The sequence below is a fragment of the Prunus persica genome, chromosome G3, assembly GCF_000346465.2.
Source record: "Prunus persica cultivar Lovell chromosome G3, Prunus_persica_NCBIv2, whole genome shotgun sequence".
NCBI classification, from domain to species: domain Eukaryota; kingdom Viridiplantae; phylum Streptophyta; class Magnoliopsida; order Rosales; family Rosaceae; genus Prunus; species Prunus persica.
This window is the reverse complement of record NC_034011.1, coordinates 10,603,888-10,675,976: the sequence shown is the minus strand read 5'-3', so window position 1 is coordinate 10,675,976 and position 72,089 is coordinate 10,603,888. Positions and strand designations below refer to the sequence as shown.

General features: G+C 38.3%; 3 protein-coding genes and 1 pseudogene across 3 annotated transcripts in view; 1 reads left to right on the top strand and 3 right to left on the bottom strand.

Annotated features, from left to right (window-relative positions):
- Positions 1 to 120, bottom strand: part of LOC18781162 (mitogen-activated protein kinase kinase kinase NPK1) — a 1,364-nt gene extending 1,244 nt beyond the window's left edge. Inside the window, exon 1 of the mRNA XM_020559894.1 lies at positions 1 to 120. This exon is cut by the window's left edge and continues 18 nt beyond it. Coding sequence (XP_020415483.1) covers positions 1 to 120 — 120 coding nt within the window.
- Positions 40,173 to 47,640, bottom strand: LOC18780825 (annotated as a pseudogene).
- Positions 48,703 to 50,515, bottom strand: LOC109948178 (trans-resveratrol di-O-methyltransferase-like). The gene is made up of 2 exons (XM_020560330.1): positions 49,581 to 50,515; positions 48,703 to 49,077 (listed from the first exon to the last, which is right to left on the bottom strand). The coding sequence occupies exons 1-2, from the start codon at positions 50,451 to 50,453 to the stop codon at positions 48,769 to 48,771; spliced, it is 1,182 nt and encodes a 393-aa protein (XP_020415919.1). The 5' UTR covers positions 50,454 to 50,515; the 3' UTR covers positions 48,703 to 48,768.
- Positions 58,010 to 59,271, top strand: LOC18779204. The gene is made up of 2 exons (XM_020559893.1): positions 58,010 to 58,540; positions 59,107 to 59,271. Exons 1-2 carry the CDS (start codon positions 58,010 to 58,012, stop codon positions 59,269 to 59,271), a joined length of 696 nt encoding a protein of 231 aa, XP_020415482.1.

The window sequence follows — 72,089 nt, the reverse complement described above, 5'->3', positions numbered from 1 at the left end:
GGCCGTGGTCTCTTCACCCAGGCGCTCGATAATGAAGGGGCAACCCTTGATCTCAAAGAGAACGTCTGACTCATGTTTAATGGACTCAGAAGCAGAGACCTTTGCTGATTTCACCGCCATCATTTCTCGCAAGAAAAACAGAACCACAGCTTACTTTTCCAATCAACTTCCCTCTCAACCAGTGCACTCCATGACTGCCCATGCTGTGCTTTTCTCCGTCTAATTTTTCTTCTACCTTTCTTTTCATTATTCTTCTTCACTCAGTTCTTAGTTCTTTGTTTTCTCCACAAGGAAATAAGCTAGTCTTTCTGACAGAATTAGCGGCTGCTTGATTGTGCTCTGTAAGGCTTTATAGTATACTCTAGGGCATTGGAAGATGCATCGAATGTGTGGTTTAGGGTATAAAGTCGGTCAGGTTTAATTGATGCTACTAGCTAACCAATAACATAATTTCCAGATTAGTTTATTATTTTTTCTTTCTTATCATTTTGTTAATTAAGGGTTTCAATTTTGGAAACTTCATTTATCTATAACTTAGGAAAGAGTAAGGACTTGTCGCTTGGAAAGAGTAGAAAGCGAAGATCCTAATCTTGACCAAACAAATTTTCACATTTTAATTTGGAGATTCTATTGTTTGAGATGGCGATAATATGGTAATTATCTACAAAACCAATTTTTCATATTTCAATATATCTCGCAAGATTTGGATTTCATGACTTTTTAATGCTAGGATTTATTTTCTTCAAAACCTAGCTTTCTTCTCCATTCTTTTTATAGAAAATTTGGCATATGCCCAATTCTTTTTTTTTTTTTTTTTTTTTAAGTTGTTGTTGATTTAAGTTCTTTGACTTTTGTGCCACATAAGATTGCATGACTTTTTTATTTATTGATGTTTACACTTTATTTTATTTATTAATTAATTATTTTGTTGTTCCAATTATGCCCCTAAAACATAAATAAGGTAAATTATGGATTTGTAAAACCGGTAAGTTATTGATTTGTTGGAAATTAATTATCAGATTTGATTTGAATTTAATTGCAACCCCACCTCTAGTTCAGGTAATTAAACCCATAAATTACCTCTAGTTCAGGAAATCAAATCTATAAGTTACCTCTAGTCTAGGTAATTAAACCCAAAAGCCAACTCTTGTGCACATAGTTATACCCATAAATTGTCCTTAGTTCAAGTAATTGAAATCATATAATACCTTTGGTATGGATTTTTAAACTCATAATTAAAGTTAAAAAGTACCTATCTAAAAGGTTGTAGAAAAAGGAAAAAAAGGAACTCATACATCTACAACAGGTATACTCACACTTGAGTATATTGAGATAAAATTCCATAAAAATTTCTTTGGAAAACCCAAGAAAAAACAACTATTACCTAGAAGGAAGGTATGTGTGTGTGTGTATAGGAAACTCCATCAAAAAATTGTTTAAGAAAACTCAAGAAAAAAACTATTACTTGTAATGCAGGTACATATATAAAGGGAAACACACACACACACACATATACTGTAACAACCCGACCCAATTTAAGGGTTTATTTAATTATTTAATTGTGAAATTACTTTTTTGCCCTTGGATAAAAGGGCACTTTAGTCACATTTTTTGGGGGATTGAGTGGCATCGTTGCATAGAGCTCGACGATACGAGTTCGTAGACATGTGTCATGCCTAATTCCGAGTTGTAACGAAGAAGGAAAGGTCTAGAAACAAAAAGGACGTAAAGGGAATTTTCAAATTTGTTACTGCTATAGTACCCGGGGCTCTTTTTGTTTTTTTTTTTCTCCTTCTTTTTTCTTCCCCCCTACCCAACACTTCTTCCTCTGACCATTCGCAACACAATGACTGTTCGACTTCCCGACAACCAGTCGACGCCGTTGTGCACCAGTTAGCCGTGCCACCTTTACGAAAAATGTTTCTCTCGTCGTCCTCTACAACACCCACCCAAGACCTGATCCGATTTGCTGACGTTGAGCTCGAATCGAAGCTGAGAAATGGTTAGGTTTTTCCGGCGATGTTCTTGCATTTTCTTGCGATTCCGGCAATGGTTTTCGTCGAGTGAGGTATGAAACTTCATCTACTTTTCTTGCTCTACATGCTTATGTACTTGATTTGGGTTAATTTTGAGGTTTTAGGGATTGATTCTTAAACCCATTTTTGGTTGGCGGTTTGATGGTGTTTTTGACTATTTCCGGTCAGTTTTTGGCCTGGGTCCAAGACCAAAAGTGACTCCCCTAGTTGTGGTGGTTCTGTAGGTATAGGTATTGGCTGGCAATTTGTAGTTTTCCAATCGCCAAAAATTACTCAAGACACCCACGCGCCGGCAGCGCGTGGGACCCATTTTGGAGGCTCTTAAGGTTCCAAAATATTCTTCATGTTGTCCCGAGCACGTCGGTATGTTTAGATTAGCGATAGTTATTGTTTGACTATCAAATGAAACTTCACATATGACGCAATATTCGAGTTCGATAGGTTCGAACCGTCTAATCGGTCTCAGTTTCAAATTTGTCATTTCTCGTATCTCTAGGATTGTGTAGGAACTGGTAGATCGAGAATCGGAGTTCGGATACTCTGAATCAATGATTTATAGGGACGTTCGATCGAGACTAAACTCTTGATTGTACAATTGTACGATGGTGAGTGATCTGACCGCTTGATCGAGACAAAACTCTCGAGATGTGTTACGTAGACCTTATTGGACTTATAAGAACATTTGGACCGAAAATCGAAGGTTGTGGGCCCAATTGGTCAAATTTTGCGAGCGGGGTCAAACTGACCGTTGGATCGTGCTGAGACTTCTGGGATGGGTTTAACTTATGGTTAAGGACCAATTGGAATTGTCATATAACAAATTGAGGTCGTGGGCTCTGCAAGCCCAGTTGACTTAGATAGTGGGCTATGTCGGCTTGGTTGAGGACTTTTAGTAGTTGTAATTGTAATTGGAGGTATGTTTTAAATTGGTATTTTTGCTATGAGAGTTTTATTAAATTTTTTTGAATTATTATGTAATCGCTTTTACTTTCCAAGCATGTTATTTTATGTTTAATTGGGTGGAATTGGGAATGGCTTGGATAATCGTTTGGCATGAATAAGGAATTAATTAATTGCCTGATCATATGTCCATATTTAATATATGCTCGATGGCTTGAAATCGATGAATTATGAATACTAGCTTTCTGAATACTATGTTGTGCATAAATGAATTTGAATGAGGATTAGTGTGATTATGGAAAGTACGGTCTAATCAGATTATGGGATTAGTTTGACATGAGGATTTCAGAGAATATATAGTTATTATTATTATCGGTATTATTATTATGGTTATTATTATTATTATTATTATTATTATTATTATTATTATTATTATTATTATTACTATTATTATTATTATTACTATTATTGTTGTTATCATTATTATGTATAAAGGTTTGCATGTTGAGTGGGCAGTGGGGCCGTATATTATATATATATATATATAATATAATATTGGGATATGGGTTTGTGAATTGCACCATCATATGCACCTTCCCTGGTTCGATATGGATGATAACCACACGTGCGTTGAGGTATTTTCTGACATGTGAGTTGTTGATGATCTGGGCACCCTTGGTAGGTTGTGTCGTAGGCCTTGACCAGCATTCTACGCGCGTAAGACTTGTTTCAGCCGCACATGTATTGAGGATTCTACCGTGCGTGTCTGGGGAGCAATAGTGTAATGACCCAAACCTAAAATTCATATTTAAGCACAGGGTCTGGTTCGGATTCCAAAGCGGAATTTGGATCGGGTCCTGTCAACTAGTCCTTGGGTTGGACTGCTCATTCCCTAGCCACACGAGTATTGAGGATTCTGCCAAGTGGTCTAGTAAAACAATCCCCATGTTGGATTGTTTTCCCCCAGTACATGATGTGCACTATGATATGTACCTCTCATGTTATTGATACTTGATATATTAGACATGCGGTAACTCTTCAGAGGTGTGTCAGGATACCAGGCACACTTGATAGGGTGTACTAAAGGCCTTGACCGGCAGTCTGTGCGCGCAGGAGGGATATTCAGCCGCACGTGTATTGAGGATTCTATCGTGCATGTGTGGGGAGCAATAGTCCCCCGGTTGGACTGCTCATTCCCTAGCCACATGAGTATTGAGGATTCTGTCATGTGGTCTAGTTAAAACAATCCCCCCGTTGGATTGTGTAACGACCCGGTCCTAAACTAATAATTAAAAATACTAAATTATTATTTAAAAAAAGACAATGTTACTTCGGAATATTTTAATAGGTACATGTTGACTTGTTGACTGAGGAGATCTAGGTGAAATTGTTACATCCCGATCTGAAAAAGTATTTAAATAATTAAAGTAAGAGAGAATAAATTTAAATGAGGAAATAAATTGAAATAAACATTTAAAATAAAATAATTTGAATTAATTAAGGTTTTCAAGAAATTAAAATATTATTTAATATTATAAGGGGCAAAAAGGTCATTTTAAGTTTGGGAAGGAATTTGGGAATTCCGATTGTCTCGTTGTGTAGAAACGTCGAAACGAGTCCGTAGACACATAGTGGACTCGAATCGGAGTTGTAACGGAGAAATGGCAATCAAAAGAAGTTCGGTGGCATAACTGTAATTTTGGCAAAAAGAGTTAAATAAAAATCTGAATTTTCTCTCTCTCTCTCTCTCTCTCTCTCTCTCTCTCTCTCTCTCTCTCTCTCTCTCTCTCTCTCTCCCTGTGACGAAACCCCCTCCCCAGATCGGAATTTGTAGCGTTATCGCCACCACCGACCGCCAGTCGTGCCGGGATTGGACCCAATCGAACCGCCGTCACTCCCTCTCCCCTTTCCGACCAAGCCCCGCTCAGCTACCGGAAACGGCCAGATTTTGCAGAAATTCGGCTGGTTTTCGTGAGAATTTCCCAAAGCTCATTCTCCGGTCATCCGGGCCACCAATATTGACGAGTGAGGTATGGATTTCCACCTATTTTTTATGCTCTAGCTGATGGTTGGGTAGGATTTCATTAATTTTGAGTGTTGGTAGTTTGATTTTCGAATTGAAATTCGGCCGATTTTGAGATCTCATTTCCGGCCACTTTCGATCACTTTTTAGGATAGGTCCAAGAACAAAAGTGATTCCAAATAGGGTGTTACACCTAGAATAAGAGTCTTGAGCCATGATTTTGAGTTTTTCCGCCGAAAGGTTATCGCTTTGGACACCCACGCCCTGCCGGCGCGTGCGGCGGCGCGTGGGCACTGTAGAAAGAGCATTGTGTCCCGATGTAACCTCCTGGTCCTCACGAGTACGTAGGTGTGCTTGGATTTCAATTTAGATGTCGTTTGACTATCGAACGGATTTCGCATATTGTGCGTTATTCGAGTTCGATAGGTTTGAACCGTTGGATAGTCTTGAATTTAATATACGTTAATCTAGGCATTTCTAGGATCGTGTAGGAATTCACGGATTCTGAATCGGAGCCCCAGATGTTCCGATTTAATAACTTAAAGTTTATGTTTTACAATAACTGTTCGATCGTGCGATCACGAGCGATCTGAGCCCTCGATCTGGACCAAACTTGCAGGACGTGTATCTTAAACCTGGTATAACCCATAGGAACTTTCGTATCAGAATTTGGAGGTCAGGGGCCACGTGGGCCTGTTTGACCAAGTCTGGGTAGTTTGACCCTTCGGTTGACTGTGAGTCTTCCAAGGTAGTTTCGCTCTTCGAGGAGTACTAGGACGACCTTATCAACGAGTCTCGACCGTTAATGGAGCTATGTTGACTATGTTGAGATTTTGAGAGTGTTTAATATTATCGTATGGAAAGTCTTGGATATTACTTTTAGTAACTGAAATTATTGATTTGATGAGTGGTGAAAAGGAGTCGTGGGCTTGGCTATGACTATTAGGAAGTGAGGGGACATTTATGTTAAATATGCATTAATTTCAACGATTGAAAGAACATGCTTGGAATGGGTATATATATATATATATATAGATAAATTGGATTAAAGAGTGAGAAATTAATAAGTTGAGATATTAGTAATATTAAATTGAGAATTATGGGTTAATATTGAAAGATGTAGGATTATAAGTGCCATCCCCTAGTTACTAGGCTTCCCACACGTGGCGTTGGAATTTTCAGCGTGTGGAAAGGATATGTGATTAGTAGGTCTCACGTGGCGTTGGATTTTCCGGTGTGAGACAGACCCATACGTGGAGTTGGATTTTTCGGCGTGAGACAGACCCCATATACGGCGTTGGAGTTTCTGGCGTATGGGGAGATTATATGATTATTAGGTCTCACGTGGCGTTGGATTTTTCAGCGTGAGTCAAGCCCCATACTCGGCGTTGGATTTTCCGGCGTATGGGGAGATTATATGATTATTAGGTCTCACGTGACGTTGGATTTTCTGGCGTGAGACAGGCCCCATATGCAGCGTTGGATTTTCGACGTATAGGGAGATTATATGATTATTAGGTCTCCCATGGCATTGGATTTTCCGGCGTGAGACAGACCCTATACGCAGCGTTAGATTTTCTGACGTATGAGGAGATTATGTGATTATTAGGTCTCACGTGGCATTGAATTTTTCGGCATGAGACAAACCCCATACGCGGCGTTGGATTTTCCTGCGTATGGGAGGAATATATGATTATTAGGTCTCACACGTGGCGTTGGACTTTTCGGCGTGTGAGACACAACCTATACGTGAGGTTGGATTTTTCGGCGTATGGGAAGGATATGTGATTATTAGGTCTCACACGTGGCGTTGGAATTTCTGGCGTGTAAAACACTAACAGGGAGAAGAGAAAGGGATTATTTTTCTATATCGGAGAAAGGTTAGAGTATAAAAAGAAATATGTTTGGTGTGTGGTGATTTAAATTAAAACGGGGAAAGATAACTCTTGAGATAACTTACCTGTACTACTAAAACGATTGTGTAACATTTGGTGCATGATTATGAAGTGAAAGAACTACGTGTGGCTTGATCCCTCAGTAAGGGTACGTAGGCAGCCTAGGGTAGTGCCTAGGTGCAGCCGCGGACTAAACGTTATTTATGTTGTTTTATGGAGATTGGTTCTGACCCTGCCGTTGGTCCTGAAATTCGGTGAAAACGAGATGCGAGTAAATAATTGTTCATACTCCCGTTTGGCTGAGGGAGGATCGTATAAATGTGTTCTGGTCAAGACAGGTATAAGAACTCGTTTAGGATTGATGTACGATTTGGGTTGAGCCTTAAACTACTTGCGTTGGTGTTAGGAGGTTAAACCTCGCATGATTAAAATTTGGGAAGTTAATTTATGTTATTTGCAGTGAACATTCATATACATAAGTTTGAGTTTATTATATGCATTGTTTAATGCATTATTTTGATTTAAGAACATTACTGGTGGTTCTGTTTTCAATTATGTGAAGGCCGGAGGCCGATTATGTGAATTGCATGAAATTATATTGTGCATGCTGCTGGTTGGTGATATTAAATGTGTTTTATGCAGGTTGAAATTTTTGGAATTGTTCAATTTACAGAGGAGACTCTGCCAAAATTTTGGTAGAAAGTCTCGGTCTTTAGTAAGTGGGCCCCACATAGGTGTGATGTCGGAATTTCCACAGGATTCGTCTCGGGTTTCGAGGAATTCGGGGCGGGTCCTGTCAGATTGTTTTCCCCTAGTACACGATGATGGTGTGGGGTGTGTATATTTATATTGTGGGAAAATATGTGGATCCGTTTCCAGGTTGGGGTTTTTGAGCACGTGCATGGTGAGGCTCTACAAAGGTGTGATCATTGTTTTGATGTTTGGATATTGATTTTGGATTATTTAGATATCAAATTATTATTATAAATGTCTTACGTGTTCATCTGAGTTTATTATATTTATTAAGTAAATGAATAATGTTTATTCGTCGAATAATGTTTATTGGTTATTTGTAAATATGGTCGTGGGTTCACTACTACAAAAATCGAAATAGACGACGAAAAACCACCGTCATCTAGAAGGTTTTTCAGACGTCGTGAAATCGACCGCCATCTTTTGTACAAAAACAACGACGGTTAATACCCGACATAGTTAAGGCATTCAATGTCCAGATATATTACAAACAGACGTGTAATTACTATATAATTATCCTAAAATGAAATCTTTGACAACATTAGATGACGGTTTTATGAAAACTGAGACGTCTAAAGAGTGTTACATGTCAAGATCAAAAGAAGAACCAACGTACAGATAATTATCCACGTCCCTAAGTAAAGGAAAAAAGACTTGGATAAGCTAGAAATTGTCGTGGTTAATTTTTACTACATTAAACAAACAAGACACCGACGTCTAAAACATAAACGACGACGTGCACACAAACCAACAGACGTTTAAAGAGTATTCCATGTCATTTGTCTCTCAATAACTGCCGTAACATGCCATAACCACGTCCTGGCATCACCGACGCTTATGTTATTATCCACGTTGCGGAATATAAAAAATTGACGTGTTAAGGTTATTCCACATCTGTTTCGTGTGAGAATCGTCGTTTAAATTGTACAAAGAAGGCCCTTTGACATAGTTAGACGTCACTTTTTCTTAATAACCGACGTCTAAAAGATTTAAAATGACATAAAATTACTCAATATCAATGTACAAAATTGTACTCACGCCCGTTTTTGTCAAAGGATGGCGTTATAAATAATATTGAAGGCGTGGATAGGAAAAAAACCGACGTGGATTACGGTCTTTTTCCTTTTTAAAACCCGAAGTTGTTTTTATTTTAGACGTTTGTGTTTCCAATTTTTTTCTAGGTCGTCGTACTTTACAGCTCTAACCCAGCTATTTTAATTTTTGATTTGTCGTGCCCAAAGCCTGCATAATGAAAATGTGATTAGAATTAAAATGATGTACATAGTTATTAATTAATGTCATACAAATAACTGAATAACTAATGTCATACATTACAACAATCAATCAATCCATATATCTTCACACCCACCTCTTATATTTTCATTCCCAAACTCACCCACTAGGTCATCAAATGTGTCAACATTTGGTATCCCTCTAGTAAATGGCACACACTCAATTCTAGTATCACCTAGCACATCATCACCAATACATCATTATATTCTCTAATAGGCATTGATAACACTACCGACCAACCACGATGCATTGGGTCATCAACATAAAATACTTGTTTGACTTGAGAAGTCATAACAAATTGGTCGTTCCTATGTCCAATTTTACTCAGATCTACAAGGGTAAATCCAAGTTCGTCAACTACAAGGCCTGAAGTGTTATCTATCCAATCACACCTCAAGACTGGGATTCTAAACTTTTGGTAGTCAAGGTCCCAAATTTCTTGAATAACACCATAAAAACTCATATTAGAGACAATAAGGTTTTTATCCTTGACACTAGCAACTTGCATAGTATGTGCAAGTAAATAAACTCCACTATTTTGGACAGTTCGCACATCATCTTGTGCCTTGGTGTTAAATTTAACACCATTAATAAGATAGCTCCTATATGATGGCACTACCATGCTTGGACCAGTTGCTAGCCACCTCAAAATTTTCTAATACGCCATTATGCTCTTCCCCATTAAGTTCACTTTGAACCTGCAAATTAATCATATATATCTTAATTCAATCTAACATATAGAATGGAAGAAAATTAAAAGTTGAATATGCATGTCATTCAATAACATATATATACCTTAAAGTGGAGCCATTGAATGAAAGTGCTATTGTGCTTATCTTGCAGCCACTTTGTTCTCTTTCTAAATTTCGCATAAGTGGTCTTGATGTGGATCATATGTTCCCTACATTGACACGAAAAAATCAAGCATTACGGTCCCTTGTATATAAGATAAACATAAGGAATAAGAATATCTAAAATGGCCCCATATGAAAAATAAAATTCATACGTACTCGATATAAGGTAGGACTTCCTTCGTATTCTCCAAGACATATAGATGTGCCTGGTTCAACAAGTCCCGATCAACTAAGCTTACTGTTCAACCTGATAATGGCTTCGAAACTCCCTTCTTCTGGCTTGAAGGCACTCCAACTGTACTAACATCAGATAAATGCTCAGTGCAAAACTCTACAGCTTCTTCAGCTATATACCACTGACCAATGCAACCTTCCGCACGAGTATGGTTCTGAACATACCCTTTTAGCACTTTCATATACCTTTCAAATGGATACATCCATCTAAAATATACTGGGCCGCATAGACGAACTTCTTTGACAAGATGTACTACTAGATGAACCATGATATCAAAGAATGAAGGGGAAAAGTACTTCTCAAGCAAACACAAAGTAAATACTACATCTTCTTCCAACTTATCTAGCTTGGAAAGCATTGAAGAAGAAGCGCAATCGAGTTATTGCATACCTTGTAGGCTTCTCCAAAATAGAACGAATTGCCATGGGGAGCAATTGTTGCATCAAGGTATGACAATCATGAGAATTAAGTCAAAGAAGTCTTGAATCTTTTAAAGATAGAAGATTTTTTATATTTGAACAATAACCTTTAGGGACCTTCATACCATAGAAAGAATTGCAAACCTCTCTCTTCTCTGCTCTTGAAAAATTCCAAGGCCCTGGAGGCAAGCGAGTACGTCTTTGTCCATACTCGGGTTGCAAATCAGTTTGACCCCCATGTTCAATAAATCTAACCAAGCAGCAATCCCATCTTTATTTTTTTTAGGGATCTCCAGCAATGTAGTAATGATACTATCGCAAACATTCTTCTCAATATGCATAACATATAGGACATGCCTCACATGAAGGTATTTCCAATACTCGAGATCAAAGAATTTTGACTTCTTCTTCCAACAAACTCTGTCACCATCATTCTCACTAACATTTCACCCATTTTTTGAGCCCCATATGTAATTAATATCTTCAACCATGTGCAACACTTCTTCTCCGTTTAATGGCTCAGGAGGCATGCCATATTCAGGTTTCCCATTAAAAGTTGCACGCTGCCTCCGATATGGATGATTGATTGGTAACCATTTTCTATGCGCAATGTAATAAATTTTGTGGCCATTTTTCAACCTGTGACTAGATGTATCATTGCCGCATAGTGGACAAGCTTTATATTCTTTAACGACACAACCAGATAAGTTCCCATAGGCAGGAAAATCATTAACTGTCCACATTAATACACCTCTGAGTGTAAAGTATTCTCTTATATGTGCATCATATACTCCTCTAATCCCATCCCATAGAGATTTTAAATCATCAATCAAAGGCTCTAAGTAGACGTCTATATCATTTCCAAGCTGTTAAGGGCCGAAAATCAATAAGGTCAATATCATGAACTTCCATTTCATGCATAGCCATGGTGGGAGATATGTAACTAAGATAACTGGCCAACAACTGTATCTGCTACTTAAAGAACTGTGGGGACTGAATCCATTAGATGAGAGAGCCAATCTCAAGTTTCTCAGCTCTTTACCAAACTTGGGCCATTTATCATTAACAAGTTTCGAAGACGGGGAATCCGCTGGATGAGACATATGACAGTCAACTGATTTTCTAGTAGCATGCCAAGTCAAACTTTTAGCTGTCTTATGTGATTGAAACATCTTTTTAAACCTTGAAATTGGAGGAAAATACCACACCACCTTCGTTGGCACACCCTTTTTCAAGATTGAATATTTGCCTTCCTTCCACCTTGAGATACCACAAGTAGGACAATTAGTTGAATCATAATCCTTCCTATACAAGATGCAGTCATTGGGACATGCGTGGGTTTTCTCATAACTCATCCCGAAAGCAGACAATGTCTTTTTTGCCTCGTACATAGAAGAATGTAGTGTATTTCCTTCTGGAAGCAAATCTCCTTGAAGTATCAATAATTTTGTAAAACAAACATTACTCATCCTGTGTTTTGCTTTCAAATTATATAACTTCACCAAAGCCGACAACATTGTGTACTTACTGCTACCAGGGTACAAGGGTTGATCTCCATCCCCAATCACATTGACAAACTCATAAGGATCAAATCCAATATGGCCTAAATCATTTTCATCCATCCTTACTTCTTCAGAAACAAAACTAAACCTACTTTGCTCATCTTCTTTCACATTTCTACTAGCATTAGTAGTCAATTCCCAAGGTTCTCCGTGCCATGTCCAAATCTTATAGCTTTGGTCAATTCCATTAAAGTATAAGTGGTCCCTTATAATTCCAACTCCAAACAATCGAATATTCCCACATCTAACACATGGACAACGAATATGAGTTGTATTTCCAAGATTTTGTACAACAAAATTCAAAAATCCTTCCACACCTAACTCATATGCCTTTGATCTGCTATTCACATGCATCCATAACTTATCCATCTCACACACTATAAAATCATACATATAATAAAGTGAGAAGACCAACAATGAAACACTACTATAATGACAGAGAAGAGAACAAAGTGGAAAAAAGAAAAAAAAATTCTACAAGAATCAGACGACGGTTTGTACGAAATAATCATCGCATAACATAGATTAAGACGACGGCATGTCTATTTATCGTGGTCTTTAAGCAACCTAACAAGATATGAATTATGGTCGCCTAACGACGACGGCGATAGTAAACCGACGTATAATAAAAATTCACCAACCGTCGTCGTGGTTTACAAAAAACCGAAGCCTAATTCTTCCATCCCCATTCCTTTTCAAAGAACTCTTAACAGAATGCAAACATCAAAACATAAAAGAACCCATATATAGCTCCCAAAACATAAAAGAACCCAAAGCTGAGAGAATATACAAACTAACAGAATATTTAGAGAGAGCTGAGATAATATACTTACATGGATAATGAGAGAGAGTTGAGAGAAAATATCAAATGCTTGAGAGAGCTCAGAGAACATACCCAATGCTTTGAGAGATTGTGAAAACTTTAAGACAGAGAAAACTTTAAGACAAATTTATGTTGAAAAGAGAGAAGGAATACTTTAGGGTTCAAGGGAAATTCTGAAAATTTTAGATCCCGGTCAAAAATTTCAAAGGACCGCGTTTATTAAAGACGACGGTAAATACAACCCAGTCGTCGTTTAATTTCAGATTTACAACGACTGTTACGGTACACCGACACCGTTGTAAAGCGTTTTGACGTCGCCCATACAAAAACCGACGTCTAAAATATTAAATAATTAGATTTGGTGTGCGTTTCCTGGGATTCGAACGCGCGTAATTGACCAAAAAGAGCGAGAGAAAACCGGCATCGTTTCAATAAAACCTAAACCCTAAACCCTAAATTTTACAATAATTATAAAAAAAATACACAAGTATGAGAAAAATTAATTGAAAATTGCTACGGACTCCTTACAATTCATATTAAATAATTTTGAATTTTATGACCACCAATGGATCACATAAACCTTAGAGTTATGTTAGGAAAAGTATAATGACTATTGCGGTTTGTCTCTAAATCTTTTTGACTTTTGTTATCACTTCTAATTTTGAAATCTAAAATTAAAATTTTCAGGCATGTAAAGGGGGGGGGGGGGGATATTGTCTCAATGAGTGCATAGAATTTGTCGGTTTATTTTTCAGATTTTTTTTGAATATATTATGAATATTAGTAATTAAACACAATTAAAAATAATTTTAAAATTAAAATTTTTAAATATTTAGGGGAGATAAAATCTTTCAATAAGTGCATGGTAGTTGTCAGTTTATTTTATGGAATTTGTTTTGAAATTATTATGAATATTAGGAATAAAATATAAAAATCATACAAAAATTAAACGACAAATGTACATAACCGATGTTGCATCCGTTTACAACGACGTTAAATAACACATGACGTCATCCTATAACACATTAGACGTTGCAAAGTACTCACCGCCGTGGTTAGCAAGTTACAACGTCCTCTTTCTCTGAATAACCGACGTGGGTAGAATTTACACTGTCGATTATTATGTTGATGACGACATTGTTTAGATATACAACGTCACATTTTAACCTATAACGGACGTTGTTTGTCTTTAACATGTCCTGTCTGTTGTACTAACGGACGTAGTATATCTATACAAATTTTTTTGTAGATTTCAGTTTTATATATTCACCGTCGTGTATAGCAACCTTATATGATGTTTTTGAGAAATGTAGTCGATGTTTTCATTCCTGCTATAATAAGACGATGGTTGTTCATAGATATGAGACGTGTAAATAAGAATGAGACATCGGTTTTTGGAAATTAATATAAATTTTTATGCGTTATTTTTATTTTATATATTAATATACATTATCAATAAATTAAAATAAACCTAAATATTTTTAAAATAAATTATATCACTTATTGTTCTGTAATTGCTTGTTCACGAATTCTGCCCATTCCAGCCTGACTTCGTCAATATGTTCTTATGTATACTCAACTGGTTCCTTTTTCTTGTCAAACTGCAAATAAAGAACAAAAATCGACGTGTTATAAATATTAAAACGACGGTTTTGAAAGAAAAAGTCGTGGTATTAAAATAAAGAAATTATATCTTAAATTTTACCTTCTTCACAAATTCTAGGCTTGCATCATGAATTATATCTCTCATGAAATGCATCACGTAATAACCACACTGTACATTTGTTGGTTGTCTAGGAGTGCCTTGAAGATTTTTCCATATGGGTGATTTACGTGATGATTGTTTGCCTGTGTGAGAGTTATATACATTTTGATTGAACTATTTCAAGAAAACAAAAAGTGTTAATGACAAAACTAAAAAATATTAACCGTCGTGGTAAATAAATGAAGACGACAGTTTTGTAAAACAAATGACGTCGTATTTTATTTCAAATGTCGGTAAATAAGAACCGTCGTTGTGTATCATTCTAATGATGGTGATGACGAAAAACGACGCATAACCAAAGTTGTTTTTAAATGAAAGTTGAACAGAAAAAATTAAAACATCCTAAAATGAAAAACACAACCGACGTGGTATTTCAATGAAGACGACGGTTTCAAGAAAATACTAACGTTGTAAATGATTTCAAACGTCGGTTATAATATACCGTCATTGTGTTTTCACTACAACGTCGGTATTTGAAAAAGCCATCGTATCATTCAAATGCAGAAAAAAAAATCTTTGATTTTCATAAATAAACTTACGTATTCACTATATTTCTCATGTCCTCGTCAACAGAGTGGTTTGGCAATGAATCCAATCATTAACACCCAATGACCCCTACACATAATGATCCATATAGATTAAATATACTACAAAAAAAAATAAAAAAATTACAAGGGACCAAGTATAGAATGGGACTAACCCTGGATTATAAGGCACAAAGTAAAATTGATCCCTATCTATGTTTTTCAGGGGGTCTGAGAGATGTTTTGAATGGTGAGATAACGTTCCAAATTGAGAGCTGTCTTGTCCAGGGTCCACGAGGCCAACAAGGTTGACCATATTTGTCATTTTTAAAAAGTCAAATAGGTACCTAATTAAATATATGAAATTCAATTAAATGAGATTTTAATTAAAAAGAAAGGAAATGTAAAAACAATAAAATTGGATTTCTAGAATTACCTCATGTATAGTGCAATCACTGTGGATCCAATCTCAACTATGGAAGCAAACTGTAAAATATCTTCACTCAAGAGCCAGGTATCATGCTCAGTGCCAAACACTTCCCCTGGCATGTGAATTCTAATGGCCTCGTTAGCAGGCTTCAACTTGGTCTCGACATATTGGCATAGGGCTAACAGAGGAGCTGGCATGTCAAGCTTTGAGAGATCCTGTAACAAGAAATAAAGAAAGAAATAAAAGTTAGTTTGTACATGAAGCAAAAGAAACGACTCCAATAAAACAAGAAAACCGACGTGGTATATAATATCAACGACGGTTTCTAGAACATACTGACAGGGTAAAGGGTATAGACGACGGTAAATACATAACAGTCGTGGTATAAATGTTATAACGTCGCTACACAATAGAAAGGTCGTCTAGGTTAAAATAGACGACGGGTTGTAAAATAAAACCCGACGTCTATTTAAAATTTAAAAATCAGAAAAAATCAAATGTAAGATATTTTACCGTTTCATCTTGACGATTTTCAGCAACATTAGCATCATCATCATTCATGGGATTGTCTTCCTCCAAAACAGGGACTCTCACATTAGAGTAGCTTGCTTTGTCAGAATTGGATTTTTTGGGCTTTGCTCTTGAGGAATTGGAGGAATTGGAGTAATTGGTGTAGTTGGAGTTTTACCGAGCAAGTTGGGTTCAAAGTTGGGAATTAGTTGACTGAATTGTTTCAACAAAATTTCCCTCTTTGCTCTGACTGCCTCCAAAATACTTTCCTTTAACTTGGTCTACATCTTTTTGGTTTCCTCTCTTACTGCCTCCATAACACTTTCCTTTAATTTGTCAGCAAATTTTACTCTTTGCTATCTTGGCAAATTGAAGAATTGAGTTAGGGAAACCCTAGCTCCAACACCTCTGACTCTCCCACTATGCTTAGGGGTTCCCAAAGCCAAGGTCAAAACATCGTTGCCCCTAGAGACAGTCAGAGTGCCCTCGGAGACTTGTTTTTTCAAATCATCCTAAAAGTGAGGGAGAGAATGTTAGTGACTGAATAGATAGTAAAACTAATTAAATAAATAAAATAAAGAAAAATATTAACCGACGTTGTAAAGAGGTTAAGACGACGGTTTATTTAAAAAACAGACCCAAAAAATTATTTAATACATCGGCCCAAAACTACCGTCGTTTTGTATACATTAAAACGTCGGCCCAAAACTACCACTGTTTTGACATTAGAGATAAAAACATTTAACCAAAATATTCATTGATCCAGAAATAGTGTACAAACAAATTGCAGAGAAATAGAGAGGGAGAGAGAGTGTGTGTGCATGTGAATATGAAGAAAGTTCAAAATTTAATTTAAAAACCTAACACAGAAATACAAAACCGTCGTTGTAATTCAATACAGACGTCGATTTCATAAAAATACTGACGTTATATCTTTTTTAAAAAGCGATAAATAAACACCGCCGTGGGTTTTCATGTCTAACGACGGTTACTAAAACTATCGACATCTGAATGAAAAATAAAACCTCTGTTTTACAAGTTTAGAATAGAGTCAGTGAGACTTACGAATAATATTGCCTTCTCTGCAACCTTTCGATCAAGGTTGTTTCCCTGTTTATCTTCTCTTGCCTTCTTCCATAGCAACGATCGATCGATTTCTTCACTGGGCATGGTTTCTTCCAATTGATCCTCCAAAACAACGTACCTTTTTCAAGACAACCTATGGTTGTACTCGCATTTCTCCCTTCTCTGGGACTGCTCAAAATGCATAGCCTCAAAATCTGGGGATAACCTTGAAGCTACAAAGGCATCCCATTGCGATTTCTCTATGAAGTTATAAAGCTGAGGGGGCCCTTTTAACTTCTCCTTCTCATTTGCGAATGGAAGGATAAACTGCCTGGTTAAGGTAGACTTAAAATCCTTCCATTTTTTGGAGTAAGAAGACATCACCATCTTCTTGCCCCCTTCCCCAACAACATAAGCCATTTGAACAGGTTCCCAAATCTCCTCCTTCAGGTCCTTGGGCAATTGAGTCCATTTCTTGTCCACAAGAGGGACTCTGGTGCGTACCAAAACACCAATGTAACTCTGCATCTCAATAGCAGCCTTGCCATGTGGTCTGCCACTTCAACCACAGGCTTAATCTTCTGGATTTTCCTTTTCACAACACGGCTCGGTAAAACAACGACGGTTAGGTAAAATCCTTTTCACCATGTGGTCTGCTATGTTTAGAGAGATAAAAACTACAAGAAAAACAACCACGGTTAGGTAAAATCCAGACATAAAATGAAAGTTCAGACGACGACAAAACAAACAAACCGTCTTGCTAATCTATAGAAACGTGGATGTGCAAATATGTCGTGGTCATCAACTTAAAAGCACAGTAATTACATAAAACCGTCGTCGTATTATAAGTTCATAAATAATAAAAACGGCCCAGTTTTCTCTCTCCCACGTTTGTTTTAAATCAGACGACGATTTTTCTCTTTAAAACGTCGTATTTATTAACACACCACGTCGGTTATTATGAACAACCGTGCTATTGAAATAGCACAAATTTAGTTACCGCCGTGGTGTGTTAATAAAAACATCAAATACAAGAAAAAGTCGTCGTCCTCACATGACCTGTGAGTGGGAACAATGAAAGATTTGGCCTTTTCAAACCCGAGTCTTGTTTCAAACATCATGGGACTAATTCTTTGAAAAAAAAAACTTCAAATGATAGGGAAACTAAAGAAAAAAAAACGGAGTGAGAAAATACCTTTGGCTTGCAAAGAAAGTTTTCTTCGGAATTAAATTTTGGAGACGAAGAAGAGGAAGAACATAAAAGAGAGGAAAACTGAGAATCAGACACGCAACTTTTCGGAAATGAGAGGGAAACTGAGAAAACTGAAAATTTTAGAGAGAATGTAAAAGTTTAGGTCAAGTGACCAAAAAGTTTACATAGTGTCCCAAAGATCAATACAATGATGGTAGTGATAAAAACCGCCCTAGTATGTACTTACAACGACAATAAAATAACATCAACCGACATGGTTAGTAATAAAGCCGTTTGACTTTTTTATTCTGAAAACGACGTGTTTAGTTGGGCACTACACGTCAAAAGTTTACTGTTGAAAAGTGACATTACAAGTTACCACGTCGTTTTTTTTATATGTGGAATCGACGTTGTTTGTCGAAACCTCGATGCCTTTAGTTTAATGACTGATGTTGTTCGTTTGTTTTATACGGCGTGTTTTACGAACCGACGTAGATTTCTATTGTTACACATCGGTCAATGTAATATAACCGATGTTGATGTGAAAATTATTTTTATAAATTGAGTTTTTTTTACGCTGTCTTTCAGTTTCAGTTTTCAATTAGGGTTCCAACTTCTTCTTGCCCTTGGCTCTGTCTCACCTCTTAGGAGGCAACTGTTTGGATGTTGATGTGTATGTGCGTTTGTGTATCTGAAAGACACAAACACACACACATCATCAACTTCCAAAAAATTGTCTCTCTCAATGCAAATCTGTGCTGCCGTCGTGAAATTTTAGAGGCAATTATTTCGGTGTTGATGTGTGTGCGTGTTTGTGTATCTGAAAGACACAAACACACACACATCATCAACTTCCAAAAAATTGTCTCTCTGAATGCAAATCTGTGGCTGCCGTTGTCAAAGTTTAGAGGCAAATTTTTGGATGTTGATGTATATGTGCCTTTGTGTATCTCAAAGACATGAAGACACACACATAATCAACGTCTAAAATATTGTCTTTCTCTCACATTGGTGGTCCGATTACGATGAGGAATAGAGTTCTCTCTGGTAAGATTTCGTATCTCTTGGGATCTCAAAGAAATTTGATTTTGTTGGCGGTTTTCTATATAAACCGTCGTGGTTATTCTCAATTCTTATCATTATGTTGATCTACCGTCGTAGGATACCAAAATCCAAGAAATAAATTGTAAAAAAAAATTAATATTAAGACGACGGTTTAGATATAAGGTTAGACGTTTAAAGTAAATAAATACGATGGTATTTATAACTTCACGACATGGTAAGTTTTATTATACGGCATTAATTGAACAAACCAACGTGGTTAGAGTTATAGATACCGTCATAGTACACTACAAAAAATAAGTCGATAAATTTATCTTTACCATCATTTTACATTTATTTAATATGGCGATATTTTGTACAACAATAGTCGTCTATACTTTCTACGTCGGTGAATTCATACCTTCTGCTGTTGTTTGTGGGCTCAGAGTTTACCTTTGAGGAAAACCTTGTCAATAAGACGACGCTTTTTAAATTTGGTGCGTCGTTTTTTAAAAACACCCATTGGAATCTCCATTTTTCAAGTGTTTAAGTTAATCATACACGGCGGTTTTATAACACCGTCGTCTTTTCAAACACAACGACGGTTTTCTGTAAAACCATTGTTTTTTTTTCTGGTCGTCTTTTTCACTTTTTGTAGTAGTGGTTGAGTTTGTATTATATAATTATATGACCTTGTGTTTTGGGATTTGAGATAGTGGTTTTTAGTTCCAACCGCATTTGCGTCAAGGTTTCCGTCGTGCGTGTCTGGGGATTTAGTTTCGATCGCAAGGGTGTCGAGGTTTCCGTTGTGCTTGTTTGGGAAATGTATATGTAAAGATAAAGGTATAATGGGAACAACGGTGGGAGAAAGTTAGTATAAGTTTTATATTGTTGTTTACGGTGGGGTTTTCTTGAGTTTGTGCAATGAGACTACTTTGCACAGACATTAGTATCTTTAAGTAACGTTTGATTTGAAACTTGGTTTAGCCTGATTTATTGGATTGTATGCCAATAATATCTTTACAGAAAGAACTACGTGTGGCTTGATCCCTCAGTAAGGATACGTAGGCAACCTAGGTTAACCTAGGTGTAGACACAGAATAAACTATGTGAGTTATGCATGAATTGCATCAAAATATATCATTGAGTCTGTTTTTGGTTACTGAGTCTTAAACTCGAAGCGGTTTGCGATTAAGGTTTAGAATTGTTTTGTTTTGCTGGGCCCAAAGCCTGATTGAGGTTTGAATTATTTGTATAACGAAGCCTGAGGCACTTTAGAAATTCTTTTGACAGTGATTGGGGTGCAGACCTTGCATGTAGGAGGTTGGTGAAATTGTTATGGATGTATGCAGTTACGTGCATTAAAAGATGACATTTAAAGGCCGAAGGCCTATGTCGTTGTGTAATATTTCTTGTGCGTGCTGAAGTTTGGGAAGATTATATGTATTTTTATATAGGTGTAAATTTGGAAATTGTTCAGTTTTTATGAGAGGCTCTGTCATTTTTCTGACAGAAGTTAAAGTGTGCTTTCGTTTTGTGGGTCAGGACAAAAGGGTATTTTTGGTCATTCATGCACAGCACCTGTCAAGTGTCAAAGTGTTGAACACGCACGGGGTTCAACTCGGATCCTAAAGTAGAATTTCAGGCGGGTCCTGTCATATACACACACTGTGGGAGCAAATTTCCCCATGAGAATATTCGGTTCGAAAGATTCCCCTTTCTTCTTCGCCGCCTCTTTCTCCCTGCAAAATAGAACAAATAAGAGGACCACACCCGGGGGGTGTTGGCCAAAGGCCCTCCGATGCCTAAATTAGTTCAAGTATTTGTAAGAAAAACACTAGCTAACTAGGGTACGGAGATGTGTTTAAGGTGTAAACCGGGCGGCCAGAGCCTTATGTAAAAGAGAGAGAGAAAAGAGGTGGCTAGGGTTTGAGAGGAATTTTCTGCAGAGTTTTTAGTAGAGATTTCAGACGTACCTCAACCCTTGTGTGTGGCCATCCTTTTATAGTGGTCTTGGAGACTAGGATTTCAGAGGAATAGTTCCGTAAATGGAAGGGAATTATTCCTCCCCGATTTGGAATTGATTTGATTAATTAGGGATTTGATTTATTAGGGTAAATCAAATCCCTAATTGTGGTAGGTATCAAATCAATTCCTAATTTGATTAGGTAACTCCTCATTTAATTGGGAATTGTGGTAGGAATCAAATCAATTCTCTAATTAATTAGATAACTCTCAATATAATTAGGTAACTCCCAATTAAATTGAGTAATTCCCAATTAGGTCAAATAATCCCAGGAATCATTTGACCTAGGGTTTTGATTTAATTCGGTTCCCACAAATGCCCCCTAGCTTTGCATGGCGCGTGATGGCATGTAGGAGATGTGAATCAACTATAGGGCTGTCCAGCTGTAATTGGGCTTCCTTCTGTGACTTAGGCTCCTTTTGTAGATTGGGTTCCCAAATGGAGTGAGCTTTTGAATATTCTTGGAGTTCGGTTTCCAGTAGGAACGAGCTTGCGATTCCTTCTTGACCTAGGATGCCCAATCTGTGTAAATACATGGCTTCTTTTCACTCTTCTTCACATCGCAAATTTAACTTTTCTACTTTCTAGCTTGAGAGAGATCTTGGAGAATTTGTATTGCTTGTCGAAGAGAGGAGTCGCCGTGCATCCCAAGGTAAGTCGAGCATGTATATTTCTTTTTCTTTGTCTTTTCTTCTTTTTTTTGAGGCAAAGGCCAGCTGGGAGAAGTCTAGCTAGTTGTTATCATGATATGCGACGGTTGGCAATGGGCCGTAATTGTGGTGGAGCAGGTGTGCACAGATGGACTAGCTGCTGCCTATCATCGCAAGTCTGGGCTAGAGCATGCTGGGCCTCGCACATTGCAGGCCATGTCAGCTGAGCGGGTATCGGGAGGAAGTTGGTGGTTTGCCCCCTGCCCAGGATGTTGAGAGATGGAAGCATAATGGTTCAGACTTGGATAACCTGTTGGATGGGCAGGAGGAGTGTCCTACCGGACTTTCCTTCAAAAGGGAAGGTTGATGTCAAGTCTTCAAGAAATGAAGCTGTGACTTCGTTGGCGAAAGATGTGTCCCCGTTTAGGAAGAAGCCAAGGATCCCTTATGCTGAGAAGACTCAAGTAAGAGCGGTTCCATCGTCATCTGCCAGGGTCAAACATCTCATTGGTGTAGATAGCAGGATGGTTGGTGGTATGCATGGTGTTTAGGGTGTTCTACTCGAGCCTCGTGCTGACAAGCTTGAAAACCATGATCTGCTTCTTGGAACAGCTCGTGCCTGATCTCATTTTGCCGAGCGTCAAAGAGATGCAAATAATCCTCTTTGAAGTTCGAGTCATTTACATCAGTCAAAGGATAAAGATCGAAGCGGGAAGTCTGCTCATGATCCAGCTGTTGAGTCACGAACAGTCAAGTGTGGAGTTGATTCAGTATCATTGACTCCTTTGGAGGTGAGGTTGGCGAAGGCTAAGAAGATGAGAGAGCAATCTGTCCGGGCGAAGGGATCTTCAATGTCGGCAGTTGATCCTAAAGTGAACAAGTCCAGCCCTACAGGGGATGCATGTGTGTTTGACCTGCTCAAGACGAACTTTCTATCAAACCTGTCCTCCTGTGCTGAGTTGGTCTATCACATCCGTCAGGCTGACGATCTTGGCACCTTCTTGAGTCTTTCCTTGGAAAAACAAAGGGAAGCGACATTTCATCTGGTTCAAAAAAGATTGGTTTTTGCTGTTGAGAATATCCAGAATTCATCTGTTATTGACCCCTCTTCTGCGCAGCTCAGCGAGCTGGAGAAGAAGAAGGCTGAACTGGCCAACAAGCTTTTTGCCGAGCAGGCCTGTTATGAGAAGAAGACGTCTGATTTGAGGGCGATGATATTGAAGCTAAAAAGCTCCATTGCCGAAAAAGATTTTGAGGTTAGGTCTTCTGCTGTTGACTTGGCTAGTCGAAAAGATGCCTTCTTTCATCTCGAGCGCAAGAAGGCTGATATCTCCCTAATCTATGACAAGCTTCTGGCTAGACTTCGCGCTCACCACAAGTCTGCAGAGAAATTCAAGTTTGAAGCCACCATAGATGCGTACAAGTTGGGCTACTTGCACTACACATATGGGATTGCTTCCTTCTATGCAATTGAAGATGGTGACATTGAGCAGGTTAATGTTGTGAATATGAAAGGGACCGAAGAGGCGGTAGCTGAAAAGATGGAGCAGAGGAGGATGTAGCCAATAAGATGGTAGCAGATGTCGAGGAGCAGGCAGGTGGAGCTGCTGAAGGCGTGGCTGATCAGGCGGATGCTGAAGAGGCTGTATATCAGGGGTTTCTTGTCGGCATCTCAGAGTAGATGAAGACTTTATTTCTTTCCAACTTTTGCAGTATGCTTTCTTGTTTAAAATAATTGGTCCTGTTTGACCATCTTTTTGTTGAACTCAGCCGGTTGGTCACCTTACTATGGAAATTTCAGTTGCTTTTTCTAACTTCAATTTGCATAGTGATAGTGTCTTGTGAACTGCTTGAGCATTTCTTGGTTGTGGTATGTCCGACCTACGTCCTGTGACATGTTGATGAATGTGACCCGTTTGGTCTACGTCCGAAAACATGTCGACGAGAGTGGCCCGCTTGGCCTATCTTCGGAGACATGTCGATGACTGTGACCCGTTTGGCCCACGCCCAGAGATGTGTCGATGAGAGGGGCCCGTTTGGCCTACATCTGGAGACGTGTCGATAAGCAGCTCGTTTGGCCTACGTCCGAAGACGTGCCGATTGCATTTGTAAACATTCCTTTGGAAAGAAAGGGTTGAACTTGCATTGATGTATGTGTGACTACATTGCTTTATTGAACAAAAGAGATGAGTTGAAGAGGTAGCATCAAAAGTAACTTGTCTTCAATGGAGGTGAGGGAGGCCTGGCCGCCTGCTTGGAGTCGAGCTAATAGGGCAGGAGCTTCGTGGATAGTACCTCCAGAGGTGATGGGCATTTCGTTGTCTTAGAACTTCCTTCCCTTAAAAGATGATGTCGGTATCGTCTTCCAAGACTAGGTAGCAGGTGACAGTTTGGGAGACCTGCGCTTGTCGATTGCATGATCTTTTTCTTTTACTCCTCGGTGGTTAGCTTGGGCTCTTAAAGTCGGCTAGGATCGTGTTGATCCGTATGACTTTTTTCGTGGAGGTTCGTTGGCAGATGCGTCATGATCTTTGATTTGCTGGATAGCCCCTTTTGCGATGAATTTCGTGCAATGGCCGTCTCCGACCAGTTCTTCAAGGTGCTTTTTCTAGGCGAAGCAGTGATTTGTGTAATGACCGTGCCCTTCATGGAATTCGCAGTATCTACTAGTATCCTTCTTGGCTGGGTTTCCCTTCAAAGGCGATGGTTTCTTCAACCAAGGCATGTTCTTTACTTGGGCTAAGAGTTGGTGTATTGGGATAGTGAACTTGGTATAGCTGTCGGCTACTGAAGCACCTCCCTGAGGCTATAATCCGCACTTGCCTCCATCCTTGTCTTTTATCATATCGTTTCTTTGGCTTGTCTGCTCAACCGGTTGATCGGCTTGCTTGGCAGCTTTCTTTGCAGCGGTTCGATCATCCTCCCAAAATGCATAGCGCTCTACTGTCGCGAGGACTTCTACTAGTGTTTAGCAAGGAGAGATGGTCAGCTCGCGATACAGCTCATACTCAATTGGCAAGCCTCTCTTGAAGGCCGATGACGCGATTCGATCATCACAACCAATGATTTTCGCCCTTTCTGCTTTGAACCTCTTGATGTAATCTCGGAGGGATTCATCGTACTTCTTTTGCTGGTTGAACAGGTGGTTAGGGTTCTTGTTGATCGTCCTGTTAGAAGTGTATTCTTTGGTGAAGACATAAGCTAGCTCTTTGAAGCTGCTGATTGTCCCAGATGGCAGGGTGTGGAACCAGTCTTGGGCTGCTCCTAGCAAGGTCATTGCAAACACCTTACACATCAGCGCATCGTTAGCCTTGTAGAAGATCATAATACTTTTAAAGTGCTTTAGATGGCTCTCGGGATCGGAATCCCCTTTGAAATACTTGAATGAAGGCGTATCTCTTTGGGGGAGCAATCTGCTCAATCTCGGCAGTGGAAGGCGTACAGTTTGCTTGATCCACCTCCCTATGTAGAGCATCTTCGAAATTTCCACCAATCTTTAGGTTACGAAGTCGGTCGTTTACAAACTTCTCTGCGTCCTCCGCGCGCATGGCTTGCTCGTCGACTTGCAGAAGTTGACCTCCTTGGTTGCCCTGCCCGTGAGGCAGATTGGTGGTGTTCACTCGTTGTGGTTTCTACTTCTATGATGGAAGGGCAAAGTTCCTCATTGCCTTGAAAACCATTGACTGGTTAACAAGCCAACGTTTTTGGTGTGCGAGCGTGCCACTGCTAGCAATGAAAAATTCTAGCAGACTTCTTTGAAACAGATAACTTGCGTCCCAAGTTACTAATTTCTAAACAAGCGATTATGAATTTGGGTGAGGAATATCTCTCAAGTAAGTTCTTTTCCTGCCTCAGGCTGGTGAGGACTTCATAATTTATCACAGTATAAAATTGTTAGTTCTGGCCAGAATAGATGATAATAAAGTGGATCGTTTTAGGCAGAACTGCCTTTTACAAATTTAAGAAGGAAAAACCAATTCTAAAAAGACAAAAAGATGGCTGGAATCCCATTTCTGCCTGGGTAGAAACTTCTGATCCAGGCTGGACAGAGCTGTTAACAACTTCGACTGCTTAGCTTCAGCTGTAAATCGATACCAAAGTTCAATTTTGGCAAAGCTTTAATCTACTTCAAGCCTTGGGAGGCTTTTGAGCGGGTAGAATTGCGTTTTCTTCAGTCTGAAGGGGTATAAGTGGCTGAACTTGAGGACTCAATGAGCTAGAATTGCTCTGTAAAATTTGTTGAGGTTTTCATATTTGTGAAAACTCAAACTCTGCTTGTCTTGGCTTTTGCTGAACCAAATTTGTAACGAGAGGAGTCTTGTTTTGAATGACTTATTTCTCTGAGTTTGAACTTGGAAGTTCTGATCTACGGCTAGCTTCTTTTGTGGTTCAAATGAGCTTTTGGTTGCTCCAGTTTGTTTTGAAGGTTCTTAGTGATCAAGTGATCATTTTGAGTTTTTTTTTTTTTTTTTTTTTTTGCCTTTGGTTGATTTTTTTTAATTGTTTGATTGATTGTTGAATTGACCTCCTTTGTGTGTCCAACTTCTCCTATATTTATAAGAAATGCTTTGAAGTAGGGTTTCTTTCTTTTAATAATGGGCGGCAAAATTTCTCAAAAAGATCTTTCATTTTTCTATACAAAGAAGAAGAAGTTTTTATCAATTTCTAGCAGATAGGCTTTCGATAGTCAGTTCTTTTTAAGACCAATCACTTCTCTGTTTTTGAAAGAGAACCTAACCCCTCTTTAATTCCAACTACCCCTTTGTGAGAGCTCAAACCGTGATGTTTAGTTTGCTTTTCCGGTTTGAACAACTCCCTGTTTTCCTGCTTATCTTTTTTTGAGAACTTTAGCCTGTGTATCGCTTGAAAGATGGTGCTTTCTTTGGAGTAGAAACAATATCCTTGAATATATAAAAGGGTTTTGATCTTTGTGATGGCAGAGATTTCAGAGACGTCCTTTCTTTCTGCCTGCCTCTGTCAACTCTCTTATCAACCTAGTTGATTTTGTTTGACTTTTCTAAGTCAGAGAAAAACAATCACGTGGGTCTGTTTCCTTTTGGGTTTATACCTTTTACTTTGATCATGCCAAGCCCAATTTAGTTTCTTCGAAGCCTAAGCTTGAGATAGGTTCTGGGGCGGGCTTTTGTTGGATTTTGGACCTTTGGTTCATGTGTATTTTCGGAGTCCAGACTTCTCGGGCCTAGCGTTGTTGTCTTTGTTATTCTGGGCTCTGTAGTGTTTGGGCTGGCTGCGCAAGATTTTGCCCCAAACAATGCCCCCTTGAATCTGAACTGTTTGGCCTCGATTTTTAACGATTCAGATTCAATCAATTTGGCCATGAATGTTGCGCACCATTTCTTCCGTTTCTGCTAACGCACGTCTGCCACGTTTTGTCTGTTGATAGAGTTCGTGGGGAACTGGGTAATTAATAGCTAGTTACTAGCTAGTCATCATTTGGTGTCGCATCGTCTTCTGCTTCTTCGGTTTCGAGCGTTTTAAAAGAATTTCAAACTCAAAGTTCCTGTTTCACTTCGAAACCTAGTTTTTCCTCAGACCTCGACTTTCTTAGTTTTCCCAGAACTTCCCGGAATTTTTCATTCTTCTCTTCGACCCAACCTTGCCTTCCCTTAGTCTTCTTATTCCAGCTAAAAAAAACCTATGAAAAATGTCTTCTCCAAATACTCGTGCCAAGAGTTCATCTTCCCCAATTCCTCCTGATTACATCACTAGGACTGGGATTGATAAGCATGCGATAGAGGTTAGAAGCAAGCTACATCCTTTTGCCCAGAAGGACTTAGATGAGAACGTCCTTCATCTGTTCCAAAACACTCTGGTTTTAGGTCCACATTGATTCTGTTCTGTCCCTTCTGAAATGGTAGATTTGTTCAAAAATGACGCTGAAGCTCCCCTGTGTTTTGAAAGCTCTTCTGCCCTGGCTTCTCATTCCTGGGTCAGTAAGAATTTGAGCCGTTCGTTCCCGTCTAGTGAAGTGAGGAACAGTCCAGTCAAGTGGACTGACTGGATTGACAAGCTTCTTCCAAGATATAGAGCTCACTGGGGGAGAGCAGGCAAATATGATGCCATACTTCTGTCCAAGCAATCCATCAACAGGGATGAGAATCTTCTGGCTGCTGCCCTGTGTTTCTGGAATTCTGCCAGCAATGCTTTCTACTTCCGCCTGGGCCCAATGACTCTTACTTTGTTGGATACGGCTCAGATTTTTGGGTTCAAACCCCATGGAAGACCTGTGGATGCGGTTGGTGACTACCACAGGAGGAAGAACCAAAAGAGATTAGCCCAGCCATTTACCATTTCTCCCGCCATCACCAACCAAAACTGCTCCTTTTCAAATTATTTGGAGAAGTTTAGTGTTGAGAAGGACAAGGATCAGCAGCATATGCTATTTCTCCTATACTGGCTGAATAGGTTTGTGTTCCCAAATCGTTCCTCTGCGGTTTTGCTTGAGTACAAGCATTTGGCAGAGGCACTGCACAACCATACGGATGTCGGGCTTGGGCCTATAGTTCTGGCTCATTTGTTCAAGAACCTGCACACTGCCACCCTGGAGAATCCCTTGAATTTGTCTGCTCCTGGTGCGTTCTGGATGATCCAGATTTGGCTGCAGGTCTACTTCCCAGAACTGAGGTTTCTAGACGTAGTTCTGCCTGAAGACGAAGTTCTGGCTGATCCTCTGATGTCGGCAGAAGTGCCCAAGCGCTCCATTGAAGAGTACCTGATCTTCTTCAGGCACTGTACTAAGAGGACCGCAGCTCAGTGGCAGGTGGTGATCAGAAGAACCTATCCCTGGTTCTAGCCTGGATGCCAGCTGTTTGAGAAAGAGCCAGAAGAAGAATCTGCTAGAATTGATTTAAGGAAGAAGTTTCTAAGTGTGACTTTGCCAAGAGACTTGCCCCACGGAGGAGGAAAGCCTCCAAATTATCATTTGGGGGCAGAAGTCTATCATCCCAACTTTTGTGTAAGGCAACTTGGCTGCCCTCAGCTTATTCCACTCAAATCCTACATGAGCTACAATCAGGCCACCTCTTGGAGAGATGTAGACGATCTGGAGGTGCATAAGGATGCTAGATGCGCAGTCAACAAGATCAATAATAGTGCAGATGCCCTTTATCCATCGTGGGAGCCAAATTCCTGCAGTTCTGCCGAGTTTGATGCTTGGTGGAAGGCCAGATTTCGTGGCATGCCAGCCTCCATTACTGCACTCAAGATACTCTTTGATGGCTGGGACTCCTGGACTGTCTTTGCAGAGGTGGATGCCAAAACTTCATGATGCAGACTATCAAGGACATTAATGCCCAAGTTATAGAAGGTAACTTTCAATTGTCTGCTCTGCCTATTCTGTTTTTAGTGATGATGCCTAACATTTTGTTCTGTTTGTATCAAATCCCTCTTTGACAGAAAACATAGGTGGGCAGTTCGTCCAGGCTGGAGAAGTGATTGGTAAGCTTTCCATCGTTCTGTTCCCTCTATCTTTTCCTGCTGGATTGGCTTCTGACTTTTGTCTGTTCTTGTGCAGTCACTTCTGTCATTGCTGCTGGGGACTTGGAACTTCCTCTGGAGACGAAGAGGATGAAAATCTGGCAGAACAACCAGCTGCTAAGGCCACTCTTTTTGGCAGAAGGAAGAGAAAGGGAACTGCTTCTGCCCTGCACAGTGTTGCTCAGCCTGTGGCTTCAGGTAAGTGCTAATAGTTTGAGCTTTTCGTAATTCTGTTTTGTCCTGTTCTGCCTTATGTTCTAATGGTTTAGTGTCTCTTATTATAGCTGAAAGTTCCCTTCATCCTCCTACTAAGTCAAAAAGACTTAGAAAGAGGATTGTGGTGGAATATGTGGCCATGGAGGAGTCTGCAGCAGCTCCCACCAATACTTCTGGGACGGATGTAGAGCTGAGAGAGGCCTTCGAGGCATTGGAGTAGGAGAAAGAGCTAGAAGAAACAGAAGAAGAACCTCAAGAAAAGGCAAAAGAAATGGAGGAAGAGGTGAGTATTATTCTCTGGCTATGTCAGCTTTTCTTTTGTTTCTTCATTTCCTCTGTTCTGAATTCTATCTATCTATAGGAGGAAATCCCCGCTGAAGTGATTGCAGAGAGCATTGCTTTGGCGTAGAGGCAGCAGGAGAATCCAAGGGCAAAGCTGACCAGCTCGGAGTTGGCCCTTTTTGAAGACGCAGAGGCAGAACACTCCACTGCCGTTCCAGCAGCTGAGGAGCAAGCAGAGCAGTCTGCATCAGAGCCTATGGAGCAGGCAGAACTACCTGTTGCAATCCCAGCACCTGGAGTAGAAGTGGCTGCTGCTGTTCCTGAAGTTGTGGTAATTTTTATTCTAGTTCTGTCCACCTGTTTCCTGCAATTCTGTTATGTCTGTGCTTCCTTATCTGTTAGTCTTTTCAGGTAGAAGTGCCTAGGACTGCTGGGGTTTTGGCAGTCGTGACCAGCCCATTGAAGCCTCCCATCGTTGCTGTAAGTGTTAATGCATTTCTGAGCTTCTTTCTTTTCTGTCTCTGCCTGGTTCTGACTTTCGTTCTTTTTTGCAGATGCCTATCCATTCCCTTCCAGGTTTATCTGCCATAGCTTCCTATGCTGATCCGGAGTTGGCAGAATTTGAGGCTATGGATCTGGACGCCCAGCTGGACAAGCTTGAGAAACTTAGCTCCACTCATGGCAAGGCAAAGTCCAAGGTAGTGGAGGAGGCTATGGAGAGACTAAAGATTTGGCAATCGACTGATCTGGAGCTGGATGAGGACAGGGAAGCTGTTGATCAATTAACGAAGGATCTAGACCTTCTGCACAGACAGAACATGGCCCCTAAACCCATACTTGAGATGAGCCTTGGCTTGGCAAGAGATGTGTTCAACCTTCACAACCATTATGAGGATCTCAAGCCCACCTTCAAGACCTTTGAGTTCTGCAAAGCCACCCATGAAGCCAACTTGGCTGATTATGCAAAGCAGAAGACTGAACTGGATCAGATGGTTACAGGGTATAAGGAAGCTAAGGCCACTGCAGACAGGCTGGAGAAGCAGATTGAGGAGCTTCAAAAGAGGCTGGTGGAGTGCAGGGAGGTACAGAGCAGGCTTGGGGCTGTATTGAGTTCCAAGACCAAGGCTACCTTCCTTGTGCAAAACATGGTTTCAGCTTCCAGGCCAGCTTTGGAAATCGCAGAGGCTTCAATCCATCAGGGGGTGCTACTTCAGAAGGAACTTTCTATCAAGAAGGCCAGTTTGCAAGAAACCCTTATGAAATTAGGGTTTTAGATTCTAGTTTTTAGCAATGTAATAAATAATTTAGCCATAAAAAGTGGCTATATTTAAATAAAGTTTATTTATTTATTTTTGTGGGAATTCGATTTTTTTGACAAAAAGAAGAAAGTGAGAAAGTAAGTTAAAGCATACTTTAAACAAATTACAACGAAAATGAAAGTGATCAGAAATTCAAACAACAGTTTTATCTTGCTATCTCTCTATTCTAGGATCTGTCATCATAGCCTGTGAATCCCACATAGTTGGATAGAACTTTTTTAACCATTTGCCATTAATTGGTGCAGCATGGACATCTCCATCTCGATCCTGTAATCTGTATGCCCCCATTCCAAGGATCTGCTTTCCAGACTATTTCCCCCTCTTCAAAGCTCGTGTTCTTGACTTTTTTGTTGTAAGCCCTTGATACAGCTTGCTTTCCTGCTAAGAGTTTGTTAAGAGTATTGATCCTGTTTGTATCCAATCCTTCCAGTTCTAGCAGCATAGCTTGAGAGTAGTCTTCTCCAATCAAACTGTGTTGATGACCAATTCTGAGGGATTGGACTGCTATCTCCATAGGTAGAATTGCATCATGGCCATAGGTTGGAGCGTAGGGGTTCATGCCAGTTGCTTCTCTTCTTGAAGTTCTATATGCCCACAGAGTTTCTGACAACTTCTCATGCCACTGTTTTGGGTTTTTCTCAAGCATTTTTCTGATAAGGGGTGGATTTTTCTCAAGCATTTTTCTCAAGCCACTGTTTTGGATTGCTACTTGATTCTGCCTGCCCATTAGCTTGGGCATAATAAGGGGTGGATTGAAGCAGTTTGAATTGAAATGCTTCTCCTATATCCAGCATTTCTCCAGATATGAAAGAAGATCCCCTGTCAGTTGTGATCGATTCTGGAATGCCAAACCTTTGTATAATCTGCTCTTCTATGAAAGTGATGATTTCTTGAGATGTTGTGGACTTAACAGGCTTCGCTTCCACCCATTTGGTAAAATAGTCTGTAGCTACAATGATAAAACAGTGTTGTTTGCTACTGGCTGGATAAATCTTACCAATGAGATCCATTGCCCATCCTTTGAAAGGCCATGGTTTTGCTACTGGATTCATGGGAACTGAAGGAGCCTGTTGGATTAGGCTGTGCCTTTAACAAGCCTTACATCCCTTGGAATAATCAATGCAATCTTTCATCATAGTTGGAGAGAAGTAGCCATATCTTCTGATTAACCAGCACATCTTTCTTCCTCCTTGGTGAGCTCCACAGATTCCTTCATAAGTTTCTCCCATGACTCTCATGTATTCTTTCTTTCCAAGGCACCTCAGGAGCACCTCATCCTTGCTTTTTCGAACCAAATCTCGGTTCCACATAAGGTAGTTTAAAGCCATGATTCTGAATCTTTTTTTAGAGCGTAAGGCTGGATACTGCAAGTAGTTTATGATGGGATTTCTCCAATCATCCTTGGTGAGTATGGCATGGCAGAATTGACATCTATCTCTATTCCTCTGGTCAGAACTGATGGCATGCTTTTCTTTCCTACCTTAATGATCCTCTGTACACAATCTTCAGGCATTTGTATACCAGTTGCTACTTAAGCCAGTTCATTAGCTGCAAAGTTTTCCTCCATTGGGATATGTTCCCAAGTAGCTTCTCTAAATTCTGTCAGAAGATTCCTAGCTGCTACCAAATAGACAGCTAGAGAAGGACTTAGACACTTGTATTCTCCAGCAATTTGCTTCAATACAAGCATGGAATCTCCCAGGATCTCCACAGATTGGATCCCTAATTCCAACAACATTTCTAATCCAATGATTAAAGCTTCATATTCAGCCCTGTTGTTGGTGCACTAGAAATCTAACTGGAAAGAATAACAATGTCTGATCCCTAGTGGTTCTTCTAAAACAATCCCTGCTCTGGAAGCTACATCAGTCTTTAATCCATCAAAGTATAGTTTCCAAGGTGTAAGGTGGGATTGTTAAGGCAAGTATGAACTCTAGTCAGTAGATCTGCATTTGCTATGTCCAAAGAGTCCATGTTTTCAATTTCTTCCCCTGGATGGTCTGCTAGGAAGTCTGCCACAGCTTGCCCTTTGACAGCCTTCTGAGGAACATATCTGAAGGCAAATTTTGTTAAGGCTAGAGTCCATTTTTCAATTCTGCCTCTCAACAATGGCCTTGTTAGCATGTATTTGATTAAGTCTGTCTTGGCAATGATGTAGATAGTGTATGGCAGCATGTAGTGTCTGAGCTTCACAGTAGTGAAGTATAAGGCTTGACAAAGTCTTTCAATTGTAGAATATTTTCTCTCACTTCTGTCAGAGTTCTGCTCAGATAGTAGACTGCCTGTTCCTTCCATTCCTTGTTATCTTGAACTAACAGACTGCCAATGGATACTTCTGATGCAGACACATAGAGCTTGAGTGGTCTGCCTCTCTTTGACGAGGACAGAACTAGTGGGTTTGAAAGGTAATGCTTGATTTCCTCAAAAGCTTGATGGTCCTTTCCCTCGGACCAGCCTGAATTTCTCTGTGGTCTGGCACTCCAGCCATCTGTGCAACTAGGGCATTTTCCTGGTATGGCCATATTAGTCCTGGCGGAGGGCCATAAGGGAGATCCAACTGCTGGATTACAGGATCTGGGTTTGGGTTTCTGGCCATGGCGGATTCTCGGTCCTTCCGGAATTGTCTGTTCACCAGCCATTGCATCATGGCTGTCATGTTATTGAGAGTGTCCTGGCTCCTTTGTACTGTGATCTCTTGTCGGAGTACTGACTCCTGCACCTGATCCATCCTTTTGGAGCCAGTCCTGGAACGTCTACTTCCTGTACTGCCGTGGGCAGAATGCCTAGCATCGCTTTCTTCTGATTCGAGGCCCTTCCTGAGGACCATCTTGTTTTTCTCCATATCTGGTGTGGGTTCTGACTAGATCTTCCGGTATTTGTAAATCTGTGAATGATTCCGTCAGAATATGTATACTGAGAAGTCCCACTGGGCGTGCCAAATTGTTCACCCGTTTTCGTGTTTAACTCCTGATGTGGAAGGGCGAAGTTCCCCACTGGCTTGAAGACCACTTGCTGGTCGACAAGTCAGCTTTCTTTGGTGTGTGAGCGTGCCACTGCTAGCAATGTAGATTCTAGCAGACTTATTTTCAGAGTGGATAACTTGCGCCTCAAGTTACTGGCTTCTAAAACAAAATCGATTGTGAATTTGGGTGAGGAATATCTCCCAAGTAAGTTCTTTTCTTGCCTCAGGCTGGTGAGGACTTTCACAATTTATCTCAGTATCAAATGGTTGTTCTGGCCAGAATGGATAATAATAAAGTACTTTTTTCAGGCAGAACTCTCTTTTACAAAATTAAGCAGGGAGAAATCGACTCTAGAAAGGCAAAAAGATGGCTGAAACTCCATTTCTGCCTGGGTGGAAACTTCTGATCCGGGCCAGACTGGGCATGTCTATGCTGGATTGCACTGTCGACAACTTTAGCTGCTTGACTTCAGCTGTAAATCGATACCAAAGTTCAATTTTGGCAGAGCTTCAATCTACTTCAAGCCTTGGGAGACTTTTGAGCAGGCAGAACTGCGACTTCTTCAGTTTGAAGGGACAGAAGTGGCTATTCGTATTTAGCAAGCTGGAACTATGCTATAAAATTTGTTGAGGTTTTCATATTTGTGAAAACTCAAACTGTTTTTGTCTTGGCTTTTGCTGAACCAAACTTGTAACGAGAGGGATCTCGCTTTCAGAGGACTTATTTTCTAAGTCTGAACTTTGGAATTCTGATCTAAAGCTGGTTTTCTTTGGATCCAAGTGAGCTTTTTCTTGTTTGTTTTTTTGATTGATTGATGAATTGAGTGTCCTTTGTTCCTTTGCCTACTTTCGTTTTTATAAGAGACCCTCCTGGGGAGGTGATTTTTAATCCTAAATAATGGGCGGCAAAAAAGATCTCTTATAACATAAAGTAAGAAGGATTTCTTATCAATCAAGGCAGATAGGTTCTGAGCAGTCGCCTCCTAAAGCAGTCCCTTCCCTGGTTTCCTGGGTGGCAGTCTTCTAATTCAAACCACCGCCATCATCTGTGTAGGCTTTCTATGGCGGTTTGCCTTTTTCTTTTGTATTTTCTGAATGGTTCCCTGTTTCCCGTTCTGATTTAGAAAGCGTGATCCGTGAATCCCTGGGGGGGGTGGTGCATCGATTTGGAGCAAAATCTTGAACATAGATGGTTTTTTGATCTTCAATTGGCAGTGTTTCAGAGACGTCCCCTTCATATTTTTAAATTTCAGTTGGTATTGCTGACTTTTCTAAAGCTGAGGCAATCACGTGGGTATGTTTTTGATCCCTTGGGTCTGAACCTAATCAATAATTCATGGGCTGATCTTTTGAAGCCCATCTTGTCTATTCTTGGTGTGAAGCCCAATCTGTCTGGATCCTATTTTGTTTTTCTCAAGTTTTCGGGCTGGGTAGGCAATTTCATCATGGGCTTGTCTCTTGGTTTTGGGTGTGCCGAATTTGGACCCAAAAACCTGGTATGGCCATGCTAATCCTGGTGGAGGGCTATAAGGAAGGTCTAGTTGCTAGACTACAACATCCGAATTTGGAATTCTTGCCATGGCAGCCTCACGGTCCTTCCTGAACTGCCTTTAACCTGCCATTGCATCATGGCTATCATGTTATTGAGAGTATCCTGGCTCCTTTGTGTTGTAACCTCCTGTCGGAATACAGATTCCTGTATTGATTCATCCTCCTGGAGCCGGTCTTGGAACGTCTACTTCCGGTAATGCCTTAGGCTGATTTCCTGGTGTCACTTTCTTCCAACTCCAGACCTTCACTAAGAGCTACCAGATTTATCTCCATGGGGTGGTTCGGGTTCTGGCTAGTGCTTCCAATATTCATAAACTTGAGAAGAATTCTGTCAGAGTATGTATACTGAGAAGTCCCACTGGGTGTGCCAAATTGTTCACCCGTTGTGGTTTCTACTCCTGTGATGGAAGGGCAAAGTTCCTCATTGCCTTGAAAACCATTGACTGGTCAGCAAGCCAACTTTTTTTGGTGTGCGAGTGTGCCACTGCTAGCAATGAAAAATCCTAGCAGACTTCTTTGAAACAGATAACTTGCGCCCCAAGTTACTAATTTCTAAACAAGCGATTATGAATTTGGGTGAGGAATATCTCCCAAGTAAGTTCTTTTCCTGCCTCAGGCTGGTGAGGACTTCATAATTTATCACAGTATAAAATTGGTAGTTCTGGCCAGAATAGATGATAATAAAGTGGATTGTTTTAGGCAGAACTGCCTTTTACAAATTTAATAAGGAAAAACCAACTCTAAAAACACAAAAAGATGGCTGGAATCCCATTTCTGTCTGGGTAGAAACTTCTGATCCTGGCTTGACTGAGCTGTTAACAACTTCGACTGCTTAGCTTCAGCTGTAAATCGATACCAAAGTTCAATTTTGGCAGAGTTTTAATCTACTTCAAGCATTGGGAGGCTTTTGAGCGGGCAGAACTGCTGTTTCTTCAGTCTGAAGAGGTAGAAGTGGCTGGACTTGAGGACTTAATGAGCTGGAACTGCACTGTAAAATTTGTTGAGGTTTTCATATTTGTGAAAACTCAAACTCTGCTTGTCTTGGCTTTTGCTGAACCAAATTTGTAATGAGAGGAGTCTCGTTTTGAATAACTTATTTCTCTGAGTTTGAACTTGGAAGTTTTGATCTACGGCTGGCTTCTTTTGTGGTTCAAATGAGCTTTTGGTTGCTCCAGTTTGTTTTGAAGGTTCTCAGTGATCAAGTGATCATTTTGAGTTTTTTTTATTTTTTTATTTTTGCCTTTGGTTGACTTTTTTTTTTTATTGTTTGATTGATTGTTGAATTGACCTCCTTTGTGTGTCCAACTTCTCCTATATTTATAAGAAATCCTTTGAAGTATGGTTTCTTTCTTTTAATAATGGGCGGCAAAATTTCTCAAAAAGATCTTTCATTTTTCTATGCAAAGAAGAAGAAGTTTTTATCAATTTCTGGCAGATAGGCTTTCGATAGTCAGTTCTTTTTAAGACCAATCACTTCTCTGTTTTTGAAAGAGAATCTAACCCCTCTTTAATTCCAACTACCCCTTTGTGAGAGCTCAAACCGTGATGTTCAGTTTGCTTTTCCGGTTTGAACAACTCCCTGTTTTCCTGCTTATCTTTTTTCGAGAACTTTAGCCTGCGTATCCCTTGAAAGATGGTGCTTTCTTTGGAGTAGAAACAATATCTCTGAATATATAAATAGGTTTTCATCTTTGTGGTGGCAGAGATTTCAGAAACGTACTTTCTTTCTGCCTGTCTCTGTCAACTCTCTTATCAACCTAGTTGATTTTGTTTGACTTTTCTAAGTCAGAGAAAAACAATCACGTGGGTCTGTTTCCTTTTGGGTTTCTACTTTTTACTTTAATCATGCCAAGCCCAATTTAGTTTCTTCGAAGCCCAAGCTTGAGATAGGTTCTGGGGCGGGCTTTTGTTGGATTTTGGACCTTTGGTTCATGTGTATTTTAGAGTCCAGACTTCTCGGGCCCAGCGTTGTTGTCTTTGTTCTTCTGAGCTCTGTAACGTTTAGGCTGGGTGCGCAAGATTTTGGCCCAAACAGGTGGATTGAGCTTGCGAAGATTCCTCCACGAGTTGTCGTAGAAAGTTGGTTCTCGAGCAGGTTAGTGAACTTCGGTTGTTTCGTTCATCACTCAATCGTTCACGGACTCATGCCCCCTGTGAGCCTAGTCTTGAATGGATCGTCGATCGGCTCAGAGTACGGCTTGCTGATGTCTGTGTCTGGTCAGCTCAATCTCATTCTCTCCCCTGCCAGTTTGTCTCTGACTGACTAATCTGGGATCCCTCAAAATGCTTGCCGGGATGCTCTCGGATCCTTCTCTCCTTGTCATGAGCTCCAAGGTTTTGGCCCAAGTTGATCTGTCTGAGGAGCTGGCCAATTAATTTGTTTTGGTCGTCAACCCTTTGTGTAAGCTGATCAACTCGTGAGTTAAGGCTCACTTGACTGCGCGGGTCAGAAATAGAGGTGTGGATCGGGCCCAATGGCAGATGGGCAGGGGTTCCATTAGATGTGTATACGGGTGCATACGTCAAGTGTGGTTGCAAAGGAGGGAGTGAATGAATTTGCTCCAAGACTAGGGAATGGCCCGAGATGGCATTGTGGTGGTCACGAATGGCGGCACTGTCATGGGTGGCGGCACCGGCACCTAGGCCTTGCGGTTGCACGACGGAGGAGGCCACATGGCTACGTGGCTGCACTGCAATTTCAGCAGCCTCATGGCTATAGCAGTTGTTTGGAGAAGTTGCATAGCTGCCAGAGGTGGCTGGATAGCATGGGTAGCCACGAGGGGCTGCTGGAACCCGCCGGGAAGTTGTTGGAACACACTGGTAGCCATGGAGGCTGCTGGAACTCGCTGGGAAGCTGCTGGAATACGCTGGCAGCCATGGGATGCTGCTGAAACTGGCCGAGGAGCTGCTGTAACTCACTGGAAGCCTTGGGATGTTGCTGGATGTTGCTGGGAAGCTGCTGGAACGTGCTGGCAGCGATGGGAGGTTGTTGCAAATTGCTTGCAGCAACTGTACCTCGTGGTGGCAGCGAGGCTTTGGCCGTTCTGGAGTGTGCTGTCACGGTGGTTTTGCCCTGAGGCGTTTGCTTCCAACCATAGTTGTTTGGAAGGCTTTGGTGGATTGAAAAAATAGGTTTGGAGCACGCTTTGAGTATATCTCGTGCTCTCAATGAAAGCACCAATTTGTGGGAGCAAATTTCCTCATGAGAATATTCGGTTCGAAAGATTCCCCTTTCTTATTCGCCGCCTCTTTCTCCATGCAAAATAGAACAAATACGAGGACCACACCCGGGGAGTGTTGACCAAAGGCCCTCCGATGCCTAAATTAGTTCAAGTATTTGTAAGAAAAACACTAGCTAACTAGGGTATGAAGATGTGTTTAAGGTGTAAACCAGGCGGGCAGAGCCTTGTGTAAAAGAGAGATAGAAAGGAGGAGGCTAGGGTTTGAGAGAAATTTTATGCAGAGTTTTTAGTAGAGATTTCAGACGTACCTCAACCCTTGTGTGTGGCCATCCTTTTATAGTAGTCTTGGAGGCTAGGGTTTGAGAGGAATAATTCGGTAGATGGAAGGGAATTATTCCTCCTCGTTTTGGAATTGATTTGATTAATTAGGGATTTGATTTATTAGGGTAAGTCAAATCCCTAATTGTGTTAGGTATCAAATCAATTCCTAATTTGATTAGGTAACTCCTCATTTAATTGGGAATTGTGGTAGGAATCAAATCAATTCTCTAATTAATTAGGTAACTCTCAATTTAATTAGGTAACTCCCAATTAAATTGAGCAACTCCCAATTAGGTTGAGTAATTCCCAATTAGGTCAAATAATTCCCAAATGGCAGGAATCATTTGACTTAGGGTTTTTATTTAATTCGGTTCCCACACACACGTACACATATAAGGAAATGCTGAATTTTAGGAAAGTATTTTCATATAATTCCATTTATGATAGTGGCATATATTGTAAATTCCTTAAAAATTGTGGACATTCTAATTGCTTACTTGATGAAAGTGGACTACAATTGAAAAGGGAGATCATATGGACTACATCCATTACATCTTGATGAAAATGGAAATATCTCTAAGAAACCCTTCTTTTTAAGGAAGAGTTACATATTAAGCATTTTGCCATATAATGATTATAAGAAATTAATCATTATATAGCAAAAAATCATTGTAAGAAATTAATACATTTATGTCTAAATTAATTATGAGTTATTCACATAAATGTATACCTTAATGTATTTCAGATACCAATCTCTATTGAGTATCACACTTACAAGTCGATACATATCATTCGATATACCTATAAGTTATATATTGTAGGAATTGATTTAAGGTGATGCTGAAACTATGCAGTGGGGTAAGACATAGACATAGCTATGCCACAAAGTCCTTCAGCTACATCAATATCTTTTTGCATTCTTATGTACCCTTCTTCACCCCATTCTGTATCCCATGAGTTCTTCACTAACCAATACTTGGTCCCATCATCATTCACGTCATAACCAACCACGGTAACACCATGATCTAGGCTTGTTCTACAAGTTCCAGGAAAAACACCACTTGAATAGAATTGAAGTTGGAACCACTAGCATCAATGACAACGGAAACAAGCTGATGAGCAATAGAGCTAAGAAGTGTTGGGAAAGATGGCGAAAAATAAAAGAGGCAATAAATAAATTTGGCAGTCCCAGAATCTGACTTTTACTAGCCTTGTGTAAATAAAATGGGCAAAAATAATACTCAATATTTTCCACTACAAAAATAATGTGAATACAATAATAATCTCACCAAACATCGATGGCTAAACTCTCTCATGGTTTTTCTGTCAAGAGAATTTTCACTCTCACACAACTGAGGTTTTCTTATCTCTCAAAACTCTCTAAGTTTTGGTCTTCTAAGGGATATATAGAACTAAAAGAAGGCAACTATTTTTATAGCCAACATACCTAACTAATTAGTGGCCATGTAGGAATTAGAGTTTTTCTCCTTTTCACTTCCATTCGTTTTCTTCAAATTCTCTCATCCTTTCTTTCATTTTATTTTACTATTTTATTTTATTTTCCTTCTTTTTCTCTCCTCCACAAACTAGGGAAACCCATCAATCTCCCCCTCCCGACTTAGGTCGAGGGCTCCAGCAGTCCAGCTGCTCTTCTGCAAAGTTCGTACTTGTCCTTAGGTAAAGACTTGGTCATCATATCTGAACTATTGTCATCAGTATGGATCTTCTCAAGCTGTAACTTCTTGGACTCCAACACATCATGATCCAGTATTATTGCACATCAATGTGCTTCGAACTCGAGTGAAAACTCAAATTCTTGCTCAAGCGGACCGCCCTCTGACTATCACAATGCAAAATGTTTATGCTGCTCTTGCCCTAATTCTTGTAGCAATCGCTTCATGCAGAGCATTTCTTTGCACGCTTCAATAGCTGCAATAAATTTGCCTCTGTAGTTGATAGAGCAACACATTTATGTAACTTTGATTGCCAAGAAACTGCTTTCTCTGAAAATGTAATCAGGTATTCGGAAGTAGATTTTTTGGAATCAAAATCTCCTGCCATGTTTGCATCTGTATAGCCAATCAATGCAGTTTTCCACCTCCAAAGCACAAACTCATTTTGGAAGTACCCCTGAGATATTTGAGAATCCACTTCATAACATTCCAATGCTCTCTACTTGGTTTAGACAGGAATCTGCTTACAACGCCAACTGCATGCGTTATGTCTGGTCTCATACAAATCATTGCATACATCAAACTACCAACAGCTGAGGAATATGGCACCATAGCCATGTTTTCTTTTTCTTTCTCACTTGTAGGACTCTGCTGCGAACTAAGGTTGAAGTGACTAGGAAATGAAGTAGAAACTGGTTTTGCTTTATTCATATTAAACAACTTTAGTACCTTCTTGATCTAACTTTCTTGTGATAACCTCAACTTCTGATTTTTTTTAATCAAGGGATATACTCAGATTGAGGATTTGTTTTGCGGGTCCTAAGTCTTTATAGCAAAAGACTTGCTCATCTCTTTCTTCAGCTTGCTAATCTTGTCATTGTTTTGTCCTACGATTAACATATCATCAACATAGAGAAGAAGTATGATGAATTCACCATCATCAAATCTTTTCACAAATACACAATGGTCTAAAGTAGTCCTCCGATATCTGTGTTCAATCATGAAGGAATCAAACTTCTTCTACTATTATGGAGGTGCCTGCTTGAGTCCATATAAGCTCTTCTTCAGCCAGCATACCAAATCTTCTTTGCCTTTGACTTTGAATCCTTCTGGCTGTTCCATGTAGATTTCTTCTTCAAGATCTCCATGAAGAAAAGCTGTCTTCACATCTAGTTGTTCGATCTTGAGATTTAGGCTTACAGTCAAACCGAGTACAACACGTATGGATGACATATTCACTACGGGTGAGAAAATCTCTTCGAAGTCAATTCCTTTCTTCTAACTGAAACCTTTCACAACTAGCCTTGCCTTAAACCTAGGCTTAGAGTTGTTTTCTTCCGTCTTCAGTCGATACACCCATTTGTTCTTGAGTGCTCTTCTACTTTCTAGTAGGTTGACTAGATCATATGTGTGATTCTCATGCAGAGATTGCATCTCTTCATGCATGGCTTTCAACTACTCATCTTGTTGATCATGAGTCAATGCTTCTTCATAGCATTCTGGTTCTCCCCCGTCTATTAGGAGAACATACTCCGAGGTCACCATACCCTGGTCGATCTTCTTGGTTGGAATTCAACTGCCGGCTCTTCATGGTCTTGTGCTTCTTGTCCCTCATCAGCTACATCATCTACTATACCATCAGTTGTATGACCATCACTCACGTCATCATCAACTGGTTCATTTATAATACGATCACTAGCTGGATCATTAGTATCATTGGATTCATCTCGCCCGTCATTGTGCTCCAATAAAGGACGAACTCGTCCAAGTTAGCTGGATATTCTCTAGGATTATCAGGTTTACCACCTCTTCGAATATCTTCCATGTTCTGATCTTCAAAGAAGACAACATCTCTACTTCTAATAATCTTTCTAGCTACAGGATCCCATAACCTGTAACCGAATTCTTCATTCTCATATCCCACGAAGATACATTCTTTTGACTTCGCGTCGAGCTTAGATCTCTCATCTTTAGGAATATGAACAAAAGCTCTACAACCAAACACTTTCAAATGGTTGTAGGAAACATCTTTTCCTGAACAGAACTTGTTCAGGACATCAGTATTCAAATGAGCTGAAGGAGAAAGGTTGATTAGATCAACCGTAGTCATTTGGGCTTCACCCCAAAAGTTTTTGGGCAGCTCGGCATGAGATAACATTGTTCTTATTCTTTCAACAATTGTTCTATTCATTCTCTCAGCTATGCCATTATGCTGAGGAGTCTTTGGAACAGATCGTTCATGCCTGATTCCATTACTTCTACAGTAGTTTATGATTTCTAAACAAGCGATTGTGAATTTGGGTGAGGAATATCTCCCAAGTAAGTTCTTTTCTTTCCTCAGACTGGTGAGAACTTCACAATTTTTCACAATATAAAACTGGTAGTTATGGCCAGAAAAAATGATAAGAAAATGGACTGTTTTTAGGCAGAACTGCCTTTTACAAAGCTTAAAAGGGAAAATCAACTATAAAAAAAAGAGAAAAAGGGGGCTGGACTTCCATTTCTGCCTGGATAGATGCTTTTGATCCGGGCTGGACTGGGTATGCTTGTGCTGGACTGGACTATCACCACCTTCAATTGTCAAGTTTCAGCTGTAAATCGATACCAACGTTCGAGTTTGGCAGAGCTCTAATCTGTTTCAAGCCCTGGAAGGCTTTTTGAACGGGCATAATTGGAACTTCTTCAATCTGGAAGAGGCAGAAGTGGCTGGACTTAATGATTACTGAGCTGGAATTGTACTGTGGTACCTGTGTTGCTCGATCAGGGCTCTCCATAAATTTGTTGAGGTTTTCATATTTGTAAAACTCGAACTCTGCTTGGTTTGGCTTTTGCTGAACCAAATATGTAACAAGAGAGATCTCGCTTTGAATGACTTATTTCTCTAAGTCTGAACTGAAGTTGGGGATTCTGGATTGTAGCTGGCTTTTCTTGTGGCTCAATGAGCTTTTGGTTACTTCAGTGTTTTGAAGGTTTTTTTTTTAGATCAAGTGATCATTTTGAGTTTTTGCTTTTGATAGATTTTTTGGCTGTCCTTTGCTCTGTTCACCTTCTCTCATATTTATAGGAAATGCTGGAGTGGGATTTTTAATCTTTTGAAATGGGCAGCAGATTTTCTAAAAAACAAGATCTTTTCATTTTTAAATGTCAAAGAAAAAGGGAAGTTATCTATTCTGGCAGAGAAGAACCATCAGTAGTCAGTTTTCATGGAGGTCTTTTCTTTGCTTTTTTCTGAAAGAAGAACCAACTCTTCTTTGTTCCCTGTTTGTTCTTTGTAAAGAGAAGGAACACAATCTGCTATGATGGTCAGTTTGCTTTTCCTCTTGAACAACTCCCTCATTCTCTACTTATCTCTTGAAAACGTAGCCTGTTATCTCTTGGGAAGGTCACCTATTTTGGTGCAGAGCTTCTCTCTCTCTCTCTCTCTCTCTCTCTCTCTCTATATATATATATATATATATATATAAAAGAATTCCGATCTTCTTCTTTTGGCTGAAAAAAAATAGAGAAGTCTTTCTATAAGACCTGCCTTCATTAATTTCCTATCAACTTCTCTGTAACAGTTGAAAATTTTGACTTTTCAAAGCCAGGTACGTGGGGTTGTTTAGAAAAGATCTGTTGATTCTGTCAATTTTTGGGGTAGAGATTAAATGGTGCACAAAGGCTGGGCCAGTCTCTTTTAGTGGAAAAAAACCTGTATGTTTCGTCTCATGGCCCTTTCTTGAAAAAGAAATGGGCTTGGGTGTGTTGAGAATTGGCCCAAACACCCATACCTTCCTGGAATGATCATCAATAAAGGTAACAAAATATCTTGCACCACCAAGAGTACTAGTGGTCATAGGACCACAAACATCAGAGTACATAACATTTAATACATTGGGTTTTCTTTGTGCAGGTCCATGTTGAAATGAAGCTCTATGCTGCTTTCCAGCCATGCAATGTGTGCATGATTTTAGAGCCATGCCTTTCTCGCTCATGTGACCAAGCCGTTTATGCCATAGCTCAATCAAGTCTTCTGCAAGAGCATTTACGTACCCATTATTAACTTTTGCATGTGTCATGTATAGGGTGTTCTCGTTCTTCCCTTGTGCTAGGACAAAAGAGTTCTTGTTGAGTTTCCATTTCCCTTCAGCAAAGACATTGGTGTATCCTTCATCGTCAAGTAATCCGGTGGAGATTAGATTGAGACGTATGTTTGGAATATGTCTCACATCCTTGAGAACCAAGTGACAACTTGTGTTCGTTTCAAGGGAAATATCTCATCTTTTCACGATCTTGGATAATTTGTCATTTCCCATCCTCATATTACCAAACTATCCATTGATGTAAGATGTAAAGAAGTTCCCTCGTGAGGTAACATGAAATGATGTACTAGAATCCACTATCCAACATGTATCTTGAGAGGAAAAAATTAACGTGGCCATCACCACATAGAATAATTACCTCCTTTCCACTAGAGGTAGTTGCGGTCGTGTGCCTGGCATCACTCTTTTCGTTACCTCTATCTTGCTCTCGTTTAAATAGCCTGCACTCTATCTTCATGTGGCCTATCTCGCCACAATGGTGACATTCTAGGTCTTTTCTTGTCGTTGACCTCCCTCTCGAGCCATCTCTTGACCTGCCCTTTGACTTGTCTCGCCTATGGAATTTTATTTTGCTAGTTCTTCCACGATACTCTGAGACGAGGGCTTCTGACTCGGTTACTACACCTTGTTCTTTCCTCCTTGCTTCTTCATTGAACATGTTATCTTTAACTATGTCCAATGTAAGAATGCCTTGAGGAGCTGAATTGCTTAAGGACACTACTAGTGTATCCCAGCTATTAGGCAAAGAGCTGAGGAACGCTAGTGCTTGTACCTCATCATCAAGCACCATCTGCATATTCGTCAAATGGTTGATCAAACCTTGGAAGTCATTAAGATGCTCAGTAACACTTTGACCATCTTTGTACTCAGTCGGATAACTGAGACTTTATTTTGAGCAGTCTTCTGCTCGTACATGAACCACAATTTTGTCCACAATTTGTATGCATCCGTCTCTTATGCCACATGGTGGAACACACTTTGATCCACCCATTGTCGGATTTGTCCAACAACTTTTCTATTCAAAATGCTCAGGGCATTATCTGACTTACCTTCTGGTTTTTGTCCCAGCAATTGAAGGGGCTCATACAAATCCTTGCAGTAAAGGATATCCTCCATTCTTGGCTTCCAAATGGAGTAATTGGATGAAGTCCATTTTAACATTGTTGCTAACGATGATGATGATGACTCCTCCATCTTAAATTACACAAGAATATAATTTTTTTGAGCCGAAACTCTGATACCACTTGTTGGGAAAGATGGCGAAAAATAAAAGAGGCAATAAATAAATTTGGCAGTCTCAGGATCTGACTTTTCCCAGCTTTGTGTAAATAAAATGGGCAAAAACACTCAATATTTTTCATTACGAAAATAAAGGGAATACAATAATAATCTCACCAAACATCGGTGCCCAAACTCTCTCTTGGTTTTTCTCTCAAGAGGATTTTCTGTCTCACACAAGTGAAGTTTTCTTATCTCTCAAAACTCTCTAATTTTTGGTTTTCTAAGGGATACATAGAACTGAAAGAAGGCAACTACTTTTATAGCCAACATTCCTAACTAATTAGTGGTCATGTAGGAAGGAGAGTTTTTCTCCTTTTCTCTTCCATTCGTTTTCTTCAAATTCTCTCATCCTTTCTTTCATTTTATTTTACTATTTATTTATTTTATCCTTCTTTTTCTCTCCTCCACTAACGAGAGAAACCCATCAAGAAGGGCCTTTTCACTGTTTGCAGGCACATCTTCATATCTTGGCTGCAATGCTGGGTTCCATCTTGGTGTTGCATGTACCATCAGCACCATTGTATGGATAATTAACTTCTGTACTATGCCCATGATTTTTTTGGATGGATTGAAAGGCATTGTCTATCAAGTCACCCTCACAGCCTTGGTCCTGATCAACAGTGTCACAATCGATCAGCTCTTGTTCAGACGAAGAGATCAATTTACCTGTTGTAAGCAATTAATTCCTTCTGTAGCTGCCACTGCTGAAAATGCCCAACAACATCCTACAATTTTGGTTCCAACAAATAGAAGTTAGAAAGAATAACAAATATAATTTGATAACACACACACGGCACAGGTAGAGAAAAATATGGAGCTAGAATGTGGGCACAGCACAGAGGTCATTAGAAAGTCGGCTCTGATGCCACGTCAAACAATATGGGATAGAATAGTTTCTGATATATTTTCATTCTCCAAAATGAGGTATTTATAATACAAGTGTGTAAACCCTAGTAAGATTTTACAAGGAAACAAATAAACTCCTAATTACACAAGATTTGTACAAAAGAGAAAGAAATAGGATCCTAATAGAATAGAAAATAAATCTCCTAATAGAATTAGGATCTCGCGCAACAGTCTGCACATTAGCTGCATCCTTCCTGTTGTTATTCCACATAAACTTATACCTTGTGATTGTGAACTCAAATCGAATTAAGCGACAATCAAAAATAGCATTTTTAAAATTCTCCATGAGAGCATCGCATTGAATGCGATCCCCAATCTTTTCGTGATACTCCATAATCTCATTAAAATCTCCACAGCGAAGTCAAGGACCATGATCCACCCTACTTAATCACCGCATAAGTTTCCATGAATGATGACGCTAGGTATGATCAGGGTGACCATAAAAGCCAGTCACTCTGAGAGTCCAAGAATTTGGAAAAGTAACTCTAACATCTATAGACTTTGATGGGTGTTACTCTTGAGTGATATTTTGATGTGGGATTGCGAGGATTGGCTGAGGAGCACTATGTGTCTTTGTGAGAAATTACTCTGAAGCACAGTCTTTAGCTGCGATCGACAGGCTAGGTTGCCGAAGGCTTGGCGCCTGCCGATGGTACTTTGTGGGACATAATAGATCGTCAAGTTTGTGGGATCTCCTTATGGATCCTTGTTCCATGTGTCATTCATTAATTGGCCAGTCGGATATGGTATAAACAATTGGTTTTCTTTGAAACATGTGTTTTTGATTGTTACCCACTCTTTATTCTATTAACAACTTGCACAAGGCTGCTTTTGTTTTCTCAAGTGCTAAACGTGGACTATGGTCCTTTTCAGGCCTTGAAATTCGTAGGAAACCACGCTTCAATTGTTGTTAACTATTTATTTTCTAAATTAACTCCCAAAAATTGATTGGAATTAGCAAGAAATCTGTTTCTCATTCATGGGCGTATGTCTTATTGGTCCATCATACATTTGGTTTGGGCTTCTCCTTTTTCTTTTTGGGGCATTAAATTATTATTTTTTAAAATTTTACTAATGAGGTGGTGAGTTTTGAACTTAAAACTTCTTCCACGTCAGTTTAGCATTGTTGTGCTGTGAAAATAATCGCTGTCAGATTTGCTGTGAGAGAAATCAGCTGTGAGATAAAGTAGTTTGGCGTTTGGTAAACTTTTTATTATAAGTGTTGTTGGTACTGATTCCCGCATAATTAGAAAATGATTGTCGCATAATCATTAAACCCAACCCCTCTTCAAAACTGATTTCTGCATTATTAAAAAAGGAAAGCACCTCATTAGCTGCTTTTCCTTATAGCTTTCTTTCACAACAATTTTTAATAAGTGATTTTTTCATAGTTTACAAAACGGACTGGGCTTCCCAAATTTTTTTAAAAATCACTTATCATCGCAATTAAGCAATGCCAAACAGGCACTAAGAAATACTATTAAACTTAAAACTTTTTTTTCAGGGGTAAACTTCGATAAGAGACCTTAGGCCCAATGTATGTGTAATCTTATAGTGAGAGAATCCAGCAGTGAGAAAGAGCTTTTCCCACTCTGCTTCACTACGCTCTTTGCCACTGAGCTCGACCATCATCAACATATCCCACATGAGCTGAGTTTCAATTGATTTCTTATCCATCTTCGTATTATCTGCAGACACATTTATATCCAGGATGATAACCTTTCCTCCTTCATTTTTGCTCAGAATTGCTTCTCTACTCTTCTTTAATATCTTCACGCTTTCCTCATCACTCCAATCATGCAGAATCCACTGATCATTGAAGCCATACATTAATTAATGGTTAATTACTTTAACGTAAGCCTTGAATTTGTACTCATAACCACATCAGTGCATAGAATTAGTATATGGTACCTTACCTGCTTTTAATATACTTTGTACATGCACCGATTGACATGCCACTGTTACTATTCATTTATGAATAGTAAGATTTGTTAAAATTTCAAAGAGACGGACCCGCAGACCACTATTAAAAATATCGATATTACTCCCAAATTAACCATCAACATAGTCCAAGTTTTTAATGTGTTACTTTACATTCTTCAACAAGATTGTCTTTTCATTTTGAGTTTTATTATTAAACTCCATAAAATCCTTAAATACACAACTCGAATTGAAAGCCAAGCAAAACAAGGACACGTTTAGAAAATTTTGCAAAGGTAAGGGTGACATGTGTTTACTAACAACAAGGTAATAATTAATTAGGAAATTAAGGAATAATAAAAATGAGAGAAATAATTGAGTTTTATAATTACCTTGAGGAAAATTGCATTTGCTGGGGGTATCTTCTCAAACATGTCTCCTCCAACAAAATCCAGATTGTGAGTCCCTTGCAAGTTTGCGACAACATGTGGTTGGTCAAAGACAGTGCAATTAATGTTGGGGAAGGCCTTGGCAATGGCCTTGGCCATGGTTCCTGTGCCACCTCCAACATCAACCAAGGAGTTCAAACCCTCAAAAACTCCTTCACACTCTTCAACTACTGCCCTTGCTATCAGCTGAGAGTCAGCCTCCATTGCTTCATTAAACAAGCTACCAAACTTTGGTTGCTGAGCAACCAAACCCCAAAAAGGCGTTCCATGTGCCATCTCAAATGGGGAAGCTGGATGATCAAGATTTCCATGATTGTTCATCTGGCACCAAGTGCCCATTAGATGAAATGGATCTGTCATTACTGGATCAAGAATCATAAGTAAAAATTGTCGGGTGCTTAATGTACCTTCCTTGAGGAGAAGCCTGGAAGCTGGTGTTAGGCTATACACCACAACAGTTTTTTCCTCCGCTTCATCATCAAGATCCTGATGAACAATATTCTCATTGTTGTTATTATTGTTTGGACGAAGTGGTAGCTGAACTTGCTGGTCTTGTGCAAAGAAATTGGAGTGGACGAGGATTCGCATGAGGCGTGCGATGAAATGAGCTTTCGAAGGGTGGACATTGAGGCCGGAAATGAGATTGGAAAGGGATATGGGTTGGCCATGGTTGTGAATCACATCTGGGATGCCTAATTGAACTGCACACTTTAATGACATGGAGTTTATGAACTGGAAGATATGATTCCACACATGAGCTTGAGCTTGAAGAAGCTCATGGCTAGTAGCACTCACTTTATCATTACTCAAACTCATTTATCTAAGTGTCTATGTTAATATGTGTAGCCCAAGAACACCGATGGCTATTATTTTAAGTCTTCTATACTGGGGATCTGCTTGTATAGTCGTTGGCGACGACACAATCCACATCCCAATTATTTAAGTAAAGGGTTTTTATCACAAATGGTCTTTGAGGTTTGGCAAATTTTCACCTTTTGTCCTTTTTATGTTTTTTTCTGACATTATTCATCCCTTACATTAAACGTCACACATCAATTTGGTCCAGTTGTAAAGTTGCATCAAAATTTTCCTTTAGATTGCTGACGGAGATGCCACGTGGATTAAACAATGTTTTAAACATTTTAGCTTTTATCACAAATGGTCCCTGAGGTTTGCAAAATTATCACCTTTGGTCATTTATGCTTTTTTTTTTTATGACATTATTGGTCCTTTATATTTTTTTAAAAATAGTTTAACATTTAAAATCTTTTAGAAAAAATTAATTTAAAAAAAATTCAAAACATAATTTGTTTTTTAATTCAAATCCACTTGGCATGTTTTTATTGGACATGTAGGCTCCATATACATGTCACATCAAATCCGTTAGGTTCTGTTGAAATTTCTGTTAAATTGATGAAAATTTCAATGGAACCTAACGGATTTGACGTAACATATATGTGGAGCCTACATGTCTAATAATAACATGCCAAGTGGATTTGAATAAAGAAGATTTATGTTTTGAAATTTTTCTCTCTTTTTAAAATTCTTTTTAAAAATATTTTAAACGTTAAACTATATTTTGAAGGGTTTAGGTTTTTTCAAAAAAATCTAATGGATTTGACGCCACATATATGTGGAGCCTACATGTCCATTAATAACATGCCAAGTGGATTTGAATAAAAAAATGTATGTTTTGAAAAATTTCTCTCTTTTTTAAAAATATTTTAAATGTTAAACTATTTATAAACAAATAAAAAAACATTTCTTTATTTATATCCACTTGACATTTTCTCATTCATTATGTGTGCACCACATAGGTGTCATGTCAGCAATTTAACAAAAAAATTTAACGAAATCTCACGGTGGGATCAAATTGATGTGTGAGGTATAACATAAGGACCAATAATGTCAGAAATAAAAAATATAAAGGACCAAAGTTGATAATTTCGCAAACCTCAAATACCATTTGTGATCAAAAGTCTTAAGTAAATAATACTGGAAGGGGCCCTACGTATATGCTAATATGTTATGCATGTGCAGAAGGTTACTGTAGATTGAACTTTGAAGTGGGAGGAAGAAATTGACAAAGTGAAGTTTCATCTAATATTGTGTATATGTAATACTAGCCTCCTCGCACGCACTTCCACGTCTGCGAAAGGTTTTTTTTTTTTTAAATTAAAATTTATTTTAGAATTAAAGATAATAGGTAGTTGTGTTCCATAAAAATAAGATCAATTATCTGATTTTTCTTTTAATTTTAACTTTTTTTAATATGAAAAGTGTGAATTTACCATGTTATCCTCGTATAATTAATAATTTCAATTCTTAAACCAAGGGCATTTTCTGGTATTTTGAATGTTTCATCATTCATTTTAAGTATATCATCACTTTTCAATCAAAGTAAGCAAAACACCCAACTCCCATTGCAGCCAAAAAAGAACCAAACTCTATGGCACCACACCAAGAAGGAATATGAAGCATCAAATTATAGAAATTTCTAGAAATTGAGGAACTAAAAGAACTCTTACAATTGATCCAAAGCTAATAGTTAACAGTTTGTTGGCTTAATGACAGAGATAGTTAGGGGTGGACACAGTCCGGTTCGGTCCGGTTCTCACCTCAAATCAAAATCAAAACCGATACAATTTAACCGGTCTGGTTCGGTCCGATTTAGGCAAAAAAATTTCAAAAACCAGCCGATTCGGTTCTGACCGGTTTTCGTTTTGAACCGAATTATTAATTTTTTATTTTTTTAGCTTCAAAATTAACAAATAATCCAATTCATACATTTAGAAACTTTTTGAAGTTGAACTTGGAAAAATAGTGATTATAAAATTTAAAATATGGCATTAGATTTTAAAAAATTTTAAAAATAAAAATATATATATATGACCGGTCCAGTTCGGTTTGGTGGGGTGTAAAACCGAAAATGAATCCGGTTGGAACCAATTCGGTATGATTCCGGTCCGGTTTGTTGAATTTTTTGGTCAACCAGTTTATTTTTTTCATCGGTTCGGTTCGGTGTTCCGATTTTTGGGTCTCGATGCCCACCCTTAGAGATAGTGAAGAAATACTCAAAAAATGTGGTTGTTGCACTCTGAAGTCTGAATTGAGGAATACGCAAAGCCATATATAGTAGTCCAATAGTACTATTAAGTTTTCAAGTCATAATTATCCAGAGATTCAGTTTTAAAGTTGAAGAATAGATAGTCATCCAAAAGGATGAAGGACAGGCAGTGGGGTAGGCTAAAGTTCGAGTTTCTACTCCAAAATTAATTGATAATAAACGAAGTAGCTTAATAATTTATGAACCCAAGTAAGGTCCCTTAAATTTTCGATATGGGACAAATACTGAACATTTTTAACATAACTATCATTCAAAATGGTTTCATCTAACGGCTAATCAAGTGGGTTATAGTTTGTGTCAAAAAGTGTCTCTTAATTCTGACGCTATATACATGTTTATTTTGGCTTATGTGCGTGATTTTTAAATATACCTAAGTTAATTTCTTTACATATTATTCTTATTGTGTACACTGGCGGATCCAAGAATTTTGTAGTGGAGGTGCAATTTTGAAAGGCTAAAAGCTTTATATATAAAAATTGACAATCAAATACCCTTATGATTTAAACAATACCAATATTATTCATAAGTCATAGAAAAAGAATAGCATAACAAATAAACTACAATTGTTGTAGAAGAAAAAGAATGCCTTGTTGTTAAAAGGCCTAGAGTTAAAAGCCCTTGTTTAAAGCCTTTTGTCATTATATATGCAGGCCCTAGATAGAAATAGGTTAAAGCACACGAAATGGCAGTCCAGGTACCCTCTTTAATTTTTTTGAAGAAAAATAATATATAAAAAATCTTGGTCCAAAACGGCCTCGTTTTGGCTAGGATTTTTAAAAAAAACAAGCACACTGTGCGCAGCAGCGCAATGCAATATAGCAAAGCAACACAGACTTCGTTTAGGCTTTTCATCAAACATCTAGACTGTATCTCCTAGGCTAAGCAAAAGTGCAATATGCAGCACCTACAATAGCTTTTCCAATGTGGGGAGATGCAGCTGTACCTCCTTGTGCCTTAATAGGTATGCCAATCAATGATTGTGTATGTAGTAACAATAATCTGAATGCCTCTAAATGCTAAGTACATACATGACTGTACTGTTTCATGCACACTTTAAGCAATGTACATGCTTCCAATATGGAATGAGAGTGATAGGATATTTGGTAGATGATGTATGAAGATTTTATGGATTCAGATCTTGCCAATAACTATAAGATTAATTTTATCAATCTAATATTGCTTGCATGCATCACTGTATTTAACAGTAATATTCTTACGGAGGTCGCTGTTGTACCACTAAAATTATTGTAATATATATTCAATGTTGATACCTAATAATTGATATGGATGATCACAATTAAAAGACTCCAATTGTAATATATATTCTCATCTAATCCCTTGTGAATGCTACGTGAGTAGACTGCGGAGGGCCTATCTTCAAATCTTTATCAGCAGCTGTCATCTGTGTTTTTTCATAATTTCAAATCGAGAAAGAAAAAGAAGAAGAAGTTAAGTATGATAATTGTAAGGTAGGGTCCATCATGCATATATGATGCATGAGGACATGAATGATGGGGTTGCTTTTTTCTTGACCAAAGATTCGATGGATGGGATGGGATAGGGGAAGGCAGGCAGAACTGGAGAAGAGAATGACGAAAGAGATGGTGGTTTCAAATCAAGTGTACATTACATATAATAATTACAAAAGCTAGCATGGAAATGTAACAGCGATATGTTGGAAAGTAATCAATACCCGATTCTATGGGAACTAGAATAGGAAAAACTTCTTTGTAGTTGTTTGACTTTTCCTAGTTAGGCTTGTATTCTCCCTGTATAAGTATATTGTACAATCAATAGAATTATTCATTCCAACATAATATCTTTCTATACCAATTTTACATGGTATCAGAGCAGGGGAAACCCTCACTCTTGTGTTTTTTTTTCGCCGATCCCTTCGACCAACAATTTAGATCTTTTTCTTGTTTCGCTCATTCTCCATGGGAGATGACGAACATAGCAAGCCTAGGAAGAAAGATGGAGGTTTTGGAGCCTCCAAGGACGGTGGTGCAAATGGCGCCAGCAGTCCTCTTTCTGTTCACCACAGTAACCATCCGGGCATGGTCCTTGTTCCCAAATTCCTTAACGGAGATAATTACACAACGTGGTGCCGGTCAATTCGCTTATCCCTTGACGCAAAAAATAAGCTAGGATTTGTTGAAGGGACTGTGCAAACACCATCCGAGAAGAGCAATCCAAATCACTACTATTGCTGGCTAAGTGCAACGATATGGTGCTCTCATGGATCCTTAATTCCATTGAATCGGAGATCGCCAATAGTATCATCTACTCGACAACAACGCATGAGATTTGGGAGGACCTCAAGGAGCGATTTTCTCAAAGCAACGCACTGAGGATTTTCTAACTACAATTAGATATTGCTTCTCTCCATCAAGGGCAAATATCCGTCACTAGCTATTTCACCAAGATGAGGGGGTTGTGGGACGAATTGGCTTCCTACAATGATTTTCCGACATGTTCATGTGGTACTATGAAGAAGCATCATGAACCAGAGGAATTGCTTGCTTAACCCAAGTGCAGGTGTCGCACAATAGTAAATCTCGTAAGTCGAGTATCGTATCCACATAGAGCGGTGTTAAAGTGTACGAAGTATGTAAGATAACTGCAACAAGCACTACTACAAAAGGTGAAAAAGACGACCAAAAAAAAAATGACGGTTTAACGGAAAACCATCTTTGTGTTTGAAAAGACGACGGTATCATAAAACCGCGGTGTATGATTAACTTAAACACCTAAACAGTGGAGATTCCAATGGGTGTTTTTAAAAAACGACGCACCAAATTAAAAAAGCGTCGTCTTATTGAAAAGGTTTTCCTCAAGGGTAAACTCTGAGCCTAAAAACAACGGCAGAAGGTATGAATCCACTGACGTAGAAGGTAAAGACGACGGTGTACAACAACAACCGCCGTTTTTACTTCGTAATAAACACGACCAAGTTTTCGTATTCGGCGCCGTATAATTTCAAAAAAAAATACACGTCTGTATATTAAAAAATACTGGCGTATTAAATAAATGTACAATGACTGTAAAGATAAATTTATCGACTTATTTTTTGTAGCGCACTATGACAGTACCTATAACTCTAACCACGTTGGTTTGTTCAATTAACGTCGTATAATAAAATTTACCACTTCGTGAAGTTAAAATTACCGTTGTATTTATTCACTTTATACGTCTAACCTTATATCTAAACTGTCGTCTTTATATGAATTTTTTTTTACTATTTATTTCTTGGATTTTGGTAGCCTACGACAGTAGATCAACATACTGACAAGAATTGAGAGTAACCACAACGGTTTATATAGAAAACCGCCGATAGAATCAGATTATTCTGAGATCCCAAGAGATATGAAATCTTACCAGAGGGAACTCTGTTCCTCATCATAATCGGACCACAAATGTGAGAGGAAGATAATATTTTAGAAGTTGATGATGTGTGTATCTTTGTGTCTTTGAGATACGCAAAGGCACACACACATCAACATACAAAATATTTGCCTCTAAAAATTGACGACGGCAGCCATAGATTTGCATTCAGAGAGACAATTTTTTAGAAGTTGATGATGTGTGTGTGTTTGTGTCTTTCAAATACACAAACGCATACACACATCAACATCTAAACAATTGCCTCTGAAATTTGACGACGGCAGCCACAAATTTGCATTCAGAGAGATAATTTTTTGGAAATTGATGATGTGTGTGTGTTTGTGTCCTTCAGATACACAAACGCACACACATCAACATCCAAACAATTGCCTCCTAAGAGGTGAGACACAACCAAGGGAAAGAAGAAGTTGGAACCCTAATTGAAAACTGAAACTGAAAGACAGCTTGAAAAAAACTAAATTTATAAAAATAATTTTCACATCAACGTCGGTTATATTACACGAACAAACGTGTCACAATAGAAATCTACGTCGTTTCTTAAAACACGGAAGCTGTATAAAACAAAAGAACAATGTCGGTCAATAAATTAAAGGCAACGAGGTTTAGACAAACAACGTCGGTTCCACATAAAAAAATGAAGTGGTAACTTGTAATATCACTTCTTCAAAAGTAAACTTTTGACATGTAGCACCCAACTAACCATGTCGTTTTTGGAATACAAAAAGTCAAATGGCTTTGTTACTAACCACGTCGGTTGATGTTATTTTATTGTCATGGTAAGTACATACTAGGACAGTTTTTATCACTACCTTCGTTGTATTGATCTTTGGGACACAATATAAACTTTTTGGTCACCTGACCTAAACTTTTACGTTCTCCCTAAAATTTTCAGTTTTCTCTCAGTTTCCCTCTCATTTCCGAAATGTTGCGCATTTGATTCTTAGTTTCCCTCACTTTTACGTTCTTCCTTGTCTTCATCTCCAAAATTTGATTGCGAAGAAAACTTTTTTTGCAAGCCAAAGGTATTTTCTCACTCCGTTTTTTTTTTCCAGTTTCCCTATCATTTGAAGTTTTATTTTCAAAGAATGAGTCCCACTGATGTTTGAAACAAGACTTAGGTTTGAAAAGGCCAAATCTTTCACTATTCCGTCTCACAGGTCATGTGAGGACGACAGGTTTTTCCTGTATTTGACCTTTTTATTAACACACCAAGACGGTAATTAAATTCGTGCTATTTCAATAGCACGGCTGTTCATAATAATCGACGTGGTGTGTTAATAAATACGACGTTTGAAAGAGAAAAACTGTTGTTTGATTTGAAACGAACGTGGGAGAGAGAAAACTAGGCGGTTTTTTTTATTTATGAACTTATAATACAACGATGGTTTAATTTAATTACCGTCGTTTTAAGTTGATGACCACGTCGTATTTGCACATCCACATTTCTATAGATTAGCAAGACGGTTAGTTTTTTTTGCCGTCGTCTGAACTTTCATTTTACGTCTGAATTTTACCTAACTGTCTTTATTTTTCTTGCAGTTTGTATTTCTCTCTAAACATGGTTTCGAAATCTCAAAGTAGGGAGGCTCAAGCGTCAAAAGGTCAAGGCAAGGACATTGCAGTTTTAAAGGCACAAATGGGTGAATCCAAATCTGTTCCAAACAATCCCGGAAAGAAGATGAGATTTACTTCATCCTCCGAGAAAGACCCAATCTCTGCGACATTTGATGAAGTGACAAAATCGACTCACAGTACCAACACAATGAGCCGTGTTGTGAAAAGGAAAATCTAGAAGATTAAGCCTGTGGTTGAGTACAATAAAAGTAGCAGACCACATGGCATGACTGCTATTGAGATGCAGAGTTACATCGGTGTTTTGGAATGCACCAGAGTCCCTCTTGTGGACAAGAAATGGACTCAATTGCCCAAGGACCTGAAAAAGCATATTTGGGAAGCTGTTCAAATGGCTTATGTTGTTAGGGAAGGGGGCAAGAAGATGGTGCTGTCTTCTGCCGTCAAAAAATGGAAGGATTTTAAGTCTACCTTAACTAGGCAGTTTATCCTTCCATTCGCAAATGAGAAGGAGAAGTTAAAAGAGCCCCCTAAGCTTTACAACTTCATAGAGAAATCGCAATGGGATGCCTTTGTAGATTCAAGGTTATCCCCAGATTTTGAGGCTGTGCATTCTGAGCAATCACAGAGAAGGGAGAAATGCAAGTACAACCATAGGTTGTCTCAAAAAGGGTACGTTGGTTTTAAGGATCAATTGGAAGAAACCATGCCTGGTGAAGAAATCGATCGATCTCTGCCATGGAAGAAGGCAAGAGAAGATAAACAGGGAAACATCCCTGATCCAAAGGTTGTAGAGAAGGTAAAATTAATCGTAAGTCTCATTGACTCTATTCTAAACTTGTAAAACAGAGGTTTTATTTTTCATTCAGACGTCGATCTTTTTAGTAACCATCGTTAGAGATGAAACCCCACGACGGTTTTTATTTACCGCCTTTTAAAAAAGATATAACGTCAGTATTTTTATGAAACCGATATCTGTATTGAATTACAACGACGATTTTGTATTTCTGTGTTAGGTTTTTTAAATTAAATTTTCAACTTTCTTCATATTCACACGCACACACACTCTCACTCCCTCTCTATTTCTCTGCAATTTGTTTGTATACTATTGCTGGATCAATGAATATTTTGGTTAAGTGATTTTATCTCTGATGTCAAATAAACGACGGTTTTTCATGGACACGTTTTAATATATACAAAACGACGGTAGTTTTGGGACGATGTATTAAATGATTTTCTGCGTATGTTTTTTAAATAAACCGTCGCTTAAACTCTTTACCACGTCGGTTAATATTTTTATTAATTTATTTATTTAATCAGTTTTACTATCTGTTCACTCACTAACATTCTCTCTCTCACTTTTAGGATGATTTGAAAAAACAAGTCTCCGAGGGCACTCTGACTGTCTCTGGGAGCAACGATGTTTTGACCTTGGCTTTGGAAACCCTAAGCATAGTGGGAGAGTCAGAGGTGTTGGAGCTAGGGTTTCCCCAACTCGATTCTTCAATTTGTCGAGACATCAAAAAGTAAAATTTGCTGACAAATTGAAGGAAAGTGTTATGGAGGCAGTGAGAGAGGAAACCAAAAAGATGGAGGCCAGGGCAAAGGAAAGTGTTTTGGAGGCAGTCAGAGCATAGAGGAAATTTTGTTGAAACAATTCAGTAAACTAATTCCTAACTTTGATCCCAACTTGCTCGGTAAAACTCCAACTACACCAATTACTCCAATTCCTCCAATTCCTCAGGAGCAAAGCCCAAAAAATCCAATGTCTGACAAAGCAAGCTGCTTTAATGTGATTGGCCTTGTTTTGGAGGAAGACAATCCCACGAATGATGCTGATGCTGATGCTACTGAAAACCGTCAAGATGAAATGGTAAAATCTTTGACATTTGTTTTTTTTTCTGATTTTTAAATTTTAAATAGACGTCAGTTATTACGATCCGTCGTTTATTTTAACCTAGACGACCTTTCTATTGTTTAGCGACGTTATAACATTTACACCACGGCTATTATGTATTTACCATCGTCTATAACCTTTACCCCATCAGTAAGTTCCAGAAACCGTCGTTGATATTATATACCACGTCAATTTTGTTGATTTGTTGGAGTCGTTTATTTTACTTTATGTAGAAACTAACTTTTATTTCTTTATTTATTTCTTGTTACAGGATCTCTCAAAGCTTGACATTCCAGCTCCTCTGTTAGCCTTATGCCAATATGTCGAGACCAAGTTGAAGCCTGCTAATGAGACTACAATTCACATGCTAGAGGAAGTGTTTGGCACTGAGCATGATACCTGGCTCTTTTGTGAAGATGTTTTACAGTTTGCTTCCATGGTTGAGATTGGATCCACAGTGATTGCAGTATACATGAGGTAATTCTAGAAATCCAATTTTTTTTTTTTTTTTTTACATTTCCTTTCTTTTTAATTAAAATCTCATTTAATTGAATTTCATATATTTCATTAGGTACCTATTTGACTACTTAAAATGGCAAATATGGTAAACCTTGTTGGCCCTGTGGACCCTGGACAAGTCAGCTCTCAATTTGGAACGTTATCTCACCATTCAAAACATCTATCAGACCGCCTGAAAAACGTAGATGGGGATCAATTTTACTTGGTGCCTTATAATCCAGGGTTCTTCCCCTTCTATACTTGGTCCCTTGTAATATTTTTTTTTTATAGTATATTTAATCTATATGGATCATTATATGTAGGGGTCATTGGGTGTTAATAATTGTGAGACCAGCTAAGGAGACTGTCTATTACATGGATTCATTGCCAAACCGCTCTGTTGATTAGGACATGAGAAATATAGTGAATACGCAAGTTTATTTATGAAAAGCTAAGATTTTTTATTTCTGCATTTTAATTATACGACGAATTTTTCAAAGACCGACGTTGTAATGAAAACATGACGGTATATTATAATCGACGTTTGAAATCATTTACAACGTCAGCATTTTCCTGAAACCATCGTCTTAATTGAAATACCATGTCGTTTGTGTTTTTCATTTTAGGACTTTGGTTATACGTCGTTTTTTGTCGTCACCGATGTTAGAATGATACACAACGACGGTTCTTATTTACCGACGTTAGAAATAAAATACGATGTCATTTGTTTTACAAAACCGTCGTCTTCACTTATTTACCACGACAGTTAATATTTTTTATATTGATTTTTTCTTTTGTCATTAACACTTTTTGTTTTCTTGAAACAGTTCAATCAAAATGTATAACTCTTACACAGGCAAACAATCATCACGTAAATCACCCATATGGAAAAATCTACAAGGCACTCCTAGACAAACAACAAATGTAGAGTGTGGCTATTACGTGATGCGTTTCATGAAAGATATAATTCATGATCCAGGCCTAGTATTTGAGAAGAAGGTAAAATTTAAGATATAATTTCTTTATTTTAATACCACGACTTTTTCTTTCAAAACCGTCGTTTTAATATTTATAACACGTCGCTTTTTGTTCTTTATTTGCAGTTTGACAAGAAAAAGGAACCAGTTGTGTATGTACAAGAATATTTGACGAAGTCAAGCTGGAATGGGTAGAATTCGTGAACAAGTAATTACAGAACATAAATTATATAATTTATTTTAACGGTTTATTTTAATTTATTGATAATGTATATAAATATATTTTTGGTAATTAATTGAACAATCATCAAAAAAATCAAATGAAATATATTTTTGTTTCTAGTTTTTTTTTTGGTATAAGATATTTATGTTGTTAAATGAAATAAAATGGAAAATAACTCATAAAAATTTAAATTAATTCCTAAAAATTGACGTCTCATTTATATTTACACGTCTCATATCTATTAACAACCGCCGTCTTATTATAGCAGGAAAGAAAATATCGATGGCATTTCTCAAAAACAACATGTAAGGTTGCTAAACACGACGGTTAATATATAAAACTGAAATCTACGAAAAAATTTGTATAGATATACTACGTCTGTTAGTACAACAGACAGCACGTGTTAAAAACATACAACGTCCGTTACAGGTTAAAATGTGACGTTGTATATCTAAACAACGTCGTCATTAACATAATAATCGACAATGTAAATTCTATCCATGTCGGTTATTCAGAAAAAGGGGACTTTGTAACTTACTAACCGTGTCAGTGAGTACATTACGACGTCTAATGTGTTGTAGGACGACATTATGTGTTATTTAACGTCGTTGTAAACATATGCAACGTCGGTTATGTACATTTGTCATTTAATTTTTGTATGACTTTTATATTTATTCCTAATATTCATAATAATTTCAAAAAAAATTCCATAAAATAAATTGACAACTACCATGCACTCATTGAAAGATTTTATCTCCCCTAAATCTTAAAAAAAATTAATTAAAAAAATATTTTTAATTGTATTTAATTACTAATATTCATAATATATTCAAAAACAAATCCGAAAAATAAACCGACAAATTCTATGCACTCATTGAGACAATATCTCCCCCCTACATGCCTAAAAATTTTAGTTTTAGATTTCAAAATTAGAAGTGATAACAAAAGTCAAAAAAATTTAGAGACAAAGCATACTTTCCATAACATAACCCTAAGGTTTATGTGATCCATTGGTGGTCATAAAATTCAAAATTATTGAATATGGATTTTAGCCTACTAATATAGACGACATTGTTGTAAGGAGTCCATAGCAATTTTCGGTTCATTTTTCTCATAATTGTGTTTTTTATTATTTTATAATTATTGTAAAATTTAGGGTTTAAGGTTTAGGTTTTACTGAAACGACGCCGGTTTTCTCTCGCTCTTTTTGGTCAATTATGCGCGTTTGAATCCCAAGAAACGCACACCAAATCTAATTATTTAATATTTTAGACGTTGGTTTTATTGAAACGGTGTTGGTATACGATAACCGTCGTTGTAAATATGAAATTAAACGACGACTAGATTGTATTTACCATCGTCTTTAATAAACGCCATCCTTGTTGATTTATGTTGATGACATACTAATCACTGGGAATGATCAAAAGGCAATCTCATCTCTTAAGCAATTTCTACAATCACGGTTCAAAATAAAATACCTTGGAGATCTCAAGTTTTTTTTAGGGATTGAAGTTTCCCGTTCAAAATAGGGCATATGTATTTAACAAAAAAAATACACCCTTGACATACTCAAAGACATTGGCATTTTGGGAGCAAAACTGGTAGCCTTTCCTATGGAACAATGCACCAAACTTTCTTATACATGTGATCTACTCAAAGATCCATCTCAGTTTAGAAGATTTGTAGGGTGCTTGATATATCTCACCATCACACGCCCTGACATCACGTATGCAGTACATGTGCTTAGTCAATTTATGCATGCACCCCGAATGCCACATATGGAAGCAGCTCTTAGGATACTCAAGGATCTTAAATATGCCCTAGGGCATGGTCTATTTTTTTTAGCTGGAAATAACTTGAAGCTATGTGCTTATTGTGGTTCTGATTGGGCTGTCCTATGACGAGGACATCCACGACTGGGTATTCCATATTTCTTAGGAATTCATTATTTCTTGGAGAACTAAGAGACAAAAAAAACCATCTTATTATCTTCTACAGAGGTAGAATATTGAGTTATGACAGGAGCATGCTACGACGCCTGTTACATGACCTACATCTTCCACATCCAGAAGCTGCAATTCTCCATTGTGACAATAAGGCTGCACTACATATTGCTGCTAATCCAGTCTTTCATGATAAAACTCGTCATATAGAGATGCCACTTCATCAGAGACATGATACATGATGGTCCAATTGCTACCAAGTTCATACCTTCTTCCCATCAACTAGCAGACATGTTCACCAAACCCTTGGGAAAAGATCCCTTCTTATCCATGCTAGGTAAGTTGGGAGTTCTTGATGTCCACTCTCCAACTTGAGGGGGAGTGTTGGAAAGTAATCAATACTAGATTCTACGGGAACTAAAATAAGAAAAACTTCTCTATAATTGTTTGACTTTTCCTAAAATTGCTGTACAATTCTTTTCCTAGTTAGGCTCTGTATATTTTCCTAGTTAGGCTTGCATTCTCCCTGTATAAGTATATTGTACAATCAATAGAGCTTGCATTCTCCCTGTATAAGTATATTGTACAATCAATAGAATTATTCATTCTTGCATAATATCTTTCTATACCAATTTTACACGATATAATTGGAAGCATCAGATTCTTTATTGATGGAATTGAGGAGAAAACCATAAACATACATATATATATATGTGTCCCATACGTGACAGCTGGTGCTCGTTGCCTAGCTATTACTGGTTCATGAAGCTGCACGTAATTAGTTTAACGTAAAATATTTAACCTCTAAATATAAAAACAAACAAATGATAATAAATAATAGAAAAACACAGATGACAGCTGCTGATAGAGATTTGAAGAAAGGCCCTCCGCTATAAATCAATCAGTGTGTGATGGTCTGTTGTTACTCCCAGCACAACTTCCACATGCGATATTTATGAAAGATATTTGAAATTTCTCTTTCACAACTGGGAAAGCACTATATCGGATGAATAAGTTGTAAGCATAGGAAAGCCCTATATCGGATGAATGATTTGTGAGCATGGAATTAATAATGGGAGCTATACATTAACATATCTGCCACACGCTTATCTCTAGTTTCACAATATAAGTTCCCTTGTCATTAACCCTTAATCAATTGTATATCACTAAACACAATACATGTTAAAATCGATTGTCACTCTATTAGACGATATTCGGTCGCTAAGCATTCAGTCATTGTCTAAATGTTGTGATAGCAAGATTTCACCTGCCAATTAATGTAATGACACATGAACAAAACCAAAGGTTATTGGAGGAAATTGCTCTCAATCTTACGTAGGAAAGGGATGTACTCCTAACCACACATTGATTAGAAACGGACGACATCATTTCAAGTAGGTTCCAATAAAGTCACCTCTACCAGCCCCATAGAGGAATTTGGCTGAGCATTGGCCAAATACCTATGAGCAGATAATTTCATATTTTACATATATTTTATGCCTCCTTTACTTATTTACTACTACAAAAAGTGAAAAAGACGACCAGAAAACAACGACGGTCTAAGTGAAAACCGTCGTGGTTTATAAAAAGACGACGGTTCTAAAAACACCGTCGTGTAATACAACCTTAGACAACTAAAAAATGGAGTTTCAAATGGCTGTTCAAAAACAACGACGTACATAATTAAACAACCGACGTCTATTTGAAACAGATTTCCGCTGTGTAAAATCAATGCCAACAAAGAACGGCAGAAGTTATGAATCGACCGACGTAGAAAGTAAAGACGACGATTTCAATAAAAACTGCCGTTTTTACTCATAAAATAACACGACGAGGTTTTCGTATAAGACGCCGTATAATTACAAACAAATCCACGGCTTTAAAATACAAAATATCGCCGTATTAAATAAATTTACAACGACGGAAAATATAAATATATCGACGTCATTCTCGTATAGTTCTACGACGTTATCTTTAAATCGTACAATAAAATTTATCGTCGTATTTATTCATTTTATACGTCGTACCTTTAATTTTAACGGTCGTCTTAATAAGAATTTTTGTTAACAATTTTTTTCTTTGATTTTCTTATCCTACGTCGGTAGATCTACTTAATGACAAGAATTGAAATAACCACGACGGTTTATATAGAACACCGCCGACATAATCAGATTTGTCTGAGATCCCAAGGGTTACGAAATCTTACCAGATGGAACTCTGTTCCACATCATAATCTTAACAGATGACACAGATTTGCAAATATTGCGTCGTGTTAGTTTACAAATTCTAGAACATTAATTTCCCTCATTTTAAATTTCCTCAGGAAAGAAAAATCTATTTATCACGCTTTGGAATTGAAAACTAAAACTGAAAGAATACGGGAAAAAAAACTCTATTTATAATTTAAAAATAAAATCCACGTCGGTTGTAGTACACTTAACGACATTTAACAAAATAATCTACGTCGGTAATTATAAATCTACCGCCATCTTAACTTAATATAGACGACGAGAAAAGACGACGGTAGAACAGAAAACCGCCGTTGTTTCAGTTTCTTTAACATATCTTTCTGCAGGACTTGTATAGTTCAAAGCATTGACAATGTCTTCATCATATCTCCCAGAAACTACTGATTCAATTGCTCATGCTTTAGAGGCCATCTGAAGCCATTTCTATTCTTTATCGCATTCTTGAAACCCATCTTCTTCTTCTGAAGCTCTACGGATAAAGGAAGAGGCTATCACAAATCCGACAGATCTTCTTAGGCAAGAAAATCAAGCAGAGGATCAGGCACATCTGATCTTCAGATTTCCCTGAGAAGCGAACTTTCCTTCGACAGCGAGTGGAGGCCAGGCTTGCATCTCTTTTGATGGAAAGCAAGGAGTATTCAGAAGCACTAAGTGTCCTATCAGGCTTGATCAAGGAAGTGAGAAGGCTAGTTGACAAGCTTCTTCTTGTGGACATATATTTGATGCGAGTAAGCTCAATTTCTCTTTGAGAAAACATCCAAATTATTGTCTTTGAGACATGAGAGACTGAGAGAGGAAGAACTTGGAACCTTAAATGTAAACCGAAAATGAATGAAAGCGACAAATTTATAGAATAAATTTTTAAAACCAACGGCGGTCCTTACAAAAAAACCGCCGTTTAAATTGTAAAATCAACGTCGGTATGATCGACGTATATTACAGAAATCCACGTCGGTAAATTAATAAAAACGACGTGTTAAATAATCTACCATGACGCGAGTTATTACTTATGTACTTTAATTTTTGAGTTTACTACGACGGTACCTACAAACTACTGTCGTATTTATTTACCACGTCCGAAGTTAAATGTACCGTCGTATTTTGTAATTTATACGTCGTAGTTATATGTAACCGCCGTATTATTTTTTTGAAATGGTTTTATATGTAAGCAACTTTTCGTCTACTTGACTTACACATTAGTTGTTTTTATATTCTTATTTTATTTAAATCTGTCATCCAAAAAAGAAACTTTACATATTGCAGAATATTAATTTCCTTCGTTTTAAATTTCCTCCAGAAAAAAAACTCTATTTATAACGCACTGTAATTGAAAAATAAACTGAAAGGTCACGGGAAAAAAAATTCTATTCATAATTTAAAAATTAAAATCCACGTCGGTTATATTAAACCTAACGACGTTAAATGAAATGATTCCACGTCGAACGAAAAATATTGCGTCGTGTTAGTTAAAAACGACGTAGTTAAATGTAACCGCCGTATTATTTTTTTGAAATGGTTTTATATGTAAGCAACTTTTCGACTTACACATGCACTGTTTCCAAACCCGATTAAAAATTTCAATCTCCCAGAGAAACCTTTTCGTCTTTTTTCCTTGTCAGAGCATTGTCAGAGTTTCTCATTGTCTTCCTCTCGTCTTCTTCGTCGTCTCTGAACTTAAACATCGATCATCTTCCTCTTGCTTTCATTGCACGCAAAAGGTAAGCTTTCATTTTCACTATTTTGGTTACTGTTTTGCATGCTCATACGTTTTTTGTTTGAAAAATCTTTTTACCTTTTTTCTGGCCAAAATCATTTTACTTCTTTCCAAGTTTGATAAAATATACAGACAAAGAGGGAAAGTTTCCAACTTTGAAGACAACTACCTCAACTAAATAAGACGACGGTAGACCACGACGGTTCGTCAGTTGTTCTAGCGTTGTCTGAAAATTGACAAAGTTGTTTTTAAAATAATAGTCTTTTTTTATATGCTTGTTTAATTGCAGGTTTGATTTCTCTGAACAATGGTTTTTGTTTTTCCCTTATTTGATAAAATATAAAGAAAAAGAAACTAGGGTTGGTATCTAATATAGACGACAAAATATCTTATTGTTTTACGTCGTGTGAATGTTAATACCACGACGGTGTATTACTATTGACGTCGTATGAACATAAATACCACGACGTTATATAAATAATAGTTTACCACGACGGTGTATTACTATTGACGTCGTGTGAACATATATACCACGACGTTATATAAATAATGGTTTTAAACATTTATTACGTCTGAGATTATTTCATTGCGTCGTCTAAAATCATATCATACGTCGTATTTTTTTAATACCGTCGTTTGTGTTCTTAATGTTTTCCTGAAATATTTTCACTTGCAGTTTTGTCTGTTAAAATGGTTTCTCAACAACAAACTAAGGATTCTGGCTCCAAGAAGCTTGGAATGGTAGCTCCTCAAGACAAGTCTTCGAAGGAGATGAAGTCTTCGAAGAAGATGAAGTTTGCTTCATCATCTGCTGAGACAGAACCAACGAGCCAGACAACAATCTCTGATGATTCAAAGACTGGTCGAGGTATGAGCACAATGCCTCGTGTTGTGAAGAGAAAGCTTCAGAAACTGAGGCCAATTGTTGAGTACAATAAAAGGGGGAAAGGTGTTGGCCAAGCACATATTGAGATGCAGTCGTATATTGGTGTGTTGGCATGCTCCAGGATCCCACTTGTGGACAAGAAATGGTCCCAAATCCCCAAGGATATAAAGGAGCAGATTTGGGAAGCAGTTGACATGGCTTTTGTCGTAGGCCAAGGGGGCAAGACCTCTGTTTTAGCTTCTGCTTCCAAGAAATGGAAGGATTTCAAGTCTACACTAACGAGGCATTATATCCTTCCATACACCAATGACAGGGAGAAATTAAGCCAACCCCCTGAAACATATAAATTCATAGAGAAAGCACAATGGGATGCCTTTGTAGCTTCAAGGCTATCCAAAGATTTTGAGTCTGTGCATTCTCAACATGCACAGATTAGGGAGAAACTCGAGTACAATCATCGATTGTCTCGAAAAGGATATGCTGGATTGGAGGATCAATTGGAGGAAACCATGCCTGGGGTAGAAATTGATCGATCTACCTTATGGAAGAGAGCTAGACAGGACAAATATGGTAACATCCCTGATCCAAAGGTGGCAGAGAAAGCAAAATTAATTGTAAGCCTACTATCACTCTGTTTTAAATTTTTATTAAACTGTGAATTATTCTTATTACGTCGTATGTTATATTTTTCGTCGTGTGAATGATATTACCACGTCGAGAAGTTTTTAAAAACGTCGTTAAAGGTCTAAATAGGAATCACTACTATGTTTTCTGTAATTATAGCATAAGACGTCGGTGGTTCATTTTGGCGTCGTTTGAATGATATTACCACGTCGAAACTTTTTTAAAAACGTCGTTAACGGTCTAAATAGGAATCACTACTCTGTTTTCTTTAATTATAGCATAAGACGTCGGTTGTTTATTCATTTCGTCGTTTTAAATAAATAACCACGTCGGTATAACTACCGTCGTGATAAGTTATAATAACGTCGGTTTATACGTTATTGCGTCGTGTGAAATTATATAATACGTCGTTTGTACATAAATAACCGTCGTGTGTTTTTTTGTTTATCTTTTTCTAGGATGAATTGCAGAAACAAGTCTCGGAAGGGTAAAGTCAGAGTAGATGGCAGCAATGATGTGCTGACCATGGCTTTGGGCCCCGAGCATCCTGGCAGAGTGAGGGGAGTTGGTGCTGGTGTTTCCCCAAGGCAATATTTCAATTTGCCCAAACCACAGAGGGTGAGCTTTGACGACCGTTTGAAGGACAGTTTAAGAGTTCTCCTTCAAGAAGAGACTAAAAAGATGGAGGCTAAGGCAAGGGAAGAGGCCTTAAGGATGGAGGCTAGGACAAAACAATTGGTAGAGGCTGAGAGGGAGCATTTCCTGAGTCAGCTTTCCCAATTAATTCCCAATTTTGATCCAAGCATGCTTAAACCAAGAATTAGCCAAAGCCCCAAAAATCCAATGTCTGACAAAGCTAGCTGCTCTGGAGGTGATGTGAGATCCCTACATTTGGAGGATGATACTGCCAAAATGGGGAAGCATCAGCCAGATGAAGAGAAGGAAGAAGAAAAAAGAGATGAAGAGAAGGAAGAAGAAAAGGAGAAAGAAGATGAAGAAAAGCATGACGACAAGGTATGTTCACATAACTTTGCCTTTTTTATTTGTTTTTCAAAATTTCAGACGTCGATATTTTTATTTAATCCGTCGTTTGTTTAAAACTTAGACGGCGGACTTTTTTTAAGACGTAATAAAATATTTAAACGACGGTTTTTGCACCGTCGTTTAAATGGTTTCAGACGACGCTTTATTCATAAAACCGTCGTCTTTATTGAATTACCACGACAGTTTTTTTACCGTCGTTTAAATATTTTTAAGACGACGTTTTATTCCTTAAACCGTCGTCTTTATTGAATTACCACGTCATTTTTTTTTATTTCTTTAAACAGGTTATTGAAGTTGGTGCTTATTCAAATATGGAGGCGCCATCTTCTTTAAAAACCCTTTGTCGTTTTGTGGAAACGACACTCCTGCCTGAGGATAAGACACTCCAATTTACAATTGATAAGGAGGTGTTTGGTGGTGAGCGCGATACCTTCCTCCTGCCTGAAGATATTACACAATTTGCAGGCATGGAAGAAATTGGAGCTACTGTATTGGCTGTATATATGAGGTTTGTACTTCTAAAATAATACCTCGTTGGTTTATATATTGCGTCATCTTAACTAACTAACCACGTCGTCTTAACTAACTACCGTCGTGATAAATATATTATAACGTCCTCATCTATTTCAGTACGTCGTGTGAAATATTATAATACGTCGTTTTTTTATACATAACCGTCGTGTTTGTTTGTACTGACTTGTTTATATTATTTTATGTATTTAGGTACTTACACGATGTTTTGAAACAAGCCAATATGTGCAGCATGGTTGGCTTTATCGACCCTGCTACAGTTAGTGCCAACTCTGGCACAATAACTGAAAGATCACGACTGGTAGCAGCTCGACTTCAGAAGACAGACGGTGAACAGATTTTCATGATGCCTTACAATCCAGGGTTAGTCTCCTTAGGATTTTGTTTTTATGATTTTCAATAAATGACAGCTTATAAACTAACCACGTCGGTGTTTTATTTTATTTAGTCGTTTGAAACTACTAACCACGTCGGTATTTATTTATCGTCGTGATAAATATATAATGTCGTCGTTATCTACTTTATCTCGTCGTGTGAAATACTATAATACGTCATTTTTGTAAATAACCGTCGTTTTTATATTAATTTTGTGCAGCCGTCATTGGATCTTGCTGATTGTAAGAGCAAAGAAGGAGACCGTCTATTTTCTGGATCCTCTGCCAGGTCATCGTGTGGTCGACGAAGAGGCGAAAAACATCGTGAACAGTGCTTTAAAAATATATAATACCCACATAGCCCGAGCAGGACGTAAAAATGTAATTTGGAAAACTCTCTCAGGCACACCAAAGCAACCCAGCAATGTCGAATGCGGGTATTATGTGATGCGCTTCATGAGGGACATCATCATGGATCCTTCCTTGGGGTTTGAGAATAAGGTAAGAAGAAATTACCTTCATACATTTCACGTCGTTTTTTGTATTATCAACGACGGTCATGTAAAATTAACGTCGTTGAATGGATATACTACGTCGGTTATGAAAAATGTCGTCGTCTGTGATTGAATTTCTTTTTATTTATAAACCCTAATAGTCATTGTTTATGCAGTATGCCAAGGGAAACCAGGAAGCTTCATACCCCCAAGAAGCCATTGATGAAGTCCGGAATGAATGGGCAGAGTTTGTTTTCCAAATTATTAAACAGGGCAATTATTGAACACTTGATATTTATGTATAATGTACAAATTTTCTCTATAATATGTAATGTAAAAATTTGTTGAGGTTTTCTTAAATTAAAAAAAAAAACAAACATACAAATTGCTTAACCGACGTGTAATACTTTTCCAACGACCTAATAAAGTCAAAAACCGTCGTATTTTGTTGTTTCGTGTTTTAAACAAATACGACGTAAAAATATAGTTAGACGACGTTCTTTGAACAATTGAGTCGTTTATGGTTTACAACATCTTCAATTTCTTAAGGGTTCAGGGTATCATCGACGACGTTTATGTAACGACAGCGGTTAAGTCGTGGAATATATATTTTACGTCGTATAGTTAAATAGCCGCCATGGTTTCTCATTTTAACGACGTCATTTTAACGACTTAGTAGTCTATTACAATTTACAACGTCTACAATTTATTAACACCGACGTGGTTTGTTGTTGTGGTAAGAATATTTTATTATTTTTATATCAAAATATTCAAAATAAATTTAAAATAAATCAGAAAATTGAAAAGTCATCTCCTATGAAGTCATTGATATATTTTCTTCCACATAAACCTTGAAAAAATTCATTTTGAATAACAAAAATTTAAAATGACCAT

Excerpts from the sequence above, each read along its gene's own strand:
- LOC109948178 (XM_020560330.1), bottom strand. The coding sequence starts at position 50,453 with ATGAGTTTGAGTAATGATAAAGTGAGTGCTACTAGCCATGAGCTTCTT. Across the intron at positions 49,078-49,580 it reads CAAATGCAATTTTCCTCAAG|TGGATTCTGCATGATTGGAG; the intron begins GTAATTATAAAA and ends TTCAATGATCAG.
- LOC18779204 (XM_020559893.1), top strand. The coding sequence starts at position 58,010 with ATGACTGCTATTGAGATGCAGAGTTACATCGGTGTTTTGGAATGCACC. Across the intron at positions 58,541-59,106 it reads ATCCAAAGGTTGTAGAGAAG|GATGATTTGAAAAAACAAGT; the intron begins GTAAAATTAATC and ends TCTCACTTTTAG.